The sequence below is a fragment of the Lycium barbarum genome, chromosome 4, assembly GCF_019175385.1.
Source record: "Lycium barbarum isolate Lr01 chromosome 4, ASM1917538v2, whole genome shotgun sequence".
In the NCBI taxonomy this organism is placed as follows: domain Eukaryota; kingdom Viridiplantae; phylum Streptophyta; class Magnoliopsida; order Solanales; family Solanaceae; genus Lycium; species Lycium barbarum.
Window position 1 is genome coordinate 64682351 of NC_083340.1, and position 72089 is coordinate 64754439.

Sequence of the window (72089 nt, forward strand, 5' to 3'; positions counted from 1 at the left end):
AATAACACCAAATCCATGAAATAAAGTGTATGAAACCTAGCTAAAGTTCATCTCTTTCAAGAAAACCCAAAGGAAGTGAACTAGGGTTTTGGTGCAAGAAGAGTAATATCACTCAAGGCTTGTTTCTACAACATCTAAGGTAAGTTTTATGGAATTTACATGTTATTTAGGGTATGGAAGAGTTGAAACACTTAGATTATAGAAGGATATAGGAAATGGGTCATTAATGAGTGAATAATGTCATTTTGGATAGTAGTTGGATTGAATCATAAATGTTGGGGTGTTGTGATTATGAATACATTATAAATGATATTTAGGCCATGGAAATAAGTGTGATACATAAGGAAACGCGATAGCAAGCTATAACCATAAAGGTGGCGAAAATAAAGAGAAATGGTGGATTATGGTCATTGTATATAAATGATGATTGCTGATTGTTATATTGTGAATGTTGTTGCGAGTGTTGGGAGTTGATATAGAATATGGGGAAAGTAGTATAAACAAAGGAAGTACTACCCAATTTTCCCTAGCTTTAGAAAGCCCGTTCTTATAATTGCTTAGCTAATGACGATATAAATTCTCTTGAAGGTAGAACGTGTGCATTAAAGGAGAACACGCAAGCTATAGCTTAGTTAAACGTCAAAGGTATGTAAGGCTTATCCCTTCCTTCAGAGGCATGAATCTTTCAAACATTCCATGATCCTCCTATGTGATGGGACTTATGAGTCCTTAAATATACTAAATTACATACGAGCATGATAATGATGATAATGAGTTGAAGTAGAGAGATTCGATAGTTCATGATATGATGATCCCATAACGCTGATGATGTCATTATTCTTAACACTCACCTTATGCACAATTTCCTTCAAGGTGAGGCAAGGTACTCATAAATGTTCATAATATAATCGGGGGCTTACGACCTTACGTCACCCCGACATAGCCATGGTTGTCTTCAAAGTCTAATGTATACTCCTAATGCTAAATGTGAAATGATGTAAAGTCATGGTATGTTTATAAGATGATCAATAATTCTAGCTTATAATATGCCTATGTTATGTATGAACTTGCCAAGCTATGATAAGATTGTGATACGTTCATGAAATGTGCAATAGTGATGGGTAATGATTGATTATGTGATGATGAAATTCCACCCCGCCAGAATGGCCGGGCATGTCACCGCTAAGGCGGGCTGCATATGATTCCACCGTTCCTAGAGGGCCGGGCATATCACCGCTAAGGCGGGCTGCGATATTACACCGAGCCTAGAGGGCAGGGCATGATCACCACTAGTGGGCGGCATATGATGGTTACCCGGACACGGGATAACGATGAGGATTGTGATGTGACGAGATATGTGATGTGACAAGATATGTGATGTGACGAAATATGTGATGTGAGGACATGTGTACCATGATTATGTGAAATATGATATATGTACGAAATGTATTAGCTTATGACACTCTTGCAGGTTATATCTTTCTCTTATGGCTCATGATCCTCCTATTATATTTATTTCACTCTTGCCTTACATACTCAGTACAATATTCGTACTGATGTCCGTTTTCTTTGGACGTTGTGTTCATGCCCATAGGTAGACAGGGAGGAGAGCTTGACCCAGATCCGTAGTAGCTGTCAGCTGATTGAAAGCACTCCTTTGTTCCGGATGTGCTTGATTATTCTTTTGTGTATATTTGTATATGTTGGGCTCGACGGGGTCCTGTACCGTCTATGCGTTTTGTACTTCAGTAGAGGCTCGTAGATACACAGTGTGGGTTATGTGGTCCGATAAGGTCACTATTGTAAAATTGTATATATATTATTTTGATAGCCTAAAGGGCTTATGTATATGAAACTATTTATGTTTACAAATGAAACATGACTTCCTTATGATTTGAGTATAAAATTGATAAAAGAGTAGTTAATGAGTAAAATGAGTAGTAGAACGAGCGGTGCTCGGTGGTTAGCCCCGGGTACCCGTAGCGGCCCCTAGTTGGGTCGTGACAGGGTTGCACACCAAAACATGTATATGGACCTGGCGAGTCCCTCATGTGTCATGACTATAAGGCATGGCCTATAGCTTGTGAGTACCGGGATAAATATTGAACAATGCATTTCATTCATTCGTTCGTTCTTTTTGTTAGCCTTTATATTTGATTACATGATTACCTATTGACTTCTATGAAACACAATTTCTTGGTCGTAACTAGGGGACTTAGCTGAATTAGTCCAATATTTGTTTGTATTCAGTCTTTATATGCTTTATACATGATTCCTTTATTGATAGCCTATGATACCTACGGAGTACTAGTGGTTATATTCATACTAAACTTGTTGCACTTTTTGCAGACCTGTGCTCCAGTTCCAGGCCTCGTGGATGATCCCAAGGTTATTATATCAGATGTTTCTGGGTGAGCTACCAGCCGTACCAGCAGCCCTGGATCTTTATATATATATATATATATATATATATATATATATATATATATATATTTGTCTGTTCATATTTCGAGATAGCTTTCCATTTGTAGTACTTTAAGACTTATAAATTCCTTAGAAGCTCTTATACAAGTTAGACCAGGTTTTGGGATCGTAAAGACTAAGTTATCTTTCCGCACCGTTATTCATATATATTAGGACTATTGGATAATGTTTTAAGTGTATTTAACTTTTCTGCTCTACTTTTCAAATGACTTGATTTCTTTGTAATGGTTCGCCTACCGGTGGGACAGTGTAGGTGCCATCATGATCCGTGATTGGGTGGTGACAGGAAGTACCTTGACCTATATGGTATCTTATATTGTGGCAATCTGTTGAAAGATGTTACCATATGTGCTTGCTTGTACTAGACAGTACCAAGTCCCTTTTAAGTCCAGTGTTCCTTCACCACATTCATGAGCATATGATGTTTTGTCCAGAAGTTCAGCAACTTAAAAGGCTTAGTAGTTACTTGAGAATTGTTGCTACATACGGTATGCAAAGGTGCATCATCCGATCCATGTCTAATCAAATGAGACACTTCTGTAGATGGCATAAGATCCAAAAACTATTGGTTCACTAGGAATATGTCCAATGTCTTAAAAAACAATCTTCTTCAGTTCTTCCATTCCACTGTGGGAATTTACTCCCTAAAATATCCACATCAATCAAACCACATGCTTGAATACAATTAGCAAAGTCCACTATTTCATTGACTGAGATTGGTAATCCATTTCTCCTCTTGTGATAAAATAACATTTACATCTCCTCCTATTATCCATAAATATTAAAATTGGGATGTTGTATTTACTAATGATTCTCATAGCTCCTCCCTTCTTTGCCACATCTTGCATATATTACTGATATCAGAACAATCTGATTCAAAGTAGTATGAACCATCTTCAAAGTAACCTGTTATACTGATATGATATTATTGAGCCTTGCTATGCATCTGTTTTACTTGGTTCTTAGTTGTGTTCCTCATTTTTAATTTAATATATTCAGTTCTTATATTTTCCTCTTCCTAAATAAATCTTTATCATAGGTTTCTTAGTGAGAAAATTGGTGTATAAAGCAATCATGGTTTTCTTACTGTTCTAAAAGGATTTTGTCATAAAATATTTTATCGTATTCTTATTTTGTTGAATTTTAAATTTAATAAATTGGCTGAACCTATTAACCCAACCAGCACGATTGATCAGTATTAATACTCAAAAATTTCATAATAAATCAAATATATAGGCAATAAAAGTGAGTTTGGTGGTTAGAACATTTTTTTATTGTATAATAAAATTTTATTTAAATTAGTGTAGCTAGAACTTTGGGATTGCAAAATTTTTTGGGAGTAGATATACGGAAAAAATCATTATTGTTATAATGGTTAGAACCTTGGTTTAGTTAATTAAATTCAAACCATTAATTCTAAGATGAGACATGTGTCAACCATCCAAATAAGAACTAGCTGCATGCACAGTTCAGAAATGCATTAGCTTGATTATTTGCTTCCAAAGCTTTCTTGAAGCATTTCAACCTTTTGAGTGCCATCGAGGTTACATCAAAAGGGATTAAAGAGGGTTGGCAGTAATACCTCTCTTTTTTAGCACTTTTGGTTCAAATGAAAATACAAGGTTATCGCCACCATAAAGTGGAATTAACCAAAAAAATAAAATGTTCTAAATTTTTATTGATCTAATTAAATAACTCTAGCTAACTTTGTAAACTTATTTTATCGTGCACAACTATTGAATTGTGTATTTAGAGGAAGTTTGTTATAGCGTCCTTTGTGGTAATTTTTAGCCACCCATTCACATCCCTATCCTTTCTATTGAAGTGCACATATTTCTCCGAGGAGAAACCTAGATAATTGAGAAAGTTAGATGAATTAGCAATTAATTTCCTTTCTATTTGCATGAATGCATGTTTGAATAAAAACATTCAACCATGTACCCAAGTAGTAGTTCTAAACAAGAAGGCTACACTAGCATAGCAACGCAAGAGCCAAGAGAAATTAATCCTCTTGAAACTGAGATTAAACCATGCCTACAGACGATCGATGAGGGTGGAAATCGAGGTTTCGATCAATTTATGTTGGCCCTTCTAGTGTTCATGTTGGGCTCATGTATGGTGTACGCCATAGCTGATTCAATCATGCACAGAAATGACCAGATCCTCGAACATGAATTCCTGGTGGACAAGGTGGCATGCTCTTTAAATAATGTATCAACGTCCATGCAAATATGGAAAGGGAATTGGAACATCACCATGAGGGTTAACAACCGTAGCTATAAGGCAAAGGTCACCAAAGATTTTTTTTATGAGAATTCTGTCATTATAATCTTATACGAAAGTAACATCATTTCAGCCACAACGTTACATGGTTTTTACCAAGGAATAAATAGCACAAAACTTGTTGATGCTACATTTGCCTCTACACCTACAGATGAATATGTTTCTGGAGCCATTACAAGAACTTGGAATTCAAAACTCCCAATGTTTGTTAATATCAAGATTCTTGGATGGGTTAAATATTTTCCAGGAGAAGGATGGTCACAAAAGTATAGAATGACTGTTTCATGTTGGGACGTGAAGTTAGAATTTCATCCGACCGCCAAGGATGCTGCAATTCTATTTGGCAGAGGCTCAGAAAAATGCGAGGTCAACATATATTAATTCAAAGTATTTGTAAAATATATAAGTGACTCATTCACAGGTTACGTTACGTAGTGATTATTTTCCCTATTAGGTATGCAAAAACCGAATGCAATTCTGTAACATAATTTTTTATAATATTTTTGCTCGAGTGCATCATTTAGGACAAATTTTTTGATGAGTATACTCTTTTGCTGAAATATGAATGTAATAGTTGTAATAAATGATTTTTCCATTTCTCCTTCAAAATTTGGGGATTCATGTACTGGGTAGATTTTCCCAAACATCTATTAAAATCATGAGTATATTTGATGTCTGGTAAATATTTCCACTCTCTGTGTCTCTTCCTTTCTCTTATTAGAGTTTTTGGAGAAAGCGATTTTCTTTCTCTTTTACTTAAAATAATTTCCTACTGTTAACTTATGTTTTCCTTTTCATACTAACGTTTCAAAATCATATGGTTCTTAAGTAAGAATACTAGATTGTTTAAGAGACATTATTCCTTTGTTTATTATTTTGGTATAACCATCTGAACTCTGAAATTTATTAGTCCGACTTATTCAGAGTGGCTCCGCGTACAGCTCACAAAGGGGAAAAATGTTCTTATCAGGAGTTTCTTTGTTAGGGTTAAAGGAGGAGTTATCTCATGATCTCACCTCAATTGCTCATATTTTTTATTCTTACAAAAAATCCCTCATTGCCCAAATCCACAAGTTTTGAATTGTGGCGATATATGGTAGTGGATCAGATTTAAGAGTAACCTAAAATTCTACTCGACGATTCTACAGCAAACCCAATTCGTAATAGCAAACTAACAAAGATTTTGGTTGAATTAACTGGAAGGAAAATTAAAACTTGAGGGAAATATGAAATCAGGAGGAAAAGGGATGAGGAGGAATTACAGAGAGAATAAAGATGAGGCAGAGAACGTGCTGCAACATTACACAATAACAATACCACTTCCCTTCTAGAAATGCATAATATAACCATACTATTACCCTACGTCCTAACAATTATTGCCACATGTGCTTCAACCATGCTGCCAGATATGATCTCCCAAAAGCCTATTGGGCTGCTTCAGTCGTTTGCTCCTGCGACGCTGCTCCTCAAGCCCAAACTCTTGAACTCCCGACCCAATTACTTCCTTCCCGGTCCAGTGTTGGGTTCATAACATTACTCCCTCCTAAAAAGAGAACCTTGTTGTTAGAGGTTGTGCGTTCACCAAACAGTATGAAGGGACCTGGTTGTGTACCAGTTCCCTTATGCAATGTAGTACAAGAATCAACACAATATTTTTATAAGGAAAACTCTTTGCTCAAGGGATTAAAAATCACAACCTACCTCAGTTGGATTTCAACTCCACTAACCGAGCAACTCAGGTTACAACTCTATTGCAAGCTAGGAACTAACTCCCATAATTCCTCACCCTTACTATAACGCTTATGAAACCCTCACACTTGACTACCCCTCGCCAAGCATACTAATACACCTAGACTCACCTCAGCCTAGTGTACAACTCAAAGGAACCCATTGAGAATTCACCACAGTGACTAACTCTAGCCACAAACTAATACAGCTAAGCTAACTCTAGCCTAGTATACCACTCAAGAGCTTATGGAAGCAACCTTGAGAATTTAGTACACCTACAAACAGTTCTTTTTATGGAAGAGTAGTTTTACAGTTTTAGCACAAAAGAACAAAGACTCAAAAATCTAAAGACCTAAAACATCTTTATTTCTGGACCTGGTCCTTCGGGTTGATGTGGCTCTGTTCTTGAGGAACACCTTGAAAGGCGGAGACTTGCACTTTGGATGGAGCAATTTTTAGATTGTGCAAGAATGAGTCTTCTCTTGGAAGATGATGTCTTTATATGCATGGAGAGAGAGAGAGTAGAAATGACCACTCATGATATATTACTGATAATTAGTAGGCCTTGCTGAGGTACTGCTGTACAGCTGCATTGTACTTTTGAGTAGCACGCTTTACAGCTATGGATTTGGACTTTCAGCTTCAGTGACTAGGACCTTTATCTGGGGGAACCTGGTTCCTCGTCTATTCTTTGAACAATTTGTAAGTACCGGATACACTGTCAGTAGCTCTACAACTGCATTGTTAGCTGAGCAGCCTGGACACCTGATCCCATATGGTTTTTTTGAATCAACATATCTGGTCTCTCAAATATGACCAAATCCTGCAGGCATCTGATCCTTTAAGGAGCATGTTATAAAGCAGCATATGAGATATCATAGGGTTAACCAAATTCAGACAGGTAAATCTAATTGTATCTGGTTCCTTAGGGTTTATCATATCATCAAAATATATCATTTCTCATTAATTTCCCCCTTTTTGATGATGATGAAGCGACATCCTTTGTATTCTCCCTAAAGATCAAATCCCTTACCCAGATACCTCATTTGTTCCCTCTGAGACTCAGACCTCAAGATACATAGTAGTATTGTGCTTCTTTGAGTAGGGTTTGTCAAATCATCAAAACATGTCATTACATATCAATTTTCCCCTTTTTAATGATGATAAACTCATAGATAAAGTTCCCCCTGAGAACCAGATTCCCACATATTCGCCCTGCGGATCATACCTTGCTTGCAGTCCTCTTTCTTTTTTTCGTCGTTCCCCTTATTTTCTCACGTGTCTCTCCCATATATATTGCTTAGTTTCTGGAGACTCTGAAATGTATGGAGAAGCCATATTGAGGATCAGATTTCTCTCTCTGGTATCACCAAGTTTGACAATCATCAAAACATATAGTCATTTTCCCCTTTTTTGATGATGACAAACTTAGACACTCTATTTAGATACTTCTCGCCCACATCATTCTTCCTCACTTTCCTACCCCTTTGTCTTTTTCCCCTTTTTGGCATCATTGAAAAGAGTAATAAAAGTAGCATAAGCCAAAAATAAGTTTTGTAGCATTAACTTATGGCCACTAGGGCAACACAACATAAGCAAGAATAGTAACAGCAAGTATTAAGATCATTGCAAAAATTAGAGTAATTGCCCAATTTAGATTCAGCATATCCAAAGCATAATAGCCTTAGTCAGTAAACAATATGATGCTTAAATTTCCATGAGTGTGATAGTCATTAAGCGATACAATACAAAGGGTCAGATATTCAGGAGGGCTAGGAGGGGCTGAAGAACTAAGGATTAGTGGGTCTAGACAAAGATTTTCAGTCTTTATCTAAGAGTCAGTTTCCTTTACAGCACCACTGAGACCTGGTCCCTTTGCCTTCTTGAGTATTTTCATTTCTCCATGATTACCACATCATTCTCAATGTAATATCATATACATTGGGAAACCAAATGTGCATAATAGGCTGGTGGATTCATATAGAACGAACATGTGCACCTTGCATATGAAGCATAGCTAATTTGTAGCTGTGCGACCAGTACATGGTAATGAGCTGGACGACAAGTACCTCGGATTTTAGCGTGTCTATACCAATAAAAATTAGGCTCCATAAGGTGGCACATCTTGGTATCTATCACAGTACCTAGTAAGGTGTTTCCATCATTGTCTGTCATGTTAGGATCATTGTGATTTGTAGGAAGCAGATGTATATGATGTCTCTTCTACACTACCCCAAAGATTACTCGTGACAGATACCTTTCTTCCAATGGATTGCATGCTTTGTAGGTTGCATCCATTTCTTCCCTAATAGATTCCTTCCCCTTCATCCGTTTGGTCATCAGATCCTTCTAAGTTCCTTCATCGCTTTCTTTTGCCTTCAAGGCCTCTTCAAACCCCTTAACAATTTCAGTTCCAATTTCCATGATATTAGATCTGTTTCTTTCCCCCTCATTTGGAGTCATCGAGGAGAAGGTCTACACAGGGCCCATAAAGTCCTTTATCTGTTCTCGAATAAACAATGAAAGTGGGGCTTACCAGAGTTAGACTAGTTTTGGGATCTGGTAGTGATATGGTGGGGTTTAGATTTGGGGAGTGAGGAAGGACGATTCAAATTCAATATATGACAAATTTTTTGGCAAGATCTGAAGAAGGAAAGGTTTTCTTTTGAAGTACGAAGAGGTTTAGGATGGACAGACATTTAAAGGTCTTAATTTTGAGTAGGGAGTGGAAGAGTCGCAATGATGGGGTATTCTAGATAGTTAGAGACATATTAAGCACTGAAAAGACTACTAACCTGAGTCATAGGCACCAGATCCCTTGAAAATTTTGAAAACGAGGCAAGAGCTCTGAGATGTGCAATGTCACTAATGCTTGTGCTGTTCTGAGCCTGCCACACGTGTGCACTAGTGACGGTAGAAGAGTCAGTTAGATGCTATCGAAAACACCTTTTAAGATTGTACCTTTTCTCTCAACATAGCCAAGCATGAGGAAATTTGAGGAAAGGTGACACGTTGAGTTTGATCAAACCCATCTCCTATCTTCCAAAGTGTTTCCTATTCAGCTTCATTTCAAAATAACACACTCCCACTTGAAAGTGTTTGAATGAGGGGAATCATCCATTCTTTCAGTTATAAGCTTCGAGCAGTCTCCTTTCATGTGACTTTTTGCTGCCTCTTCTCACTCAAACCTGCAACTAGATTCACTCATTTGATCATGGAACCCAAGGTATCTTGGGTCTCATACGATGATTGAACAGGTGAGTTTAAGCTTCTTTTAGTCCATGCAAGCAGTGCCTTCTTTCTTTTCTAGAAACTGGGTCAGTCAGCTTTTAGCTTCGTCTCAATCTTTTGACCAGTCCTAGATCCAGCCCAACAACTTTTCATAGGAACATAAGGTCCATCACATATGATGTCCCACAGCTTAGATCCTCAGCCATGAAAAGTTATGCCTTCTCCTCTTCCACCACGCATGATACTCTCTGTTGGATCTTGGTGGTCTTGTGATAGATTCTCTTTTATCTAGATTCGGTGAAATAGCGGTGATGGAGATCCTTTCTAGTTGTTAACCTTTTAGAAAGAATTAACTCTAATACCAATTGTTAAAGGATATGCGTTCACCAAACAGTATGGAGGGACCTGGTTGTGTGCCAGTTTCATTATGCAATGTAGTACAAGAATCAACACCATATTATTATGTGGAAAACTCCTTACTCAAGGGATTATAAACCAAGACCTACCCCAGTAGGATTTCAACTCCACTAACCGAGAAACTCAGGTTACAACTCTATTGAATGCTAGGAACTAACTCCCATAACCCCTCACCCTTACAATAACGCTTATGCAACCTTCATACTTGACTACCCCTAGCCAAGTACACTAATACACCTACACTCACCCCAGCCTAGTGTACCACTCAAAGGCACCCTTTGAGAATTCACCACAGTGACTAACTCCAGCCATACACTAATACAACTAAGCTAACTATAGCCTAGTGTACCACTCAAGAGCTTGTGGAAGCAACCTTAAGAATTTAGAACACCTACAAACAACTTCTTTTTATGGAAGGGTAGGTTTGCAGTTTCAGTGCAAAAGAACAAAGACTCAACAACCTAAGGACCTAAAACATCTTCAGTTCTGGACCTGGTCCTCCGGGTTGCTATGGCTCTATTCTTGAGGAACACCTTGAAAGGCGGAGACTTGCACTTTGGATGGAGAAATTTTTGGATTGTGCAAGAATGAGTCTTCTCTTGGAAGATGATGTCTTTATATGCACGGAGAGAGAGAGAGAGAGAGTAGCGATGACCACTCATAAAATCTGGATCGTTAATCAATCAGCCTTGCTGAGGTACTGCTATACAGCTGCATTGTACTTTCAGCAGCACACGCTTTACAGCTGTGGATTTGGACTTTCGGCTTTAGTGATCAGGACCTTTATCTCGAGGAACATGGTTCCTCATCTGTTATTCAAACAAGTTGTAAGTAGTCGATACACTGTCAGTAGCTCTATAGCTTCATTGTTGGCTGAGTAGGCTGGAGATTTGATCCCATATGGTCCTTTTGAATCAACATATCTGGTCTCTCATAGATGAGCAAATCCTGCAGGCATCTAATCCTTCAAGGAGCATGTTAGAAAAAGAACATATAAGATATCACAGGGTAAACCAAATTCAGGCAGGTGAACCTAATTGTATCTGGTTTCTTAGGGTTTGTCATGTCATCAAAACATATCGTTTCTCATCACTTGTCCTCGAGGTTCTGTCACGACCCAACTTGAGGGCCATGACGGGCACCCGGAGCTTAGCCTACTCAGTACCTCCTAAGATACATCTCATAATCATACCTAAGTGGGCCACAAGGCGAACTCGTAACTATCATAAACTGTAAGAGACACGAGTCCAAGAGATATATGCACATTTATATACTTATCATAAACTATGCCCATATATAGAAGTCGCCAAGGCTGCCAAAAATGATATACAGAATATGAACCGAAGAGGTCATAAAATATCTAACTATACACATCTTTCTACGAGCCTCAACATGGAGTGCATAACATAATAAGAACGGGACAAGACCCTGCCATACTCATATATATACCCAAAATAATAGTACCAACTGAACTGTAGCTCTGGAATAAGCGGAGCGCTCCTGCACAATCGCTGATGAAGCAGTCTAGGAGTTTGGTCCATCTCTCTATTTGCCTACGGGAATGAACGCAGTGTCCACAACAAATGGACGTCAGTACGAGCAATGTACTGAATACGTAATGCATAAGTAGCAACATAATAACGTTATGAGAAAAACATGAGATAAGAGAAATAACCTGTACCTCTGAATGCCTCTTAAGGCGAATGTCATGTATGCTTAGCCTTTTTTAGAAAAATATTTCCATACATACATATATAGTACCGTACCAGGCCATATAGGCTCGGTGTTATCATCATATCATCATCATCCCGCATCTGGGGCAACTCGCATCCTGGGTAACATCATAACCTGCCCACTACAGTGGCGTGCACATCTATGTGCCCGCCAATTCGACTATAGCACGGCGCGGTGTGAGAAAATACATACACATATGTTGACACCCAATTTTGACCCTCCTCTTTTATTTAATTAATTTCACTATGCTTCTCAGCCATGAAAATTCCCCAATAAATGAGTTTGGAATATTTTCACTAATTAGTACACTATTTGTTAGATATTATTTCTCTAAAATTAAGAAAGGTTTCTATCGTTACTTAAAAAATCACCCAACATCATATTTTTTTTATATAATTAAAAAAAAATACTAAACATAATTCTTTACAATTAAATCACTCAAAAATAGTGTTGGTATTCCTATATCAATATTGGCGTTGGCATTTTTCCTTTAATCCTATTTATTACTATGTTTATCATCTTCTTACTATATTATTTAAACTAAATACGTATATTAAATTACTCTATTGTAATTTATATAGGTATACATGTTGTGGGAATTAATTAAGACAAAGAAGCATATTTTAATTAACTGATAGAAGTAAAAAGGGATTTGGAAATAATCATCTACCTAAAACTTGCGCCAAATCCTATTCTTTCTACACCAATTAGTAGCCCAGCACCCTAGCCCAATCCGATTGACCCGACCCGCCCCAACATCTACAACTAAACCAGCCTAATCCTAATTTTCCCAATTAGAACAAAACAGCCCCCTTCACTCATCTCCTCTCTCTTCAAGAAAACCCTAACCAAAATCACCATCATCGCCGATTCCACCGAAGGACCAGCGAACAAAAGCCGATTTTGGCGTCGCTGACACCATCTCCAATCAACCCCAGTCCCTTTTCAAGCAACAGAGCTTTGAACAGCTCGTCCAAGTCGAATCAGAGCCCCCGCCCCCCCACCCCCCACCCCCAAAAAAATGAGAAGCACGCAAGGATCTTTGGGTTTCTAGGCCAATCTTCCAACAATCCCCTGGGTAAAGGCTCGTTTCAGTTCGTTGGAGCCTAAAACCATGAAGAAACCACTAGATTCAGACCTCTAGCATTCAAATCGCTCTGAAAAGGTGAGAATCCGTCACTTTTTTCTTCATCATTCATTTTTCGAAATTTCACAGTTTTCCCCCCTCTTTAATTCAAAATTCAAAGGCAAAAGCTTCTTGAAGAAGCCGTTGAAACACCCCAACCTTCAGCTATAAATACCGGCCTTTGAGGGCTGTTTTACAACAAGAAAAACAATTGAAAAAGAAAGATCCCTTGTTTTTAAGCTAAACAACTGAAAATTCCCCATTATTTTTTAAGCTTCTTAATTCTCAGAAAATTCTTTTGTTTTAACTTGTTAAGTCTTTTGGTTATCAAAATATTCTTTCAAGATCTTGGCTAAGCAAAAACTACTTCGAGCGGATTCGAAGACTCGACGATGACAATGGCCTCAGTTCGCTGTAACGGATAAGGTAATCACACTCGTCTTCACTTCGTCTTTAATTTTGTAAGAGTAGAAATGTAGACGTTAAATAGCTCTTGTCGATTATGATGTTTTTGCCTATCCGAAATTTGTTTGTTGTTCTGTCCTGTCCTTAATCTGTGTATAAAAGGTAGTTAATAAGGACTAAGAATACTTTAAGGAACTATTGATTAACTTGCAGAATAGGTGGACAGCTAGGTTGCTAGTTTGGATTTTTATCTTTAATACTGGTAGAAAGGTTGATTTTACATAACCCATAGAACATGGAATACGTTCATGTCATGTGTTTAAGGCTGTTCTCTAACCTGTTTCTTGTTGAGTTTGAGGCCTAAGGGAATATGGAAATCCTCCTTAAATCAATAACTGTTGGAATCCAAATGTATTGGCTGCATTTTTTCGCTTGTTGTGAGATTTTGTTTCTTCAGTAAGCCACCCTCGCCTTTCTTTCATCTCAGTTTCGTACAATTAAATGTAGTCATTCGACTGTTTTTTTATTTTTTTATTTTTTTTTATTCTTTGTTCAGTGTTACTTGTTCGAAATCATTCGTCATTGAGTTTTGCTATAAATGGGTACATAAGAATGGTTAGAGAGGATTAAAAATGCTTATAGGGATATTTTCATCGATTTGTAGAATATGGGAATAAGTATGCCATTCATTTAGATTTCTGTTTGACTGTATATTGGAATCCACGGGCGTCGTTCCTTTATTTAGAAATCAATATTTCAATAGCTAGTATGAACTGTGGTTTTTTTTTTTTTTTTGAGAAAAGTTATTGATTTGTTTGGATAAAAACGGGGATTATTAGTGACTGTTTGGTTTACATTTTTTTAGTATACTTCTTTCTGATAATTAATGTATTTTTTTGATACATGATAATATATATGAATCTGTTCCTCCCTTTTTGAGCTTAAATGACTTGATTTTTTAGAGATTGAAACACTTAAAACTGCCATGAAATTAAGGGACAGTAGGCAGTTGTGCTCAGATCCCTTGTACTTTGAGCAAGGATATTACATGTCTCTAGAGTTTCTGCTATTTGGGGGTGCCTGATAGTAAAGATTTTAGAACTTGAATAAATATTAATTCAGCCAAAAGTTCTTACTGCATACTGTCTTAGAGCATGACAGAAGCATATAGATGTTTAAGTAGTAATGGGATCATACATTCTTGGTGTGTGTAGAAGTCATGATTGCCAAAATTCCTTTCCCCGCTGACACATAATCTTGTGTTTTTTTTATTATCTTACTCCCAGGAGCTTAGAATCTTCCGAAAATGTGTTCGAATGAGTTTTAAGCCTGCACTATATTTTGGTATAACCATAAGATCCATGATGTTAGAATTAGCCTACTGTTTTTCATTTTTCAACGAAATTGATAAAAATAAAAAATAAAAAAAATGGAAATGTACTTTGTTGAAACTTTTGCATGTATGTCACTTCTCCTATGATCTGTTAATGAGAATCTACTAATGAGAATATGGTTCTTAGTCTTTCTTTAAAGCTTAGTGATATACATGTCCACGAATCTTTGTAAAAAACTTGATTGAACATGGTGCCAGTAACTCTGGCAAGCTCTGTAAATTAGAGTATCATTCTTGTTTAAGTTATTCTGAACCTTATTCTTTATCTTCTTTTTTTAAAAAAAAAAAACAAAGGGAAATCAGTCAAATAAGTATAAAAGTCTAAATGTGATGTGTTAAAAGAGGCATGTTGTTTACAGTATTTACTTTAAATACTCTAAAAGGGTGTTTTCTTTCGTACATTCTGAGACGAGTACTTTCTTTGCAGATTGTAAAAATGTGTTTTTTTTGTGGTATAAAAAGGTACTTTTTTTTTCTTTTAACATTGTAGAAAGAGTACTCTCTTTTTCACGTTATTGAGATCAGTATGGTCAAGAGTACATGTAAAGTTTGTATCATAACTATTTCCTACATCTTTTGGTTCAATAATGTGAACTTGTTTCCAGTTATTTTTGAGTCAAAAACTTCTCTTTGTGTCTAGCTTTGCTGCACTTTATTTAGGAGTCATATCTGCTGAATAATAGTTGCTGAGAATTTGAGAATCTAAAAGTTGCCAAAATTTGCCTTTCCCAAGTTTACTTGTGTTTCTTAAAAGGGTGCATTGAGCTAAATTTTTACCCGTAAAGTCTCTAAAAGACTTCATTCAGACCTGCAGCACTTCTTTAAACCCAGATGAACCAAACTTAATCGCTTTACGACATCAGAAACTGAATGAGATTAATGAAGTATTATGCTGATTGAATTTATTTGTGGATCCTTTGTGGTTAAGCAGATACTATAAAGTGTCAATGGATTAAAAAAAAAAAAAAAGTCTTGAGTATTCTTTTGTTGTTTTGGTTGCTGCAAGTTTGTAAGGCGTTCAAATGAGTTCAACTTACGTAGAAAAACATAGTGATAAGTTGTGAACTAGTTTTAATCCGTTAAAAATAGGGCATAACAGAATGACGACTCTGCTGGGGGAAATGCCTTAGGTTTTGACTTTAGTAGACTTAGTTTAAGAAATAGATACTTGAGGGATGCTTTTTTATTTATTTATATTTTATCACCTGTTATTTATGAGTTGCTACATTGCTATATTTGAAAGGACGCAAGCCAAAGCCAAACTTGTGCTCCTTATTTGTTTGAGAAAACACAATTTGTTACTGCTTTCCTTCCAATGTCATTGCACTTTCTATCGAGTCTCTGGCCGTACACTTACACACACTATAGTTCACGCGAGGTGTTGTCTTACACGCCTCCACCCTTTCTTTGGATTCTCTAGTTTCAGAGTCGGTACGGTAATTTACTACGTACCTTCTCGCAGACATTTAGTCTCACTCCGAAATTCTTAGGAAAAAATCTTATTCTAGAAAAAATAAGTCATGCTGCATACACCTTAGGCAGGACAATCCAAGGTATTATCGCTGCAAATTAGGAATCCACCCTTTGTCAAAGGTTTGAAACCCGAATGACATAACCCTTTATGTGAATTGTTGAAATGATCCTTAAGAGACACAAGATGATTTTTTTTTTAACAAAACAATACTTATCATAACCTTTACCCTTCTTTTTCAGATTGAAATTAACCAAAACCTACCAAATATCCAAATGATAGTCTCATCTCCTCACGACCTGCAAACTTGGCGGAGGAACATAAAAGTGGCACACAGAGAGGAAATCCGACAACATCTGGGGTCGTTAATGTCACTAATGGGTATCCAAGCTGAAAAAACTCTCACCAAGCTACTGATAGAATTTTGGGATCCCGCCAGCGTAACCTTTAATTTTTGGATTTTGTGATAACCCCTACTTTGGAGGAAGTTTGTGGATTCACCGACTTACCATTTGAGGGAAGAATGCCGGTGTTACCATCCTTCATATCGAGAGAGAGATTCTTGCTCATTTTGGGATTTAATGTCTACCCGGTCTTGAGGAACGTGAAAAATGATTGAGTGAAGTTTGACTTTCTTTTTTAGAGATTTGGGCGCCGAGAAATTTTTGATCCATATCGGGATAAGTTTGCGTGTGACCGCGGAAGGTGGGAGCAAATGTGGCCAAGAGCCTTCGCCATAGCCTTGTTGGGAGTCTTGGTCTTCCCAAAGAGAGCCTACCGAATCAATATTAACCTTTTGCCACTTGTTATGAATATCTTCTCGGGACAGGATGAATTGACATTGGTCCCTATGATCCTCGCGGAGACACTCCAAGCTCTATCGGCTTGTTCAAGAGGGCATAACTTTTTCGAGGGGTGTAATCTCTTACTGCAGTCCTAGGCCACGGAACACTTCTATACTCGCCTCCCCATCATGGATTACTACATAGATACTCGTAGCAGAATTCAGAGCCACAAGGAAAGAATGAGGTACTGGCCTGAACCTATAGGAGAGGAGGAGTGGCGCGCATTCTTAGTTCAGCTCACGGGAGATGCTATTCAGTGGAAATACCCTTGGCTGTCAGGGAGACCTTTGGTAAGAACTGCAAATCTGTACTTCTTTGAGTTGATCGGGTTGGACGGGATTCATCCATATGCGCCTCTCACAGTCTTGACGCAGTTTGGAGTTACACAAAATGTCCCAGTCTGGTCCTATATGGCACTACATGAAAATAACTATGATAGGGTGGTTCCAATAGCACGAGTGAGAATTCTGCAAAGAGAATGGATGAACATGATCACAATTGGTATGGTTGACGAGAGTTGGTGCACACCCGAGTATTATGCCTTGTATAATGTGGGAGGCATGACACTTTTGCCAACCGAAGACGGATTCGATGGGCTCACGGACTATGATTTAGCCGCTTGGCTTACAGTTGAGATATTGTCTTTCATGAACGTCAACAATGACATGTACAGACAAGTAGTTCCGGGTTCAGTAAACCATATGATACAACTGGTAGAAGAGGAAGATCCAGTAGAGCCGGAAGAAGAGATGGAAGAGGACCCTGAAGAAGATCCGACAGAGCCAGATGAACCAATGGAAGAGGATCCGGAAGAAGATCGAGAATGGGAATTAGAGCATAATCTTGTAATAGAAGTAGAGCCCGAGAAATCACCTGAGTATACTCCGGCAGGATATTCAGAGGAGGAACCGGAGGTACAGTCTGAGTACAAGCCTACAGTACATGGTATAGAGGAGGGACCTGAGTATGATCCAGAGGCAGGTTGGGTGATAGAGACAGACCCAGAGGAAGAACTTGAGTACGACCCAGGGCCCGATTATGACCCAGCATATGATGGGGATGACAATGACGGCCCAACATGGCCCTAGACTATTTTCTTTCCCCCTTTTTGTTTTCTTTACATTCCAAAAGAGTGTCGTATGGCCTAATATCTTTGTACGCCCTCGTGGCCACCCTTTGCATTTTCATTTCAAACTTCCATCGACCCATCCCCTTTGTGTTTTATCATTTCAGGCTGCCATAGGCCTACCCTTGTAAGCTCTCGAGCAACCTTTTGTTGGAATGGAAGTTATGTTTGTTCTAAAAAATCACAGAATGTGTCAAAAAAGGATAATCATCATCAACTTGTGTGTAACGTAGGCTTACCTCTGGCAAAAAGAGGCCCCACAATTAGAACGCGCTTGTTTGCACGTCGACTTGACGTAATTACGTGATTAAACATGTTACTCTACTCTTTCTAAAGCTTCCCGGACTAACCTTTTTGTTTTCCAATTGTCTTTATTTTGGTTTTATCCCCCCAACAGAGGTTGATTTGTGTTGATCTTCAAACTGGCCGAATCACACTACAATTTGAGATCTAAGGGAAAAATGACAATCACCAACGAAGTCAACCCAACTTCTAACCTTGCCATAACTAATGAAAATCCAGGAAACTCAAGAGAGAGGATTAATCTGAACGATGAAGAAGAGATCGCTTTGCTAAAGCTACAACTTGACGAACTGAGAGGAGAGCTGCGCCAACTTCGGGACCTGACCCATCTCACTGTGACTGCTTTCCCAAACCCACCTCACTTTCCATCATTAGATTCGACTATTCCAGAACACTTCCCTCCATCCACACGCCCACCTCCAGTACCCCTTTCTTGCTCCAACCTACCTCCAGTCACTCCCGCGAATGTACCAAATCTGCCTAAACAAACCCCTTACATCCCCGACAACGCCCATACTTCACAAAACCCACTACCAACCCAAACTGCTACCGCACCTACTTACCCCACCGTGCAGCACATACCAGGGGCATACGTTGACACTTCCCACGAGCAACATGTGCCACCGGTATATGCAACTAGGCTCCAACCTTCACCGCTCCCGTCACAGTCAGGGTCCCGTTCGAGGTGGATTAGTATGCAAAAATGGAGAGAGATGCCAAGATAGGAGAAGAAGAATCAATCATTAGCCAGCTTCACAGTCTAAGGAAAGAAATAAGGAGCATGCGAGTCACTCGGGGAAGTGAGAGTTTGGATTATGATGATCTATGCATACACCATGATATTGGCATGCCAGTAGGGTACAAACCTCCTAAGTTTGATGTTTTTGATGGGACAGGTGATCCTCATGCTCATTTGAGAGCCTACTGCCACAAGTTAGTAGGAGTGGGAAGGAACGAGAAATTGAGGATGAAGTTGTTTATCAGAAGTTTGTCAGGAGAGGCGCTCACTTGGTATACTCGCCAAGATCCTCGCAAATGGAGTGACTGGCAGGATATGGCTGGGGATTTCATGACTCGCTTCGGATTCAACACTAAGATCACACCAGGCAGGTTTTCTCTGAGCAATGTACGTAAAAAGGCGACTGAGTCATTCCAGGATTACGCAAGACGTTGGAGAATTGAGGCTGCCCAAGTTATGCCCCATTGGATGAAAGCGAGCTCAGCAAGTATTTCATTCGAGCTCAGGAAGGCATCTACTTTGAAAAGATGATAGGATCAACGGGCCAAAAGTTCGCCGATTTGGTCAAAATGGGAGACTTTTTGGAAGAAAGAATCAAGTCTGAAAATATTTAATCAATGGCTGCGCTGCAAGATGCAAGAAAAGTCATATAGTCAGGTTCCATTAGCGGAGTTAAGAAGAAGAAGGAGGACGTATCTAATATCACACCTTACCACCGGCGAGGAGAGTTATCTCGCCCATACTGCACAAACCCCCAAATCTTTACTCATACCTCTTATGTTCCATACCCAGTTTATAACGCACAACCATATTACAACCCACCACGAGCCCCCACTTACCAAAACCTTCTAAGACCTTATACCTCAATCTAAGCACTCGTCCACCAAAATAGACCACCATATGCCCCAAGACCTCGCCCAACTCCCGAAGTCAGAAATACCCGAATCTACACCCTCATAGCCGAGCCTTTAGCCTAGTTATTTGAAAGGTTGAGGACAACAGGATTAGTGCAACCAATTAAAGGGAGAATCCCTGACCCAATTCCTCGAAACTTTGATGGGAACAAACGTTGCGCATATCATTCAGGAATTCAGGTATATGACACTGAGGAATGCTTTGGTTTGAAAAACCAGGTTGAAGCTTTAATCAAGAGTGGAGCAATTCAATGCACTACAGCGCCCCCGAATGTGAACAACAACCCGCTACCAAATCATGGAAATCGGGCAGTTAATATGATATCATTTGATGAGGAATATGACTTTGAGGGAACCATTGTGCCCATTGGAAACACAGAGGTATTTGTCGCAACATCCCCAACTGCTCCCATCATCACTATACAGTTGAGGGCGCCGGTAACTATCCGGACATACCAACCAAAATCCGTGGTGACCACTGTTGTCGCAAGAAAACACGATTATGATTTTAGGGCAATCACATGGGACTATCAATTGAAAGGGAAGGCTAAGATGATAGAGACCACAACCGCCCATGGAATGACAAGGTCAGGAAGATGTTATGTCCCGAAGAATCTAAATAGAGGAAGTTGAGGAGAAAAGCACAATCAAAAGAGAAACATTACTGATGCCGAGGCAGCATAATTCTGGAAGAAGATGCAAATCAAATATTATTCAGTCGAGGAACAGTTGAAGAAGACACCTGCCCAAATATCGATCATGTCCTTGTTGATGAGTTCTGCAGCCCACAGGGACGCTTTAGTTAAGGTGTTGAGTGGAGTAAGCATATCGAATGAGATGACGAGTGGACCGCTGGCCACAACAATTGGGTAGAAGGTTAAAGCGAACAAGATTTCTATCCGTGATGATGAACTTCCACCAGAAGGAACAGAACACAACAAAGCACTTCACATCACCGTGAGGTGCGGAGATAAGTTTGTATCCATGGTACTTGTTGATGGAGGTTCCGGGTGTAACATTTTCTCTCTCAACACCTTGAGAAAGTTGAAGATGGACACAGGAGAAATGAAAGAAAGTCGTATGAAGGTCCGAGCTTTTGATGGGACACAAAAGGGTATCATTGGAGAAATATGTCTACATTTGCAGATCGGGCCCATGCAGTTACCAGTCCTTTTCCAAGTGATGGACATATCATCAACTTAAAACTTATTGTTAGGAAGGCCATGGGTCCACATGGATGGAGCCGTTCCTTCCACTTTGCATCAGTGTTTGAAATTCGAATGGGGTTGGGAGCAAATCGTAGTTCAGGGGGAACTTGGTCACCCTGTCTATTATGAACGCTCTATCCCGATCATTGAAGAAATGGGAGAATTAGATGGAGCTACCTTTCATGTTGTGGAAATCATGCAAGCTATAAAAATAAGTGAGACGGTAGGATTTGATGAAATAAAGATGTCGAGTGCGGCAAAGATGGTAGCGTCAGAGATGTTGAAGTATGGCTACCAGCCAAAGTCTGGGTTAGACCCAAAATCTTATGGCATAACTGAACCAATCCAACTGAAGCAGCAGAAGGGTACTTTTGGGATCGGGTATGAGCCTATGTTTGGAGAAACTAGCGGTGTCAAGAGAATATTTGTACCAGAGCAGGTTCCTGTCCAGGATCAGATGATTGTGCCAGAGGTCGACGAAGATATCATAGAAGGAATGGAGAACTTGTTCGTGACATTGATCGAGGAGTGTTGTAGGGAGACTGAAGCAGTTTCCGAGACACCGACTATTCGTGATGCCGAACCAGGAGAGATCTTGCAGAATTGGACTGTCAGTCCATCCTTGGTTCGCCGGGAGTCTTGGTAGTGTGGAATTGTAGTTTGTTTTCAAAATAGCATGATCAATTGAGGCTTGAATCATGACCGTGCTCTTTTGTCATCCACCTCTTTCTTTAAAAGCATTGAATGCTTCTTTAATGAAAATACATTTTTATTTTTCTATTAAAATATCATATCTTACTTATACTCGCTTTTCTTTTTCAGCACTCAAACTAATAAAAATATTCATTCTATGATTATGACATGTAACGAACCCGTTGAGCCAAGTACGAACGACGAACAAGATTACAAGGAATACGATGAAAGCATGATGCCTGAGAATCTTTCACAAGAGATCGAGCAACTCGAGAATCAAAAGAAACTGAACTTGGATGAAACTGAGATAGTTAACTTAGGAGACGACGAAACAGTGAAGGAAACTCGGATCAGCATGCACTTAGAAGCTGAACGGAAGCAAGAATTGTTGGAATTGCTTAAGCAGTATGTCAACGTATTTGCTTGGTCCTACAACGACATGCCCGGGCTGAGCACCGACATCGTCTCTCATAGGCTACCAACTGATCCCACCCGCCCACCGATCAAGCAAAAGCCAAGGAAGTTCAAGCCCGATTTGTGTTTAATGATCAAAGAGGAAGTCACTAAGCAGATTGAAGCAAATGTCGTGAGGGTTACAAACTACCCTTCCTGTTTGGCCAACATTGTGCCCGTTCCAAAAAAGGACAAAAAAATCAGGATATGTGTGGATTATCGGGATCTCAACAAAGCTAGTCCTAAGGATGACTTCCCCCTTCCGAACATCCATATACTTATCGATAACTGTGCAAAACATGAGTTGCAATCATTTGTCGATGGCTTTGCAGGATATCATCAGATTTTGATGCATGAGGATGATGCAGAAAAGACGGCGTTTACCAGTCCATGAGGAGTGTACTGCTACCGAGTAATGCCATTTGGCCACAAGAACGCTGGTGCGACCTACATGAGGGTCATGACTACTTTGTTCCATGATATGATTCATAAGGAGATCGAAGTCTACATGGACGATGTTATTATCAAATCTCGAAGGAGTTCAGATCATTTTACTGACCTAAGGAAGTTCTTTGAACGATTGCGGAGGTAAAACTTGAAGTTGAATCCAGTAAAATGTGCATTTGGAGTTCCTGCTGGAAAATTATTAAGATTCATTGTTAGCAGAAAAGGTATAGAGTTAGATCCTTCAAAAATCAAGGCAATCCAAGACTTGCCTCCCCCGAAGTGCAAGAAAGACGTAATGAGTTTCCTCGAAAGGCTCAATTACATTAGTCGATTCATCGCTCAGTCGACGGTGATTTGTGAACCCATATTTAAGCTGCTGAAGAAAGATGCTGCCACAGAATGGACAGAAGAGTGTCAGAAGGTCTTCGACAGAATCAAGGAGTACTTGTCCAATCCACCTGTATTGGTCCTGCCAGAACTGGGAAAACCTCTATTGCTGTACTTATCCGTATTGGATGGTGCGTTCAGATGTGTTGGAACAACACGATGAGACGGGGAAAAAGGAGCAAGACATTTACTACCTAAGCAAGAAATTCACACCGTACGAGGCAAGGTACACTTTGTTGGAACGCACATGCTGTGCTTTGACTTGGATCGCACAAAAGTTGAGGCACTACCTATCCGCGCACACCACACACTTGATCTCAAGGATGGATCCACTCAAATACATCTTCCAGAAGCCGATGCCTACCGAGAAATTAGCAAAATAGCAGATCTTGTTAAGTGAGTTTGATATCGTGTACATAACTCAGAAGGCTATCAAGTGACAAGCATTGGCGGATCACCTTGTAGAGAAACCTGTAGACAATGAATACGAGCCGCTTACAACCTATTTTCCCGATGAGGAAGTACTGTTAACAGGGGAAGATATTTTAGAGCCTTATTCAGGATGGAGGATGTTTTTTGACGGAGCATCAAATTTCAAAAGAGTTGGAATAGGAGCAATTTTGGTTTCCGAAACAGGTCAACACTACCCTATCTCAGCAAAGATCATATTTCCCTGCACAAACAATATGGCAGAATACGAAGCTTGTATTCTCGGGCTCAGGATGGCGGTTGATATGAACATCAAAGAACTTTTGGTAATAGGCGATTCTGACTTATTAGTTGATCAGGTACTAGGAGAATAGACCACCAAGAATGTCAAAATCCTTCCATACTTACACTGTGTAAAGGAGTTGTGCAAGCAGTTCACAGAGATTGACTTCAAGCATGTCCCTCGAATCCAAAATGAATTTGCTGATGCCCTCGCGACATTTTCATCAATGATCCAACATCCAGATAAGAATTACATCGGCACTATCAAGGTAGAAATACACAACCAGCAAGCATATTGTTTTCATGTCGACGAGGAATTAGATGGCCAGCCATGGTACCACGACATTAAGAAGTTGCTTGAGATAAGAGAATATCCGGAAGATGCTACTAACAAACAGAAGCGGACCTTGAGGAGAATGGCAAATCACTTTTTCCTTAGTGGAGAAATCCTATATAGGAGGACTTCAGATCTAGGATTGCTAAGATGTGTGGATGCCGCAGAGGCGACAAGGTTGTTAGAAGAAGTACACGCATGGACATGTAGACCCCACATGAATGGATTCACTTTGGCAAAGAAGATTCTGAGAGCAGGATACTTTTAGATGACTATGGAAAGAGACAGCATTCGCTATGTACAAAAGTGTCATCAATGTCAGGTTCACGGAGATTTTATTCGAGTTCCCCCAAATGAGCTCAATGTGATGGGTTCCCCTTGGCCGTTCGCCGCTTGGGGTATGGATGTGATTGGACCTATCGAACCCCCTGCATAAATGGACATCGCTTCATCTTAGTGGCCATCAATTATTTCACTAAATGGGTCGAAGCTTCAACGTACAAGGAAGTAACAAAGAAGGTGGTAGCAGATTTTGTTCGCAACAATATAGTCTGCCAATTTGGGATTCCAGAATCAATTATCACAGATAATGCAGCCAATCTCAACAGCGACCTTATGAGAAAGACTTGTGAAAATTTTAGGTTTGCCCACCAAAATTCCACAGCTTATCGACCACAGATGAATGGAGCAGTCGAGGCAACAAATAAGAACATCAAGAAGATCTTGAGGAAGATAACAGACAGTCACAGGAAGTGGCATCAAAAGTTGCCATATGCTTTGCTTGGTTACCGTACCACGACTAGAACATCCACAGGAGCAACTCCCTACATGTTGGTCTATGGTTCAGAAGCTGTGATACCCGCAAAAGTAGAGATACCTTTTTTGAGGATTATCCAAGATGTTGGTTTGGAAGATGCAGAATGGATACGTAGTAGACACGAACAGTTGATGCTCATTGATGAGAAAACGATGGACGTTGTCTGTCATGGTTAGCTTTATCAGAACAGGATGTCCAAGGCATTTAACAAGAGAGTGAGGCCTAGGAAATTCAAACCAGGGCAGTTGGTTTTAAAGCGAATATTTCCTCATCAGGACGAAGCTAAAGGGAAATTCGCACCGAATTGGCAAGGTCCATACGTGGTTCATCAAGTGCTTTCAGGAGAGGCATTGATTTTGGGAGAAATGGATGGTAAAGTGAGCACGAAGCCCATCAACTCATACTTGATCAAGAAGTACTACATCTGAAGACATCCAAGCTAGCTTTTTCTTTCCGCTGTAATTTGCATTTCTATTGTAACAGAACTACGCTGACCTGACTTCCCATGGTGGGATACGTAGGCAACCCACATCGGGTCCAGTCTCTTGTAATAGAAACCCCAAAAACATTATCTTCATGTAACTGGAACTACGATTCGACCTGATTTCCTTTGGTGGGATACGTAGGCAATCCCCACCGGATTCGGTCCCTTTATTAATCTTGTTTTTATTATAATTGAACTACGTTATGACCTGATTCCATTTGGATACATAGGCAGCCTGAGTCAGGCTCGGTCACATCACATTACATATCATTTTATTTTCATTTCTACCCCTGAACTACGTACAAACCTGATTCCTATTTGGGATACATATGCAACCTAAAAAGGTTCGGTCATACCCTTAGGAAACCTTTTATTTGTAATATAACTATCGATTAGGATCGGTCTCGTCATCAAATACATCGCTGCACTTGGCTTGAATACGAAGAAATGTCATCAGAGGAACAAACTATGCAAAGACATCATTTGGATACAGGCGTTACAATGGAGAAGCTTAATGCGTTTCGAAACATGTCATTTGTTACACCCCGTATCTTTGAAGAAGCACTTATCAAATTTAAAATATAAGTACATTAAGTTATGGTTAAGTAAAACCACTTTGGAATGTAAGGAGCAAGCATTATTAAGCATATTTAATGAGTGAAGGATGTATATAAGGTATACCAGAAGGTTTTATAAGGAAATGAGTGGAAGTAATGGAGTAGTACGACTTTGGAGAAAGGATGGGTGAAGTTTGTGTGTGAAAATTTTGGTCCAACTTGGGGGACGAATATCTCTTCGCATATGAAATGTTTTGAAGAGACACAAAAGCCTAAAATGAAGTTCGTCGAGTGTAGTTTCCAACGCAACAAACCGCTCATCGATAGGACATCAGAGTAGATATTTATGGACGTTACAAGTTCGACTGACAAAGCAGAAACGCGTGCTACAGTACTGCTACAGTACCGACTTGCTACAATACTGCTACAGTAAATTGCTACAGTGACCTGACCCTTATATAAGGGGTAAAAAAACCCCCTTTTTTCACCAGATTTTAGCCCAGAAATTTCCAAAAATCAGTAGGGAGAGTGAGGGTACCAAAAAGTGAGCAATTTTCAAGTGACAGAATATTAGTTTTGGTCCGGATAACGCATGGTTGTGATTCTAGTATTATTTTGCGGTGGATTTTAGCGTGGATATTGAGGATATTGCTTTCTTAACAAGAAAAAAAGGTATGAATCTTTCTCTTTTGGTATTATTTAAGGCTTATTCTCAGAGACAAAGTTGTTAAATAATTGTGTAGTAAGTTGGTTAGTTATGGAAGTTGGAAAACAGCGTGTGGGCTGTTTTATGGTACATATTGTTGTTGGAAATGATATTATTGATGTTGGTATGGTTGTTGTTGTTGTTGGTTGCTGAATTGAGATTTCGTGCTAGGCATATAAACAGAGGGTGTGCTGTGGCCTTTGTTGTGATGTGTATATGTATGGTACAGTTGACAGGGGGTGTGCTGTGGCCTTTGTTGTGATGTGTATATATATGGCACAGTTGACAGGGGGTGCGCTGTGACCTTTGTTGTGATGTGTATATGTATGGCATAGTTGACAGGGGGTGAAGCTGTGGCCTTTGTTATGATGTGTATATATGGCACAGTTGATAGGGGCGTGCTGTGGCCTTTGTTGTGATGTGTATATATATGGCACAGTTGACAGGGGGTGCGCTGTGGCCTTTGCTGTGATGTGTATATGTATGGCACAGTTGACAGGGGGTGACGCTGTGACCTTTGTTATGATGTGTATATATGGCACAGTTGACAGGGGGTGACGCTGTGGCCTTTGTTGTGATATTTCTATGAATATATGTGTTTCTTTGATATAGCCATACTGATGCATTCATTTTGCCCACTCATTGACATGTTTCAAATGTTTTCCAGGATTTTATGTATATGTCGATTGCATGCCTTACACACTCAGTACACTCTTCGTACTGACCCCCTTTCTTCGGGGGCTACGTTTCATGCCCGCAGGTACAGACACTCAGTTTTGTGATCCTCCGGCTTAGGACTTCTGCCCAGCCGCTTGGAGAGCTTCATTGGTCCGGAGCTTGAGTTATTTTGGTATAGATCCTTTTGACATAGACTTCGTTATACTCTTAGAAGTCTGTAGACATATGTGGGTTGTGTATATACTATTTGGTTAGCTATATCGATGTAGTTCGTCTTGGGTGTCCCCGTGTATAGTGGCAGCCTTGTCGGCTTGCATATTTGTTATGTTTTGTTTAGCTATGGCTTCTTAGGAGATAGGTTCTCTTTGATGTATGACATGATGAGTTCATAGCATGCTTTTACAGAGTGCCATATTGTTTTCAGTTTCAGTCTGATTATATCTAGCGGGTCGTATACGAGTGCTCAGCTCAGGCACTAGTCATGGCCCATCGGTTTGGGTCGTGACATCATTATCTAAAAAAATGATAGAGTTTTATTGCATTTATACGTAGTATATATACATGCATATCCGATTTCTAAAAACCATTTTTTTTCTTTTTTTCAAAATGCATTTTTGTACATTTCCACCTACCAAGTCTCTGGACAGAGATCTCCACAACCGAAGAAGCTCAAATGATTCAAGTGACAAGGCTAGGGCCACGATCGACACAAATCAACACCCCCTCCCAAACTAATAATTTTTCTTTGAGTACAGGATTGACAGGAATTAGGACGAGATGACATCGAAGCGAGCTTCCAGTGGAGGCGTCATAAGATCCATCACTTCATCATAAGCCAAAATAACCTTCTCCTATTTTATTTTGTTATCTTAGCTTATGCACCTCTGAACGTTTTATTTAAATTTGCAGGTATCTCCAGAAACAGGGTCAAGGTCGATTATTCGAAGATGGGGACCCCGGTAACAGCCTCGTTCCTCAATAATAACTCCGCCAATCGGAGATCTACCTTCAATTGCATTAAATAATTCCACCAATCGAAGCTCTACCTTCTAATTGCATTAAATAATTCCACCAATCGGAGATACAATCTAACTGCGACTAACTCCGCCAATCGGAGATACGATCTAACTACGACTAACTCCGCCAATCGGAGATATGATCTAACTATGACTAACTCTGCCAATCGAAGTTACAATGTAACTGCGACTAACTTCGCCGATCAGAGATACCATCTAATTGCGTCAACTAACTTCACTAATCGAGGATACCGTCTAACAACGTCAATTACCCCGCCAATCGGGGACCTCCATCTAACTTTGCCAATCGGAGGTTGTACTTTACATTATAGTTGCTCCGCCAACCGGAAGCCTTTACATTACAGTTGCTCCGCCAGCCGGAAGCTTTACATTACAGTTGCTTCGCCAGCCAAAAGCTTTACATTACAGTTGCTCCGCCAGCCGGAAAATTTACATTTCAGTCGCTTCGCCAATCAGAGCTTTTACCTTACAGTTGCTCCGCCAGTCGGAAGCCTCTACATTAGAGTTGCTCTGCTAGCCGGAAGCTTTACATTTCAGTCTCTCCGCAAATCGGAGCTTTCAATTCTAGTTTGTCTACAATCCTTTCCTTTATTTCCTTATGTTATTATTACATTACAACTCTGAACTGCACAAGTCTCTTTACATCTTTTGCAGGTCAACAAAATACACAGTGGAACTATCTCTGACACAGCGAACTGAGGCGCCCCGCTTGATGAGGACATCATACTCACAAGCTAGAGTCAATGAATCTGCTCTCCGCTTTAGCTCACCAATCAGTTTTCCTTTTAATTTTTAAGAAGACAGTTACTTCTTCTGAGAATCTACATTCTAGAGACTTAGTAAATTCTTTTGCGTCCTAAGGTCGTCATAACGCGATACTGGGACAGTTTTGAGCGTCAATCCTCTACGACAGGCTGATATGATCCTATGACAGCACGAAGATCTATTCGTGTAGAGTCTCACTTATGGGTGTGTTGCGGCCGCCACATTTATAATCAGGAGGCTGCAAAGGTACATCCTGTCTTCAGAAAGATCATTTTCATTAGCAATCTTCTCCCCCCAAATTTGACCACATTTTTCTAACAACATCTAGTGTCACCTTAATTCGACACTAGGACAAAATTTTAAGGATCTCTCAAAATTTTCTATCTTCTCGTTTTCTTTAAACTGAATTAATTCCCGTCCTCTTCAATACATAGGCGACTCGAAGTCAAGCCAATCGTATCCCATTCTAGCTATTTTCGCTCATGTTGAAACCACTACCCGTTCTATCTCCGAAACCTCGTGTTACCATAACTACAACACTAGGACAAATTTTTGAGAATCGCTCAAAAATTTTCAACAACTCAACCTTCCAAATCTCCAATAAAACTATTATCCCCTGTCCATAACAAGAGAGCCAGTGTCCTCATAATTCAGACATTGTGGCAAAATTTTGAGGACCTCTCCAAAATTTTATCGTCTCCTTGTTCGAACTACATCGACCTGATTCTCTTATGACCCGAGATATGTAGGCTACTTAGGAACCAGAGTTCGGTCAAATTCATAAACTCACCCATCCATCCCCAAAAGAATTACTCGTTTTCAGTTGTACTCTTTCCAAATTCAATCTAATTTACTCGTCGGGACAAAATCGGGTTTACGTCAACGTCTTCGCCCAAAGACGCTTTCATCATCCCTGGTCGAAGAGGGACAAGCTATTGACACCCAATTTTCACCCTTCTTTTTTGTTTAATTAATTTCACTATGCTTCTCAGTCATGAAAATTCCCCAATAAATGAGTTTGGAATATTTTCACTAATTACTACACTATTTTTTAGATATTATTTCTCTAAAATTAAGAAAGGTTTCTATCGTTTCTTAAAAAATCACCAAACATCATATTATAATATATATATATATATATATATATATAATTAAAAAAAATTACTAAACATAATTCTTTACTATTAAATCACTCAAAAGTAGTGTTGGTATTCTTATATCAATATTGGCGTTGACATTTTTCCTTTAATCCTATTTATCAGTATGTTTATCATCTTCTTACTATATTTTTTAAAACTAAATACGTATATTAAATTACTCTATTGTAATTTATATTGATTAACTTGCAAAATAGGTGGACGACTAGGATGCTTGTTTGGATTTTTATCTTTAATACTGGTAGAAAGGTTGATTTTACATAACCCTTAGAACATGGAATATGTTCATGCCATGCGTTTAAGGCTGTTCTCTGACCTGTTTCTTGTTGAGTTTGAGGCCTAAGTGAATATGGAAATCCCTCCTTAAATCAATAACTGTTGGAGTCCAAATGTATTGGCTGCATTTTTTCGCTTGTTGTGAGATATCGTTTCTTCAGTAAGCCACCCTCGCCTTTCTTTTCATCTTAATTTTGTACAAGTAAATGTAGTCATTTGACTGTTTTTTTTATCCTTCGGTCAGTGTTACTTGTTCGAAATCATTCGTCGCTGAGTTTTGCTATAAATGGGTACTTAAGAATGGTTAGAGAGGATTAAAAATGGTTATAGGGATATTTTCATCGATTTGTAGAATATGGGAATAAGTATGCCATTGATTTAGATTTTTGTTTTGACTGTATATTGGAATCCACGGGTGTCGTTCCTTTATTTAGAAATCAATATTTCAATAGTATGAACTGTGTTTTTTTTTTTTTTTTGCTTGAGAAAAGTTATTGATTTGTTTGGATAAAAACGGGGATTATTAGTTACTGTTTGGTTTACATTTGTTTTAGTATACTTCTTTCTGATAATTAATGTATTTTTTTGATGCATCATAATATATATGAATCTGTTCCTCCCTTTTTGAGCTTAAATGACTTGATTTTTTAGAGATTGAAACACTTAAAACTGCCATGAAATTGAGGGACAGTAGGCAGTTGTGCTCAGATCCCTTGTACTTTGAGCAAGGATATTACATGTCTCTAGAGTTTCTGCTATTTGGGGGTGCCTGATAGTAAAGATTTTAGAACTTGAATAAATCTTAATTCAGCCAAAAGTTCTTACTGCATACTTAGTCTTAGAGCATGACAGAAGCATATAGATGTCTAAGTAGTAATGGGATCATACATTTTTGGTGTGTGTAGAAGTCATGATTGCGAAAATTCCTTTCCCCGCTAACACATAATCTTGTGTTTTTTTAATTATCTTACTCCCGGGAGCTTAGAATCTTCCGAAAATGTGTTCGAATGAGTTTTAAGCGTGCACTTTATTTTGGCATAACCATAAGAACCATGATGTTAGAATTAGCCTACTGTTTTTCATTTTTCAACTATATTGATAAAAATAAAAAATAAAAAAATGGAAATGTACTTTGTTGAAACTTTTGCATGTATGTCTCTTCTCCTATGATCTGTTAATGAGAATCTAATAATGAGAATATGGTTCTTAGTCTTTCTTTGAAGCTTAGTGATATACATGTCCACGAATCTTTGTAAAAAACTTGATTGAACATGGTGCCAGTAACTCTGGCAAGCTCTGTAAATTAGAGTATCATTCTTGTTTGTGTGATTCTGAACCTTATTCGTTATCTTCTTTTTTTTAAAACAAAGGGAAACCAGTCAAATAAGTATAAAAATCTAAATGTGATGTGTTAAAAGAGTCATGTTGTTTACAGTATTTATTTTAAATACTCTAAAAGGGTATTTTTCTTTCGTACATTCTAAAACGAGTACTTTCTTTGCAAATTGTAAAAATGTGCTTTTTTTTTGTGGTATAAAAAGGTACTTTTTTTTTTTTGCTTTTAATATGGTAGAAAGAGTACTCTCTTTTTTACGTTATTGAGATCAGTATAGTCAAGAGTACATGTAGAGTTTGTATCATAACTATTTCCTACATCTTTTGGTTCAATAATGTGAACTTATTTCCAGTTATTTCTGAGTCAAAAACTCCTCTTTGTGTCTAGCTTTGCTACACTTTATTTAGGAGTCCTATCTGCTGAATAATAGTTGCTGAGAATTTGAGAATCTAAAAGTTGCCAAAATTTGTCATTCCCAAGTTTACTTGTGTTTCTTAAAAGGGTGCATTGAGCTAAATTTTACCTGTAGAGTCTCTAAAAGACTTCATTCTGACCTGTAGCACTTCTTTAAACCTAGATAAACCAAACTTAATCGCTTTACGACATAAGAAACTGAATGAGATTAATGAAGTATTGTGCTGATTGAATTTATTTGTAGATCCTTTGTGGTTAAGCAGATACTATAAAGTGTCAATGGATTAAAAAAATAAAATAAGTCTTGAGTATTCTTTTGCTGTTTTAGTTGCTGCAAGATTGTAAGGCGTTCAAATGAGTTCAACTTACGTAGAAAAAATGTGAAACTATCAAGCATGTTGAAGTTTGTTAAAAGTTGTGTAGAACCTCTATGATGTTTAGAGTCTGTAACTATTCTAAGAGTTATAAAATGCTCCGCTAAACCGCTGGAAACTTGGCTAAGGATTATGTTTTTTTACTGAAAACTGTATGTTTATTTTTGCCAGCATGTTGTTGTGAAAATCTTCGTAGCTTTCCAGCCATATCTTGAGAATATAAAGCTGTATCTTCCCATGAAGTTTTTGGTTAATGGTTTCACTTAACCGAAGTTATTGTATTTTGAATACAATCTCGTCTAGAGCTTTTTTTTTTTTTTTTGGAAAGTTGTAGCCCGATGTTATGAAGTCAAGATACTAATCACCATAGTTTTCCTACTGCATAGCGTGTTTTTATTATGACCAACTCTAACTCTTCCCATATTTAATGAATTAGCTGAAGATGTGCTTGTTTAATATTATTGTACCTTATTTGGTGTTGTTTATCATTTTTTTTTAATCAAGATATTCTAATCCTTTCCTTCCCTTTTTTTTCCATGAACACATGGGAGTAGGGGTGGGCATGGTACGGTATTTGAAACTTCGGTTCGGTAACTTCGGTATTCGGTTTTTAAAAATACGATACCATTACCATACCAAACTAATTCGGTATGGTTCGGTATTTTTAAGTTCGGTTTCGGTATTTCACGGTACGGTATTTCGGTAACCATAATTTATTTAACTTCCACTTACGTATATATCATCACCAACCGGACACTCACAAACCCAAAATCCAACAAGATCTAACCGATCCTGAGGTAGAGTTCAAAAAGCAGTATGCTATTTTCAACGTCAAGGTTCTAAGCAAAATTCCAAGAGGTCCACTGAAAGACAAAAGGATCCTATAGACGCGAATAGGTGGCACCCCTTAGGTTCACAGAGGCTTTCCTCCAGATGTTGTGATTCAGTTATGTTAGAAGGCCCTTTGTTTACTTGTTTTGCTTTATTATTACTAAACAAGCTTGGAGTTTTCTTGTGGTAGTTTTGAGTTCCAGATATGGTTTTCTTTTTTGTTAAATTTTGAACGACTGCTGTAAGATTATTGGCAGTCATCATGGTCACAGTAAACATAAATATGCAAGTGAGTATTACTTCAATTCTAAATCAAAAAAAAAAAAAACACATAAAAAAAAACGTAACTTAACACATAAGTCAACAAAATTATACCTGCAGGAACATGATTAAGGCCAATTCCAGTACTATTTAATGCTTGTTGAACAGAAGAAGAGATCTTAGTAATATCACCATAAGCAGAAATGGAAACAGGTCCACAGTATAAATTGACATTAAATGAGATGTGATGTAATTTTTTCTAAGAAATCTAGTCTATATATTTAGCAGTAGTAAATATAATATATATGGATTGTATAGATGTAGTATAAACTTCGGTACGGTATACGGTATCTCGGTATCCATTTTATAAATACCAAATACCGTACCGAATACCAAAAAAAATTTAAATTCATACCAAATACCATACCAAATACCGCAATACCAAAACCGCGGTATTAAAAATTTCGGTATCGGTATGGTATTCGGTATATACCGTACCATGCCCACCCCTACATGGGAGTGCATTTGGAGTTGTGATACGACTCCATCTCTGCCCAGAATCAAAGAAAAATAGTAGCTGCATTGACGTCCTCGTGTCTGACAGCCTTCGTTCGTGTCAAGCGTCCCCGTCTTTCTTCCTCTTTTTTTTTTAATAAATAAATTTACCCTCAACTGGGCCTTTTATTAATTTATGCCAAAAAAGAAAAAAGCAATAGGACCAAACTTTGGTCCCTAAGTGTTCAGAATGGAAAAAACATATTAAATTTGTAAATACTAAAAAGATAAAAAGGACCAGGTCCTTTGTTGTTGTCTGAAACCCTATGGTTGAGCTTTTCTCTCTTCGCTTGAGCTTCTCTCTCTACGATTCTGCCGTCTTTGGTGTCAAAGTGATGATCGGAAAACTCATCGCAGGAGATTTCCTTGTCAACTGTTCGATGTCCATCTGATCATTGATGGTTCAAACTTGCTGCATCTCCCGCCTTCAGATAAGTTTTTATTTGATTTCTTTTCATTTCTAATGTCACTGTAGCTCTGACCTTCTATTTTCTTGTTTTTTGCAGGTATCCTCGATATGTATGCTTCTTCCCAGCTGAGCCGACGTGTGTCTTCAAGGAGTTGTTGACAAAGGTACCATTTATGTGTTCTTAGCTTGAAGCTCCACTCATTTCGTGTCTGTACCTGTATAAAGTCCTTGAGTATACCCCTTACTGACTTGTAATGCTTGCCCTTGATGCTTTTCCTATATCTGTACTTGTTTTTATCCAAGACCTGCACTTGATTGAAACTTGCTCTATTTTACTGATGAGTTTGTGATGACATTTCTGTATTATTGCTGTTGTGAACATCAAATGGCATCATAATGTTGAAAGTCCCTTCTCCACATACTGTACCCCCAAATGCCTCAACCCTCCATGTTTTTAGTCCATGTAAATTGAATGCATATCCACTTGAATGAGCATTAAAAGATGCTAATACCACAAGTAAAACAAACATCCAAAATACTTGTCCTAAAAAAGATATCTTGCTGTCCTTGTTGAGTGTGATTTCTAGGAATTAACCAAAAATGATGCCTATATTCTGCCTGTATGTACGTCTCCTTGTAGGGTCTATTAAACCTTCACAGATTAAGCAAACAGTTAGTAAAAAAAATCCTCCACATTCTCCTCCACAAGGATTTGAATTGAAGGGACTCTAGTTCCACTGCTTCTCCTTGTTAACTCCATTATCAACTCCTGATTCTTAAATATGGCACTTGACTTTTGTCACTATTTATAATTCTCCTCATGTTAATCTCCAGTTCCTCAAAATTCTGCCAGAAAATAGCTCCAGAATCCAAAGCATAGTTTGCTAAGGCATCTGCCAATTTATTTGCTTCCCTTAGAGTATGAGTGACAAGCACCTCCATGTCTTTCCTCAACTCTTCAACTCTCTCCACCCACTCTGCAATATTCCAAGGTGGTTTCCATCCTTCAGTAAGGATTTTCTGAACCAATTGAGAATCTGTCTGGATAATTATGTTGGTAAACCCATTATCTTGACAGTATCTCAAAGACTTATATATAACTATAACCTCTGCTTCAGTGTTTGTAGCATGGCCTATCTCCTCAGCTTATGCCCAGATCAAATCCCCTTCAGCATCTCTTAGAAAAAACCCATAAGAACTTCTTCCAGGGTTTCCCCTTGAATCCCCATCTGTGTTGCAATCACACCAACCTAAAGGAGGCATTCTCCAAGTCACTTTAGTCACCTTTAGGGATGCCTCTCCCCTTTCCAATTTCTGAATCAAATCATCCTATTTGTTAGGAATATTCCCCAGGTTAGGATTCCTCACCTGGACCAGTCTCTGAATCATTAAGAGAACCTGATAAATCACTTTGCTCCGTGTTTTCCTATTGCCATGTTTTATACCATTCCTTCTCTTCCAAAGCTCCCATAGAATGATTGCTGGTACTGCATTGTACACTTGCTTCAATCTGCCAGTAATAGGTGCTTGCCACCATGCCACAATGATTTGTTGTAATTGTAGTCCCTCTATTTGGATTCCTGCAACATTACTGAAATACAACCAGGTCCTTCTAGCAGTGTAAGATGTGAGAAAAACATATTGAATTGTTTCTTCTTTAGGACTTGTACAACACCAACACCTAGATACCATATTAAAATTCATTTTCTTAAGAACATCATCCATAGGTACTTTATACTTCCAGCACCTCCATAAGAAAAAAGAAATCTTAAAAGGCAATCCTTTAATCCACATGAACTTATATCTATCAAGTTCCTGGCCCCTTAATCTTATGAAATCCCAAGTTGATTTCACCGTGAAATCTCCTCTAGTATCCAGCAGCACCATGGTTTATCTATTCCTTTTTGCAATCTAGGAGGTGTTATATTAGCAGTGATATGTTCAACTACTTCAGCACTTAGTAGTTCCTCCGGTCTTCCTTGATTCCAATTCCCATCTTCTACTAATTCAGCCACATTTTGAATTATGTCATCATATCTATCTTCAGATATAACATAATAAAGAGCTCCTAGTCCAGTCCAATTATAATACCAAAATTGAGAATCCCCTTCCTTTACTTGCCACCATGTCTGATGTTCAATTAAGTCCCTTGCTTCCAACATTTTTCTCCAGGTTTGAGATCCATATTTCTATTGTACCACCACTGAATTCTCCTTTCTACAGTATTTGTTGCTCATGAAAGCACTCCATAGTGTAGGTTTTGTTTTGAAATTCCACCATAATTTACAAAATAAAGCCAATGAAACATCATGAAGTGACCTAAAGCCCAGACCCCCTTCTGTAGTTGGTACACACATCTGATTCCATGATATCCAATGTCTGCTCTTCCCTCTAAGAGTATTACTCCAAAAGAACTGTGCAAACATCTTATGCATTTGTCTAATCACCCCCAAAGGTTGATTTACTGCAGAAAGCATGTGTATTGGTATACTCTAAAGTACATGTTTAGTCAGTATTGCTCTACCTCCAAAAGACAACATCTTTCCTTTCCAACCTTGCAGCCTGTTCATGATTTTTAGGATTAAATAGTTGAAGAAATCCTTTTTCCTCCTACTATGATATATAGGGCAACCCAAATACATAAAAAGAAACTCCTTCCTATTTATACCAGTGTCTATCTCCACAGTGATGCCAATGTCCCCAGGAACATTTGAGTGCATGTATACAGAACTCTTCTCCATGTTAATCTTTTGGCCAAATGTTTGTTCATATTTCTTTATCATTAGCATAGGCCAAATGATTCACTTTTGGACTCCACTTAGGCACTCCAAATCCTTTAAATTGAGCTTTCTGATGCAAATGATTCAGATTTCTTGATAAAACTTCAGCTGCTAGTATGAATAAAGTAGGGGACAGTGGGTCCCCCTGCTTTAACTATCTTGAGGACTGAAAAAAGCCACGTTGTTGCCCATTTACCAAAATTGAATACCAATTATTACTTATCATTCTGAAAATCATATCTGTCACTCTTTTTGAGAATCCCATCTGTCTAAGCACCTTAGTCAAAAATAACCAAGAAACTCTGTCATAGGCTTGGCCATATCAAGCTTCATAATCACATTTGCATCTTTTTTCCTTAGTCTTATATCAACCACAATCTCTTGAGTCAACAAGACATTCTCCACAATGCTCCTATCTTTAACAAAACCTAATTGATTCAGAGAAACAATATTAACAAGTTTATCCACCAATCTGTCATGTAACAATCTGGAAAAAATCTTATTAATGAAATTGCTCAAACTAATAGGTATCATATCAGAGAAGGTGTTGACCACCTCCTTCTTTGGTAGGAGGACCAAATTAGTATGAGTAATAAACTTGGGTAGTTCAGCCCCACAGAAAAATGCCACTATCATATTAGTGATATCATCCCCAATTATTTCCCAGCAAGTTTGATAAAAAAGACCAGTGAACCCATCAGGTCCACCAGCACTTTCCCCATTCAGTTGAAACACCACTTCTTTAACTTCCTCTTTTGTTGGTACTGCTTCCAAAAATCTATTCTCCTCCTCAGATATCATTTGTGTTACCTGAGTAAGGATTTCAAAATCAGTTGGATCAGCCTGCTTTGTGAATTGTTCTTCAAAGAACCGAATAGCTTCAACTGCTACTTCTTCTATATCCTCTATCCATTCTCCATTAGACCCCTGAATTCTTTTTAGTTGCAATCTTCTCCTTCTACCCTGGACATATGCATGAAAGAACTTAGTATTTCTATCCCCATCTTGAAACCATTGCATTCCAGCCTTTTGTTGCCAGAATTCCTTCTCCAAGTGCAAAAATCTATTCAAATTTGCTTGCACTCTATGTAAGCTTTCCCTGTTTGAAGGAGATGTTTGAACTTCAAATTGTGCTTCCTGTACCTTGATCACCTCTTCTAGAGCTTCAATCTCCTAGAAAATATTTCCAAAAGTATTTTTACTCCACTGAACCAATGCAGCCTTCACCTTTTTCAATTTATGATGAAAAAGAATGAAGGGGTTAGCCATAAAATCTGCAGTCCACTATGTTTTAACTGTATCCAAAAAACTTTCATGCTTAACCCAAAAATTCAAGAACTTAAAAGGTTTTTTAATAGGAATAGAGTCTCCAGCATAACATATCAGCAGTGGGGCATGATCAGACCCATTTCTGATCAGATGTGAAACCTTTATATTAGAATACTTGTTCTGCAAGACCTGATTGCCCAACACTCTATCAAGCCTCTTAAAAATACAATCTTCTCCACTTTGCCCATTCCACCAAGTAAATTTACTCCCAGAAAATCCCAAATCTGTCATACCACAGTTTTGAATGCAACACCTAAAATCCTATATCTCATTGATGGTCACAGGGAGACCACCATATTTCTCCTCCTCTGTGGTAATCACATTAAAGTCTCCTCCTACTAGCCATGGAAGTACCATTGATGAAGCCAAGTCCTCTAATGACTCCCATAAATCCATTCTTTCTACCTGAGAACACTTAGCATAGATTAAAGATACTATCATTTCCTCTTGATTTCCCCTAACACTCAACTTGAAAGCTAAATGTTGGGGATGATCAATTATAATCTGATAATCAAACAAATCTTCCACAAAAGCCCATATTTTTCCAGACACATTGACCATAGCATGCTCCATTCCAATTCTTCTTCTATAATCTTCAATTCTAATAGCATCTTGAAAAGGTTCCATTAAACCTATAAATCCAAAATGATATTGTTGATGCATCTTAATCACTTTTGTAAAAGATTCCATTGTATTGACTGACCTAATATTCCATATGAGAGGATTCATCATGATTTATTAAGTTTATTATGTTGCCTTCTAGTATGAACACCACCGCCTGGTGGAACACTTGTATCCCTTGTTGTCTTTTTCTTTGTCCTTACCTCACCTTTTTCAAGAAACTTAGGTGAGGTATCACCAGCCCTTGCAGCTGATTTAAGAGTATGCTCTATTGAATGCACATCAAGATCCTTGTTTCCAACTTGTAGTAGCCCAGTAGATCCATGTTACACCTCGGAAATTTTTCCGTGAACGTACAACGAGTAGACCAACGAAGTGTATGAGTGTGCGATGTTTTACTAAGTAGGGAATGACTATTTATGAATTTTGGAAATGAGAAAGTTACAGATCTGCACTTCGACCCAGTTGGTCGTAAAATGGAATACGACCCGTAAAGTAGTTTACGGACCGTAAACTGCCATCGTCCTTCAACATTCCAAAAATTTCAACTTTCTGCCAAATGTCTAAATGGTTAAATACGACTCAGAATACGGACAGTAAATTGAAATACGACCCGTAAACTACAACCGTAAACCACCATGACTCCAATATACCTTTCTGTTTCTGATATGCTTAAATACGGTCGTGATGGATGGACCGTAAATCAGAATACGACCCGTAAACTGGGTTTACGACCACTGTGCATCCCGCCTACTGTTCATAAAAATCAGATTTTGTGATTAATATAAGGGACCCTTTTCATTCATTTTCATTTCATTTCTCATCTACACAACTCAAGAGAACTCTAGAACATTCAAAACATTTCATCCACAAGAATTTAAGGGAAATTAGTGGTCAACTACATGAAATCCATGGAACCAAGGGTGTGAAGCTCATCAAAGTTCATTTACACCAAGAAATTGCAAAGGAAGTGAAATAGGGTTTTTGGCATAAAAGAGTTTTGTTGCTCAAGGCTTGTTCCAACACTACCCAAGGTAAGTTTGATGACCTTCTCATGATGATTGAATCATTAACACATTGAAACACTTGGATTATAGAAGAGTGTAGTAAATGGATCATAAAATGTGAATAGTGCCATAGTTGAATGATAGTTGGATTGCATTATGAAGGTTGATGAGTTGGGAGTATAAATATGTTATAAATGACGTGTAGACCATGAAATAGGTGTGATGTATGAGAAAATGTGATGATGAGCTAAAACCCATAAATGTGGAGAAATTAGAGAAAAATGGTGGAATGTGGTTGTTATATCCCGTGTTTTGCGCGTTTGAAAGATTTGGAATAATCTTGACTTGTAGGAAATAAGGTTATGTTTTATTTTATTTAACATATGTGTGATATTCATGAGAAATATGGATGCGGAAATACGGAAGAAGGCCAAGGGCAAAATTGGAATTCCGGAAATTAGTTCCGTGAATTATAAAATAAGATCTACAATGAATTGGGCTCAAAGAAAAAAAGAGAAATTGAGGCCCAAGTACAAGGGGTGGCCGGCCAAAAGGCCTTTGGCCCAGGCCCACAATTAAATGGTCCATGTGATTAATTAATATAAGGGGATAATTACACATGTTCATCCATAGAACTTTCAAGAAGCAAAAAATTGAAGAACACCCCAAAAAGGGGCCTCTCGGCCGAAACCCTCATCAACAAAAAAAAAAAAAAACTTCCAAGCCTTTAGACTTTGATCCAAAAATCACTCCCATCTTGAATTCTTGATAAGTTTAAGACGCTCTTCGACGGGGTATAATTAGTTTAGCGAAAGGACGACGTTTGTGGCAAGAGAAAATTTGGAGAAAAAGGTAAGAATTTTATCTCTTTTATTATGGAAGAAACATATGTGTTATAATGGTTAGTAATGCATGAAAAATCATAGAATTGTGATGGGTGTGTGTATAGCCGTGTGGGTGTGTGAGGGTGTGTGTGGCCGTGTGGCATGGAGTGAAGGGGAATGGTGAATTAAAATTTTTATTTAGTTTGCTAGTTGTGTCGTTGTGACATAGAGGACGTAAATAAAGGTTTAACGAGTTGAGTTGGCATTAAAATTGGTTGTAGGTGGTTATGGGAAATTATATGATTTTAGTATAAATTTTATATGATTATGAAAGTGAGATTCTAAATGTGAATTATGTTGTTGATAGTGAACTTGGAAGAAAACAATGCGATTTGGTAGTTTCGTTGCATTTATAGGAGTTTCGAATGGAATATGGAATTGGCAGAATGGCTTGAATCCTTGAATATTGTTTGAAATACTATTGAAATATGTTTGAGTAATCTTGAGTTAGTTAATGAATATGGAAAATGTTGATATTAGTTGGATAGTGTGAAGTGGGAATGGAAATGTTACATTTTGTAGAAAGGAGGAAAAATTATGTTAGAACGCGTTTTGTTGTGGTTTTGATGATTGTTGTTATTGTTGTTGTTGTTGTTGTTGATATTATGGCCGAGCAAATTCTCGGGGATGTTGAAATTATAGGGGAGATGCTGCCGAAATTTCGGTAGACAAGTATAGATTTAAACTTGAATTCTTAAAAGCTTGAAATTCATATTTGGTAAATGTGACCAAATGTAGATTCTGGAGCAAACGGGACTTGAGTTTGGGCAACCGTAAGGAGAGCTAAAGGTATGTAAAGCTATCCCTTTCTTTCTTTTGGCATGTCCTAGATATACTAGGTTGAGATTTGAGCCTCGGAGGTTATTCTGCTCATAGAAATTCGAGTATGAATTTGGGTACTATTCATTCAATATAATTGAACTATAAACCTTATGTCTTGTTGGAAAACTGTTCAAACGTCCATAACTTGTGCAGACGTGATGGAATCGCTTTGAAACCTTCGTGGATGACTCGATAGAGTCTAATGTTTGTAACTTATGTCCGCCACCTCGACTTGACCCGAGGTGGGCCCACTAGTCCCGTGACTTCCTTCTTTTGTCTTACTTGAGCTATTTTTGGTATGATATAAAGAGAGGACTTTTATCTGTGAATCTAAGGTTCCGTTGAATTACTCCATAAGTTATGTGAAAGCTCCTTAATGTGAATGATGCTAAATTTTCAGAAAATGGCTTATAAGGTATTTTTCGAAAGTTTTATAAATTAAAGGCTCATATCTTTTGTATACCAATTCCGACGGACTCGATGCTTACTTTAAGCTTTCTGATCTCAGTATATATATATATATATATGTATATGTATTTATTAGTCGAGACTTGGAAGTTAATTGTGTATATGCATATGATTTTTCGCACTACTCTGCTCGTGCCTATTACTATGATATCGTTCGCCGGTTCCCGGGCCAGTTTTGTGATCGTGCGCATTATGACATATTCGGCAGTATGATGTGTTGCGGTTCCCGAGACCTCGCCATAGGGTCGGGTACCGTTTATGGAGTTATGCTGTGATATGGCTTATGATATTCTTTGATGTTGTGATATGTGTGATGATATGTTATGTTCGGGGTTGTACGGAGATTTGAAACTTTCCGGAGTATGCTGTGTTGTGGCGCCAGCGTCGGAGTGGCGACCACGTTCCTGAACCTTATGCATGATTTCTTTTATTTGCATTATGTACAGATGATTTCCGTACCGGTTTTGATATACTGATTCGGTATTCTCTTTCTGTACCTTTACAACAGTTATGGTTTGGATTTCTGTACTCTATGCTTTAAATACTCAGTACATCTTTCGTACTGACCCCCTTTCTTCGGGGGCTGCGTTTCATGCCCGCAGGTGCTGAGGTTCGTGACCCGCCAGTGTAGGCCATACTTTCTGCTATTACAGAGCGCTCCTCTTGATCCGGAGCCTACATCTTGGTGCATATATTTTGTCATGTATCTGTTTCTGTATATATTTGGACTATTTGGGGTACGGCGGGGCCCTGTCCCGCCATATGTTTCCGTTTTGGTTTGTAGAGGCCTATAGTCATATATGTGGGTCGAGGGTCCTACGTGTGTTTGTTCTGTTTATGATTTGTGTCTTAATGCGGTCCTACCTGTTATGGCGTCCATGGTGGCCCATATGTTTGTATATATGCATATGTTTGGCGATATGTATTCCGCCGCCTCTTTGGCTTTGATATGATATCTTTGCACGCGCGACCGCTTAAGATAATATTTGACTTCAAATCTGTTTAAAATAATTGACATGAAATCTGAGTTAAATTAGAATATGACGAGTTAGCATGTGAGTTTGTTTGGGGTGCCCAAATAGGGCACCAGTCGCGGCCCCCGGAGCTGGGTCGTGACAGTGGTAAATGTAGATAAATGATGATTGTTGAATATAATATTGTGAACGTTGTTGTGAGCGTTTGGGAGTTAATATAGAATATGGGAAAAGTAGTATAAACAAAGGAAATGCCGCCCAATTTTCCCTAGAAATAGTAGCGCGTTCTTATAGTCGATTAACTAACGTAAATGCGAATTCTCTTTTGAAGGTAGAAACGCGATATCAAAGGAGAACGAGCGAACGATAGCTTAGTTAAACGTCAAAGGTATGTGAGGCTAGTCCCTTCTTTCTAATGGCATGAATCTCATAGCATAATTTTCCTCCTCTTCATGAGTCCCTATATTCCGGAAAGCTAAAAGCCTATATCCATGAATGGTAAAATAAGAAAAGAGATATGATATGATGATCTTAAAATGGCATGATGTTATTTATTGCTCACACTCACCTTATAGGTTAGTTCCTTCAAGGTGAGGCAGGATGTCGATAATTGCTCCATAATGAAATCGGGGGATCACAACCTTACGTCACCCCGATAGAGTAAAGTTGGTTATAAACCCCATGCATGTGTTATGATAAGTATGTTACGATATATGTTGCTCGGACTCGGGTGCGGGTGTCGGATACGGGTATGGATCTAGAGGTCGGACTCAGCATGATCTAAATTTTAAGATTCGTGGGTACGGATCCGGGTACGGATACGAGTGCGGGGATTCGGCAAAAATAATTCAAAATTCTAATAATATAGCTACAAGAATATGCCTAGATTAATATTTAGTTTTTATAATTCTTTTACGTTGCTCATTTATTTCATTATGAAAATGTCATTAGCTTATATACACTTAGTATTTCTCACTTTTCTCTTCTCATGTCGAAATTATTATTTAGTTTTTAAATATTTTTTTGAAATATTAAAAATTAAAAACATCATGATTTTGAAGAAGTAAAAGATTACAAATGTTGATAATGTTAAGAGTAAGATAAGCAATTTAAAAAGTCAATTAGGATAAAGGGGGAGAATATCTATTATTCAAAATTGAAAAGAGAGTTTAATTTTTGAAGCAAAGTTGGATAAATAATTTTCACCCTATAAAATAAATAAATAAATTCTTATAACAGTGATTTGACAAATTTGAATGTACTAAGCATTCCAATTCTTGGCAACTCTTATGATAATTTTTTAATTTAAAAGTTCAATTGGGTATATGCAGGTCATTAGTGGGGTTTTTTTTTTTTTTTTTTTTTTTTTAAATAAGGGACAAAATTTGGATGAAATAATATTGTAAATAATGTGCACATGGACTCTATCCACCTCTTCATTATACCCAATGTTTCAAAATGCACACCCAAAAGCCAAAAACAACAAACTCTCGAAAGAATAAAAAGAAACTGAGTCATCTTCCCCAGCTGGTTGACCAAGTCATCTTCCCCAATTTCTTTAAACTCTTTTCTTCCCAGCAACCATGAAAATCGAAACTGAGTCATCTTCCCCAGCTGGTTGACCAAGGCAAGTCGACCACTCTGCTAAGCAAACAATGTTGAAGACATCTGAAACAGAGATAGAGAAACTAGTTAAATTTTCTACATAATATTGAAGGTATGCCATCTCATGTCTTCAAATCTCTACTTTTTGTTATCTTGAGAAATCATAATCTCAAAATTTTTCTTTAATTTGGTCATGAATTTCGGTCAAAGTATCCGATCTCTATTGACCGGATCTGACACGAATTCCGTACCCAAACCCCTGCTCGTGTCGTGTCGACACGGGTAAGGCGGCAAAAGTGCCGGGTCCGAGCAACATAGGTTACGATAAGCCTATTATGATGAGTATGTATGATGATGATATAACACCGCGCCTAGTTGGCCGGGCAGTCACCGCTAAGGCGGGCAGCTATACGATACACCATGGCCAAATGGCATGGGCAGACACCACTAGTGGGCGGCATGAGATGATACCCCGGACGCGGGAGGCCTGGACGCAGGCTAATGCTATGGTTATCACACCGATCCGATATGGACGGGCAACTTATACATTACTACACCGCACCTATATGAGCGGGGGCAGCTTATACATTATGCATACATGATATGATGACGAGTATGAGTAAGACAACATGGATTAATTCTTTTATACATGACAGTTAGATATAGATGTCCATATTGATATTTCCTTTATGTCATTGTTCTATTTCATTGTTTATGCCTCTCATACTCAGTACAATATTCGTACTGACGTCCGTTTTCTTTGGACGCTGTGATCATGCCCACAGGTAGACAGGGAGGAGAGCTCGACCCAGACCAGCAGTAGCTGTCAGCTGATTGAAAGCACTCCTTTGTTCGGAGGTGCTTATGACGATTCTTTTGTGTATATTCATGTATATGTATTTTTGGGCATGACGGGGTCTTGTCCCGTCCTTATGCTTAGTACTCCAGTAGAGGCTCGTAGATGCGCAGTGTGGGTTAGATGGTTTCACGAGATGCTATTATATGTATATATTATTTTGATGGCCGAGAGGAAAATGTATTTAAAAAAGTATTTATGTTTCCATATAAAATATGATTTTCCTACAATTTGAGTATAAAGCCGATAAAAGACCATTAAATGAGCAAGATGAGTATTACCACAAGTGGTGCTCGGTGGCTAGCCCCGGGTACCCGTTACGGCCCCTAGCTGGGTTGTGACAATCCAGTAAGACTGCCTCCCCTGAGTACCACCTGCCCAGTATCCACATCCCCGTCTACATTTTCTGTTCCTGTAATGGCATCAGTATCCTTTAGCTGCACCTCATTATGCTCAACATTTTCTTTATCTATTTCCATCTCCCCATTATCTGAACTTGTTACTTCTTGCTCTTTACTGTCCATATTATCCTGCTTTGCTTTACCGCTACTTGTTTTATTTAATTGAATTTGATCTCCTGATTTCTTTGTTGTATTCCTATTTGTATTCTTTGCTGAGTCATAATACTTTGCATCATCTCCCCCTGTATAAATATTTGGACTAGAGTCATCTCCCTTTGCTGAAACATGATTCATACTTTTTGATACTGATGCTATAGATTTGACTTTCTCATTGGTGTTTCTTTGCTTTGTTGAACTGCTTGTAGAATCAAGGATGCATTTTATTGGACTCGTGTGGCTGCTTGACCCCTCCTTGTTTTTGATTGTTTGAGCACTGATGTCATGACCAGCATCCTTACCTGGTTCATTCTCTCCCAACACATCAAAAGCATTTTGAGTTCGGACTATTCTTTCCCCTTCCTTATTTTCATTATCATTTACTTCTCCCATTATGACACCACTCTTATCTCTTCTATATTTATACTTCCTACTTTGCATCCACTCCTATTTTGCTTGATACCTTCCATTAAAACCTCTTCCTTGTTTGGCACCCTTATTCTGACCTTCAGCATTGAATCTGCATTTTCTTTCTTTATGTCCTCCCTATATTTCTTGGCTAGTTCTGGATTGAGTAGTCTACATTCCTTTTGCTCATGCCCTTGCAACTTACAGTGTTTACAGTACTTAGGCAAGTAATCATAATTAATCCTTACCCATTTGGACTTTACTATGCCTATTTCATCCTCTTTTGCTATATTAATTCTCTTTGGTAAAGCTGCTAACAAATCCACTTCTATTTTGACTTTTGCACAGCTAGGTCTTGTCATATTTGCAGTGGCCAAGTCAACAGTTAGAGGTTTTACAACAGAAGTAGCCATGGAACACAGCTTCTCTAGCAAAGAAATTTGGAGGGAGCTCTGGGAAGCTAATCCAAGCCACTGCTTTTGAAGTTTCTTCTTTTGGATTAAACCATGGATCCCAAATGAGAGGCCTCATTTGGCAATAACGATCATGCACCTTCAAATAATATGCAGGGGTGGACATTATTTTAACATAATCCTCCAAAACATTCAGCCTGATCAAAATGTGCCTTTCATCCAGTAATCCAATTATGGGCACTCCTTTTATTCCACATTGAGTTGGAATAACTTTTCGCAATTCCTTGATATCAATATTATCATAAGTAAACTTCCCAACCACAGCAAATTGTAATTTCTCCTTCACTATCATTTGTTGTATTTCATTAGATTTCCAAGCAATAAAAGGTTCTCCATCGACATAAGTAACAGTTTTAGCAGGGATTTGTATATGGTTTGTATTTGTATTGGCAGGTTTGAAAAAATTGGCATACGTTTGGGCTTGTGCAATGGGTTTTTGGGTTTCAATAGGCATAACTGTAGGTATAGTTTCTTGGTTTTTGCTAGGAAAATCTATAGGAGCGATGATTGTAGTATTGTTAGGTGTATTATTTAGATCAGGGGCCACCGGTGGTGGTTGTCCACCGGTAGGATTGACCACGATGGCCGGAATTGATGACGGCTAGACTAGGGTTTTGGTACGTTCTTAGATGATTGATATCGAGATCATAACATAAGAATCATCTCCCCATCTTTCTTCCTCTCTTTAAATTTCGCTTCTTTGTGTTAACATGTTGTTTATATTGTTGACTAACATTTTTTTTGGATTGTATTTGTAGCGTATTTGTTTCTTGTTTGTGTACGAACCCGCGGAGAAATAGCTAAGTATAGAAATTTAATTGCTTAGTTTCCTCACCCCCAGTCAGGTATTCACTTTAGTAATATTCCGATTTTAGCCGTATTTAAAATAATAATTGTCAAATGATTTTCAGCTTTTTGTTTATGCATCTTTAGGCTATAAAATGTTTTCTAAATGAGGGACATGAACTGAAATTTCCATTTTCGAGTTGATTCTTCCTCAAACTAACATCTCTGTCTTAATCAGTTTTTTAATGAAAACGAGAGCAAAAAATATAGTTCTTGCAAAGCTAAGGTGTGAGGTGAATTCTGGAAGTAGAAAACACAAGCTAAGAAAAGTGATAAAACGCCAGTTTTTTTTTTTTTGAAGAGTAAAAATATGAATTTTAGTGGCCCAAAACATCTTGCTATTTTCAGAATTTGTTCTTTTTGCACTAACGTCAAGCAAGCTTTATCTTCCAAGTTGAAAACAAGAAAAATCATATTAGGCTTATATATAGTGGCCAAGCTATTTTACAAGAACTGCAAGATACGTACTTTATTTTAATACACATATACTATCGTATTTTTCAATCAATCTTTTCATTATGTGTGTACTTATCCATATCACGGTACTTATACATATTATTATATTTTCCATGGCTATTTCTAAAAGTATACCTCTTTATACCATATTTTTACATATCATAAACATACTCCATGTATATATTAATTTCTCATAAAAATATGTATTTTCATACTCTACATTATATATACTGTCCTTATATACATAATCATATTTATACCTAATCTTCAAAAAATACACATGTACTTTTTTTGTAAACAAAATACATCCCTAGTACATATAATTTTACAACTCGTATTAATTACTTTCCTTCACAATGAGTATGCCCACATATTATTATTTTTTTAAACACGTACCATACATGTATTACCTTATTTCCATTAATTCCCTTGGTCGTCTTTACATTATATGTATCTATATAGTACTATCATGTCTTCAATAACTATTTTTAGTTGCCCATGATATACATATCACATATATACGTTATTTTCTTATAAAAAAAATATCATCTTATTCTATATTTTACATACTATTTCTATATAAAATAATTGTCATACATATTTTTCTCATGCACACATTAGCATTAACTACTTCCTTTATAAATATACATTTGCTCACATAGTTATAATTACTTCAAAACCACCCTTTTATACAAATAGTTGTTATATCCCGCATTTTTGTACAGTCGGATAATTCAAGGAAATCGAGGGAAGTTAAGGACAAGGGTATATTTTGATTTGGTTTAGTATGCAAGTTGTTATGAAAGTTATGGACGTGGAAATATCGAGGATGAGTAAGGGCAAAATTGGAATTTGGAAAATAGTTTTATGAATTACAACTTGTCATGAAAAAAATATATAATTGGGCTTGGAATTTTTAAAAAATAAAGGGAGCCCAACCGGCCATGGACATGGGCCAAGCCCATGTGGGATTTAATCCATGAAATATAAAAGATGACTAATTCATGTTTATTCCATAATTCTCTAGAAATTTCAAGAGAGCAAAGGATAAGAAGAGAAGGAGGAAACTACTAGGGCCATTCGGCCAAGCTCAAGATCAACAAAAAAAACCTTGGAAAAAATTTCTTCAAAAATCATTCTCTACTAATTAAAGGGCCCTTAGCAAGGTGGAGTACTCATGGAGCAAGAAAAACACATATTCACATAAGTTGTGAATCCTAGTCAAGTGAGGAATCAAGGAAAGAGGTAAGGTTTAATCCTTTTCCATAAGTTATGTATGTTGTGTATGTTGTAGTATGTGAAAGTGAGTGGAATTCATGAAAAACATAGATATAGGGTGTGGTTGTGTGGAAGCCGTGGGTGTGTGGTGTGTAGGGCCGTGCATGTGTGTGTGTTGTATTGTGAAAGGATAGTGAGCAAATTCTATCTTGTATTTTGGTTGTTGTTGTAATGAAATCTATGGTGAGAAGTGGAAGTTTAATAATTTTAGTTTACGTTGTAATTGTTGGAAACTTGTTTTGGAAGATTATGTAAATGGAATATGATATTCTTGCATGTATGGAATGTAATGTTGTTAGTATGATGTTGTTGGTGCGTAAATTATTAGGTTGTTATTGTTTTATTGGAGGTGGAAAGTCTTGAAGGAGGTAGTATGTTAATTGAAGTGTTAGAATGTATCTTGAGTTGGTTATTGAAATTGTTAGTACGATTGTTGGCATGGTTGTTGATAGTTTGGCCGAGTTGAATTCCCGGATTGTTGTTGATTAAGAATTTGCTAAGTTGAATGTTGGGGATGGTGTATTTACAGGGGAAATGCTGCCGGAATTTCGGTAGCCAAGCATTATCTTAAGATTCCAATTCTAAATGCTCTAATCAAAGTTTGGTAAATGTGACCAATTTGTAGATTTCGGCGGATTTGCAACTTGAATTTGGATTAGCATAAGGAGCGGAAAGAGGTATGTAAGGCTTCACCCTTCCTTCTATGGCATGTCTTTGACGTAATATGTTGGATATGAACCTCGGGGACAACTCTATTTTCCGGAATCCGCACCTAAAGTTACCCCTTTTTCATTCAGAAGAATTGAATTAAAAATTGTGTGAAATGTTGGTAAAACTTCCTAAACCTCTAGAACTTGCATAAATAGGACCCGACTACCTTAAAACCCTCACAGATAACGCCATGACATGTAACATATGCAAATTGTGTACGCTACCTCATTCGGCCCGAGGTGGGCTCATTGTTCCCGGATTTTCCTTATTGTTCCGCTTGACTCATTTTGAAGCAGAATCCAAAGGAAACTTTTGATCCTTATCCCGATTATCAAACGATAAGTACTGTACCATTCTAATGGAAATATGTCTATGATGACCATGATAACGATGATGCTAAGGAAAAGAATACGTCTATGATAAGTATGACAAGAATGATTCCATGACTAAGAGTCTTAAGCTAAGAATTCAATATGAGTATGAAAGTGTCCAACTAGTTCTTGATCTTTAATTCTATTCCTTGGTCATGACACTATTTTCTAAAGAGTTCAAAACATGAATTGATGTCTATGATGCCCCTGGTTTCATACTATGTTATCTGCTAGTGCTACTCTCCATTGATAGTCTCGCCTTAAAGTACTCGTTCCTTCAAGGTGAGACAAAGCGATCCCGGTTATTCCATAATGTAATCGGAGGTCACCGACCTTATGTCCCTCCGATGGATACATGATTTTCTTTGGGCTCTCCTGCGTGCTTATATGACATATGTATATGAGATATGAATATGTACATGGGGTGGGGGGAAGGGATACATGGGGATGGGAAGGGAAACATGTTTCATTGCCACCTGGTCAGCTGGCTTATCATCCCGGCCGCGGGATATATGGGCGAGCCGATGTATTTCGGTGCTATGTGGGCGAGCCGACATTGATCGGTGCTATGCTATGACCTGATATGACATGACATGATATGATATGACATGATCTCATATGATATGATACGATATTATATGATATGATCTGATAAGACATGATATGATATAAGTTCTATTTTCTATGCCTATGAAAAATAAATATTTTTTTTAAGGGAAAGACAAGCATGCATGGTATCCGGGCTTAAAGGGTATTCCTACGTACAAGTTACTTTCTTGTATCACTATATGTCCCATGATCCCATGGTATTGTTAATCATACCTTATGTTTCTGTTTGTATTATCTTCCATGCCTTACATACTCGGTACACTATTCGTACTGACGTCCCTTCTTGTGGACGCTGCGTTTCATGCCGCGCAGGTCAGCAGGTAGACGGACCTGATTCCTAGGAGTGTTATCAGCAGTATTGGCATCGCTCCAGTTGTCCCGGAGCCTCAGTTCCTTGGTACTATTTTTGTGTATATATTCGGGCACGGCAGTACTCGGCCCTTTCCTATGTATATGTGTACTATGTTTAGAGGCTCGTAGACAGATATGTACAGTTAGATGTTTTGTACTTTTGATGATCCTCATCGTTGTATAATGTGCTAGCAAAGTTTATTAGCCTATGTTTATAATTATGCTACCAATGTTAATGTTAAGTAACAAAAAAAAGAGATATGGTATAGTCCATACGGCCCACTCAGTAATAGAGGTAAAACGATAGCTAAGGGGTGCTCGGTACAAATATCGGGTACTCGTCGCGGCCCCTAGTTGGGTCGTGACAGAAGTGGTATCAGAGCAGGCGGTCCTAGGGGTTTGTCTACGAGCCGTGTCCAGTAGAGTCCTATTTATGGGTGTGTAGCGCGCCACACTTATAAACAGGAGGCTGCAGGGCATTTAGGAAATATGACCTTCTTTGTCTTCTAGATCGTGCGATAGAGCTATGTTACCAGGCTTCCTTGTTCTTTTCTTAATTCTATGTTACGATTTCAGTAATGCCGAAGAAGAGGAAGACTACGGCGGCCCAGAAGGGAAAGTTGGCGGCTGGAAGCAGAGTTGAACGGGAGCCAGAAGAAGACGAGTCCTATAATGAAGCTCTCCCTCAGACTCCTCCTGCTTCCCCTGTATCAGCAGAGCAGGAAAGAGTTCCAGCTCCAGCCCCAACACCTCCAGTTCCACCGCCAGCAGCTCCGGGCCAGCAGATGACAGAGGCTATCCAGTTATTGACTCAGCTAGTTGCCGCACAGGTTCAGCGGCAAGATGTAGACCCGGGAGAAAGGGCGGTGAGTGCAAGGGCTCGTGACTTTATTACCCTGAAACCTCCGGAGTTTTATGGATCGAAACCGGAGGAGGACCCGCAGAGCTTTATAGACGAGATGCTGAGGACACTGAGAATCATACATGCCTCGGATACAGAGTCAGTGGAATTGGCTTCATACAGATTGCGGGATGTAGCAGTTCTGTGGTATAGTAGTTGGATATCTTCGAGGGGAGCGAATGCCCCTTCCCCGGTTTGGCAGGAATTTACTGAGGCATTTCTGCGACATTTTCTACCACCGGAGGTTCGACGGGCTCGAGCCGATATGTTCTTGAACCTTAGACAGGGAAATATGAGCGTTCGAGAATACAATCTTCGTTTTAACTCGTTAGCCAGGTATACCCCATATATGATAGCTAATATGGGAGATCACGTGCACCGGTTTGTGAATGGGCTAGGGCCACATTTAGTTAAGGAGTGCTTGACGGCTTCACTGCAGGACGGGATGACTATTACCCGTATCCAGGCCCACGCCCAAAACCTGGAGGAACAGTATAAGTTGCAGAGAGGGGAGCGTTATCCAGATAGGGGTTCCAGAAAAAGGGGCAGATTTCAGGGACTAGAAGAGAGTACAGAGGGGGGCAGACACAGGGGCAATCTAGGTATTCAGGCCAATCAGTGGCCAGTGCGCCCCCTCGAATTGCGGATAGGGGATTTGATCGTTCTACTTATTCGGGACCAGATCAGGGTACTAGAGCTTCGGGGTCCCAGTATAGAGCTGATTCCAGCAGGATGGGGCAACCCCCACTACGGTGTGCTCGGTGTGGCAGGCCACACTCAGGACAGTGTTACCGGGATACAGGTGCATGTTATGCCTGCGGACGGACTGACCATTTGATGCGAGATTGCCCGCTAAGGAATGAGGGAAGTAGAGCTCAGCCCGCCGGGTCAGCAGTGGGTTCATCACCGCCCGTGCGCCCTCCGGGACAGGCCTTCCAGGCTCCAACAGGTCGTGGTCGAGGAAGAGGAGGGGCATCCAGTTCAGCCGGCCCTCCGCACCGTATATACGCATTGGCAGGACGACAGGATCTTGAACTTTTCGCAGATGCGGCCACAGGTTCACTTTCGGCATTTTCTACGATATGTGGGTGTTAAATTGAACTGGATTTTACTTTATCATGCACCGTTCCTTGTATTACTGAACGTATTAGGGATTCGGGAAATTTAGGACAAAGGTAGCCATATACAAAGGTAAAAAGACGAATACTAGGGATTGCAGAGGTTAGAACTGTAATTAAAAGAAAAGACGTGTTACGAGGGCGTTTTGAAAACTGCTAAGACCCCAATTTGTCCCATATTATGTGATATAGGTAGTGCGGGGGAGTGGAGGCGAAAATACTAACACTAAGAAAGTGAAATGCATTAAAGTTTCGAGGTTAAGCGTGCTAAGGCGGGAGGATGGGTGACCCCCTGAGAAATATGCAGAAAATTTCGTAAATGTGGGAACAAGAGACGAATGCGAAATTAGGTAGCCCAAAGTAAATTAGAGCGTGTGAAGTGGTTAGAAACTCTATAGAAGTCGTGTAGGCTGGGACGGACTAGACCAGCAGAAGGGGAGAAAGCATGACAGAGCTTCAGGACTAAAGAAAGTTTGATTAGCTTTTGGAAGTGTTTGTAAGAAAAAGAGTGGTGGAAACGTATATATGTATGTGGCATCTTATCTGTGACGGTAGAACCCTAACAAACATTGTCGCGATACATAGAATATGCTAGCTGGATGAAATTCAAAAGACATGATGAAGGATTGGTATAGTAGGATGTGTAAGTCATTAATCGGTTGGTTTGGTATTAGCGGAGCTAAGTCACTTGGCCGACAGGCAGCCTAAGCTTCTAAAACAAATACACCGAGTGATCGTACGTGACGACTATAGGGGAGAACCCCCCCCCCCCCCCCGAAGTATTATAATACACTATGAGGCTAGTTTAACATTCGAGGACGAATGTTCTAAAGGGGGGGAGGATGTTATATCCCGCATTTTTGTACAGTCGGATAATTCAAGGAAATCGAGGGAAGTTAAGGACAAGGGTATATTTTGATTTGGTTTAGTATGCAAGTTGTTATGAAAGTTATGGACGTGGAAATATCGAGGATGAGTAAGGGCAAAATTGGAATTTGGAAAATAGTTTTATGAATTACAACTTGTCATGAAAAAATATATATAATTGGGCTTGGAATTTTTAAAAAATAAAGGGAGCCCAACCGGCCATGGACATGGGCCAAGCCCATGTGGGATTTAATCCATGAAATATAAAAGATGACTAAGTCATGTTTATTCCATAATTCTCTAGAAATTTCAAGAGAGCAAAGGATAAGAAGAGAAGGAGGAAACTACTAGGGCCATTCGGCCAAGCTCAAGATCAACAAAAAAAACCTTGGAAAACATTTCTTCAAAAATCATTCTCTACTAATTAAAGGGCCCTTAGCAAGGTGGAGTACTCATGGAGCAAGAAAAACACATATTCACATAAGTTGTGAATCCTAGTCAAGTGAGGAATCAAGGAAAGAGGTAAGGTTTAATCCTTTTCCATAAGTTATGTATGTTGTGTATGTTGTAGTATGTGAAAGTGAGTGGAATTCATGAAAAACATAGATATAGGGTGTGGTTGTGTGGAAGCCGTGGGTGTGTGGTGTGTAGGGCCGTGCATGTGTGTGTGTTGTATTGTGAAAGGATAGTGAGCAAATTCTATCTTGTATTTTGGTTGTTGTTGTAATGAAATCTATGGTGAGAAGTGGAAGTTTAATAATTTTAGTTTAGGTTGTAATTGTTGGAAACTTGTTTTGGAAGATTATGTAAATGGAATATGATATTCTTGCATGTATGGAATGTAATGTTGTTAGTATGATGTTGTTGGTGCGTAAATTATTAGGTTGTTATTGTTTTATTGGAGGTGGAAAGTCTTGAAGGAGGTAGTATGTTAATTGAAGTGTTAGAATGTATCTTGAGTTGGTTATTGAAATTGTTAGTACGATTGTTGGCATGGTTGTTGATAGTTTGGCCGGGTTGAATTCCCGAATTGTTGTTGATTAAGAATTTGCTAAGTTGAATGTTGGGGATGGTGTATTTACAGGGGAAATGCTGCCGGAATTTCGGTAGCCAAGCATTATCTTAAGATTCCAATTCTAAATGCTCTAATCAAAGTTTGGTAAATGTGACCAATTTGTAGATTTCGGCGGATTTGCAACTTGAATTTGGATTAGCATAAGGAGCGGAAAGAGGTATGTAAGGCTTCACCCTTCCTTCTATGGCATGTCTTCGACGTAATATGTTGGATATGAACCTCGGGGACAACTCTATTTTCCGGAATCCGCACCTAAAGTTACCCCTTTTTCATTCAGAAGAATTGAATTAAAAATTGTGTGAAATGTTGGTAAAACTTCCTAAACCTCTAGAACTTGCATAAATAGGACCCGACTACCTTAAAACCCTCACAGATAAGGCCATGACATGTAACATATGCAAAGTGTGTATGCTACCTCATTCAGCCCGAGGTGGGCCCATTGTTCCCGGATTTTCCTTATTGTTCCGCTTGACTCAATTTGAAGCAGAAACCAAAGGAAACTTTTGATCCTTATCCCGATTATCAAACGATAAGTACTGTACCATTCTAATGGAAATATGTGTATGATGACCATGATAACGATGATGCTAAGGAAAAGAATACGTCTATGATAAGTATGACAAGAATGATTCCATGACTAAGAGTCTTAAGCTAAGAATTCAATATGAGTATGAAAGTGTCCAACTAGTTCTTGATCTTTAATTCTATTCCTTGGTCATGACACTATTTTCTAAAGAGTTCAAAACATGAATTGATGTCTATGATGCCCCTGGTTTCATACTATGTTATCTGCTAGTGCTACTCTCCGTTGATAGTCTCGCCTTAAAGTACTCGTTCCTTCAAGGTGAGACAAAGCGATCCCGGTTATTCCATAATGTAATCGGAGGTCACCGACCTTACGTCCCTCCGATGGATACATGATTTTCTTTGGGCTCTCCTGCGTGCTTATATGACATATGTATATGAGATATGAATATGTACATGGGGTGGGGGGAAGGGATACATGGGGATGGGAAGGGAAACATGTTTCATTGCCACCTGGTCAGCTGGCTTATCATCCAGGACGCGGGATGCCCCGACGCGGGATATATGGGCGAGCCGATGTATTTCGGTGCTATGTGGGCGAGCCGACATTGATCGGTCCTATGCTATGACCTAATACGCTATGACCTGATATGACATGACATGATATGATATGATATGACATGATATGATATGACATGATCTCATATGATATGATACGATATGATATGATATGATATGATATGATATGATATGATATGATAAGACATGATATGATATAAGTTCTATTTTCTATGCAAATGAAAAAGAAATATTTTTTTTAAGGGAAAGACAAGCATGCATGGTATCCGGCCTGAAAGGGTATTCCTATGTATAGGTTACTTTCTTGTAGCACTATATGTCCCATGATCCCATGGTATTGTTAATCATACCTTATGTTTCTGTTTGTATTATCTTCCATGCCTTACATACTCGGTACACTATTTGTACTGACGTCCCTTCTTGTGGACGCTGCGTTTCATGCCGCGCAGGTCAGCAGGTAGACGGACCTGATTCCTAGGAGTTTTATCAGTAGTATTGGCATCGCTCCAGTTGTCCCGGAGCCTCAGTTCCTTGGTACTATTTTTGTGTATATATTCGGGCACGGCAGTACTCGGCCATTTCCTATGTATATGTGTACTATGTTTAGAGGCTCGTAGAGAGATATGTACAGTTAGATGTTTTGTACTTTTGATGATCCTCGTCGCTGTATAATGTGCTAGCAAAGTTTATTAGCCTATGTTTATAATTATGCTACCAATGTTAATGTTAAGTAACAAAAAAAAAGATATGGGGTAAAACGATAGCTAAGGGGTGCTCGGTACAAGTATCGGGTACTCGTCGCGGCCCCTAGTTGGGTCGTGACAATAGTTTTGAGAGAGTAGTTTCTTTCCCGCAATTCTTTAAATAGCTAATAATAAATAATTAAATAATCCCCCTCTAGTGTTAATTAAGCTAAGTTTATAGACTGTCTTCGGATAGGCTCTGAGGGATGCTTAACACCTTTCCCCCGGGGTAAATAAAACCCTTACCTAGAATCTCACAGGTTTTAAAGACTAAAAAATGGAGTTTATATTTTTACAAATGATTTCCTAAAATTAGGTGGCGACTCTGAAAATTTGCAACCCAAAGGAAACATAGTGATAAGTTGTGAACTAGTTTTAATCCGTTAAAAATAGGGCATAACAACATATATAAAGCATGCATGAGAGCTCAGATAAAAGATATGACTCTATCGAAGTGATGTAAGGTCGGTAAACCTCCGATTGTCATTATGGAACTATCATCATGGGCGTATCTCACCTTGAAGGAACAATAACCATAAGATGAGATTAACATCAATGAATAAAATCAATAATCATATGATAAGGATCAACAAATCATTAGACAATTATCAACAATATCATAAGAACCTCAGGAATCATAAGCTTCTAGCATTTTTAGGAATAGGGACATTATGGATATCGTGTGTGAGTTCACAACAATGGGATCATGTCTTAAGAAAGAAGGGACAACCTTAACATACCTTGTCGTATCCTTAACTACTTAACGCTTATCCTCCCAAGCTTGTAAATATACGTTCAAGATAATTCGTACTAGAGTTAAGCCTTGAAAACTCTCATAAGGTCAAACTAGAGTAATTTGTGACCTATCGAAAATTGGGCATCACTTCCCCTATTTCCTCTACTTCCACCAAATTCCAAAACAATAATATCAACATCAAAAATACCAAATTCAAGATATTTCATTAAAATTAAACTTAAGTCAATCCAAAATCCCTTTTTAAAATTAACCCATAGTCATCCACTTCAAGTTGATACCTTGTGACCTCTCTACTATGATTCCTTCCCTCTTTAAGACTTGCAAAACCTTTAAGTAAACTCAATAATAAGAAATAAGGTGAATTACATTCCTTATAGTAGAATAACTTCGCCACACTCAATTTCTTCCAAGACCAAATTCATCACAACATTGAGTAGAGGCAAAAATAATCCTTTTCCATGAGTTAGCTTGAGGTTTATGAGTTTAATATTCTCTTGTGATGGTTTGGAAGGTTTTGGAAAGATTGAGAATCTTCAAGAACACCCTAATAATATGGATAAAGAAGTGTGAAAAGTGGATATGAAAAAAGGGATCTTTTGGAGTATAGAAAGGGCTCAGAACCTCCCTACCGCCCCGTGTTGCGGGGGAGATGCGACCCAGCAAGTGGGGACTTGTAGCCGCATACTCCCTCCAATATATGGGGAGGTTCTGGGTAGTATGTTTCCCTAAAATTGGGAGTTTTTGGCCCATATTCTGCATAGCAAACTCAGTATGTGGCCGCAAACTGCCCACAAACTCCAATTTTCGCGAAAATGCGTTCTTTTCGATTTGTTTGACCTCCAATCCTTATGATACCTTCTTGTCACTTCTGTAAAACCTACATTAACCATATAAGAATCCCAATAACTCCCTATCAAGCTAATTCTAAACAATATATAGCACAAATGATGAAAATATTTTGAAAAACAATACACCAATTCTAGGCTTCACGAACTTGCTTCCGCCGATTCATTTAACTCCGAAACCTTAAGTTACATACTTAAAATTGTTAGATATCCTCCTTAAACTTGTAAGGGATTCATTTTCACTTTGGGATTATGTTAGTTTACTTATAATGCAAACGACGTGAAGTTTTCGAAGGTGTAACATTCTCGCCCCCCCCCCCCCCCCCCCTCCCGAACATTTGTCCTTGAAGGTTAGACTCTTATGGGTCTTACAAAAATTTTGGTAGAGTTTCCCCTGTAACTATACCACTACCATCTTGTCACAATAACCCAAAATATATAATTCCTCACAAGGATATAATAACGAAAACAATAATGGCCCCATACGCCCAAGAAATCGTAAAAAGAAAGCATTACGCACCTGAAGACAATGGTGTCGCTGTCCGAACCTCCTCTCGAAGTGGAAACAAATGTGGATACCTGGACCTCATATCTTCTTCAGCTTCCTAAGTCATTTCTTCCTTATTATTGTTTCTCCAAAGAACTTTGACTGAAGCTACATCTTTAGTCCTCAGTCTCTGAACCTGTCTATCTAGGATAACAATGGGAACCTCTTTGTATGATAATTGCTCGGTAACTTGAACGTCATCTATGGGTACAACTCTGGAAGGATCTCCAATGCACTTGCGCAACATTGACATATGGAAAATCGGGTGGACTGACTCCAAGTCCGAAGGTAGATCTAACTCATAGGCCACTTAACCCACTCTGCGTACAATCATGTAAGATCCAATTTATCGAGGGCTAAGTTTACCGTCTTACCAAATATCATAACGCCTTTCATAGGCGACACCTTCAAGAATATCCAGTCATCAACTTGGAACTCTAAGTCTCATCAGCAGTTATCTGCATAAGACTTCTGACGACTCCGAGTTGTCAATAATCGATCCTAAATAAGCTTGACCTTCTTTGCTGCTTGCTGGATCAAATCTGGCCCCACTAACTTAGTCTCCCCCACTTCGAACCATCGAATTGGTGATCTACACTTCTACCCATATAAAGCCCTATATAGGGCCATCTGAATACTAGAATGATAACTATTGTTATACGCGAACTCAATGAGCGGAAAATGATCATCCAAACTACCTCTAAAGTCTAGTACATATGCCCGTAACATATCTTCGAAAGTCTGAATATTACGCTCAGTCTGTCCATCAGTCTGGGGGTGAAATGTTGTACTAAGACTCACCCGAGTTCCCAAACCCTTATGGGAGGACTTCCATAAGTTAGCTGTAAACTGCGCACCTTTGTTGGAGATAATGGATAACGAAACACCATGGAGTCATACTATCTCATTGATATAAAGCTTTGCATAATCTTCAGCTAAGTACGTAGTCCTGACAGGCAAAAAATGAGCTAATTTTGTAAGTCTATCCACAATTACCCATATGGAATTATACTTATGCTGAGAACGAGGCCAGCCTGTAATGAAATTCATATTAATTACTTCTCATTTCCAAGTCGGAATCTCAATAGCTTGAAATAATCCAACAGGATTTTGATGCTCGATCTTTACCTGTTGGCAATTAGGACATTGAGCTACAAACTCTCCTATGTATTTCTTCATTCCGTCCCACCAATAAACTTCCTTAATATCATGGTACATCTTTATCATTCCCGGATGAATAGAATAATGGGAACAATGAGCCTCCCCCAAGATTTGGCGACGTAATCCTGCAACATCATGAAGACATAATCTGCCCTGATATTTAAGAACTCCATCTACAGAAATCTTGAATGGTGACTTTTTCTTCTAAGGACATGTATCTCTATAATGAACTTACGTGGGATCCTTATACTAGCGCTCTTTCATCTCAACTACTAGAGACTAGACTACTGAATCCTAAATGAAACTCCCATATCGCCCGAGTCCAATAATCGAACTCCTAGGTTAGCCAACTGCTGAAGTTCACAAGCTAACTCCCTTTTTTCTAGCTGAAAATCACATAAGCTACCCATGGATATACGGATAAGGGCATCGGCTACTACGTTTACCTTCCCAGGATGATACAAGATGCTAACTTCATAATCTTTCAATAGCTCCAACCATCACCTTTGACACAGATTTAACTCTCTCTGCTTGAAAATATACTAGAGACTCATATGGTCTACATAGATGTCAACATGAATGCCATACAAATAATGCCTCCACAATTTCAATGCGTGAATCACCGCAGCTAATTCTAGATCATGGGTCGGGTAGTTTTTCTCGTGTTTTCATAACTGCCTTGAAGCATAAGTAATAACTTTACCGTACTGCATCAATACACAACCTAGTCCAACGCCTGAAGCATCACAATAGATGACATAGCTTTTTGATCCCTCTGGAAGTGTCAGAACCGCGGCCGAAGTCAATCTGTTCTTCAACTCCTGAAAATTGCGCTCATAAGCATCCGTCCATTGAAACTTAGCCAATTTCTGAGTCAGCTTCGTCAGTGGTGCAGAAATAGAAGAAAAACCTTTCATAAATCTTCTGTCATAACCTGCCAAGCCCAAAAAACTATAAAATTCAGTAGGTGTTGTAGGTCTCGGCCAAGTCTTCACAGCTTCAATCTCTTGGGTATCCACCTGAATACCATCAGCTAAAATAATGTGCCCCAAAAGTAACAGAAATCAACCAGAACTCATATTTTGAGAAGTTTGCATATAATTCTCACATCTTAAGTGTATCTTTGAGAACCATTTGGCACCCTCGAACTGATCAAACAAATCATCAATTCTAGAAAGTGGATACTTGTTTTTATTGTCATCTTATTCAGCTCCCTATAGTCGATACACATCCATAACAAACCATATTTCTTTCTTACAAGCAACACCGGTGCTCCCCACGGTGACGAACTAGGCCTGATAAAGCCTTTCTTAAGCAAATCCTTCAGTTGCTCCTTTAACTCCCTCAATTCAGCAGGTGCCATTCTATAAGGAGGAATGGATATTGGCTTAGTATCTAGTAACACATCAACGGCAAAATCAATCTCCCATTCTGGTGGAAAGCCTAGGTTTGGGAATACATCTGGAAACTCATTAACTACTGGAACAGACTGAAGAGTCGATGGCTTTGCTTTTGTATCCTGAACCAGGAATAAATGATAGATACAACCTTTGGCAATCATATTTCTTGCTTTGAGATAGGATATAAACCTATCTCTCAGAGGTGTTGTATTACCCTTCCACTCTAGAACTGGTTCTCCTGGAAACTGGAAACGAACTGTTTTTAGTTCTACAATCAACATTGGCATAACAAGAAGCCAACCAATCCATACCCATAATAACATCAAAATCTACCATACTTAGCTCAATCAAATCTGCAATGGTATGACGGTCACAGACTATAACTACACAATTTATATATACCCATCTAGCTATCATTGGGTCACCAACTAGTGTAGACACTTCGAAAGGTTTAATCGACTCAGGTATCACCCTAAACAGACCAACGATAAGAGGAGTAACATACGACAATGTAGAACCTGGGTCAATCAATGCATATACGTCATGAGAAGATACTGATAGTATACTTGTAGCCACATCAGGAGAAGACACAAGATCTTATTGTCCAGCCAGCGCATAAATACGGTTCTGAGGGCCGTTCGAACTGGACGCTCCCCTTCTACCTCTACCACGGCCTGCTGATGTCTGTGAGCTTTGCCCTAGAAGGCGTACAAATGATGTAGAATATGCTGCTAATCCTGTAGGCTAAACTATACCTCTACTACCTCTCGATGGACAGTCACGCATCATATGGCCTGCCTGACTGCATGCATAACAAGCATCTGAACCCAAGTGACACCATCCCTAATACCACACTGAGTACATCGTGGTAAAGGTGGCCTTATCTGGCCTGAATTACCTCTATACTGAGAACCCGAGGCTCTGGAACTCTGACCTGGTCCAGAATGAATAGGTCGATCAAATCTCTAGCTTTCAAATAGTGGAGGTGCACTAGCCGCTGAATGGCCTGGGTGTCTAGAATAATGCTGTCTCTGACCCCCTCTGAACTCACTAACAGCACCTGAGGATCTGGCCCTCTTACTATAACCCCTATCATGCTTACGCTCAACCCTTCGCTACTGCTGACGCTCCTCAAGATTCTGAGCGTGCGCTTGAATGCGGGAGATATCCATACCTTGCAGAAGTGAGGCCGTCAAACAATCATCAATTAAATGGGTTCGCAATCTACTCACAAACTGGTGAACACGATCTCGCATATTAGCTACCATAGCATGAGCATACCTAGACAGTGAATTAAAATGAAGACTATACTCCCGAGCACTCATGTTCCCCTATCTAAGGTTTAGGAACCTATTAGCTCTGGCCCGTCGAATCTGTGGAAGTGAATAATGTCAAAGGAAAGTATCTACAAACTCTTTCCACACTAGTAGAGGTGCGTTAACCCCTCTATAAAACAACCAGGTATTATACAAATGAACAGCCACAGCGCGAAATCTGTAAGAGGCCAACTCTAACGACTCAATATCTGAAGCATGCATCACCCGTAATGTCCTCAACATCCCATCTATAAAGTTCTACGGGTCATCATCTAGTTTCGATCCAAAGAATTCGGAAGGGTCTAAATTAATGAAATGACGAACTCTGGCGCTAACAGTCCTTTCACCATGACCCGTATCCAGTCGCTGGGCCTGAGCGGCTAACTTGGTCAACAACTGTATAGCTATTGGTATCTCCTGGCCTGAGGAATCCGGTGGAGGAACTGGGGCTACGGGAGCTAGAGCCCCTCAATGCTCCTCTAGAGAGGGCAGAGTGTGCTAGGACCGATATGGAATCTCATTCTGGGACTCGCCCTCCTCTACATCTGTAAGAGGTACCCGTCCAGTTCTCTTACCTGCCACTGATTTGCCCTTCCGTGCCACTGTAGCTTTTCTCTTAACAAGCATCGCTGAAATCCTAACACACTGTCAGAAAATGAGAGTTCTAATAACATGGCTCTATTACTCGATCAAAGATGAGAAAGAAAAATCAATCAATCCTAAATGTCCTGCAGGCTACTGTATATAAGTGTGGCGCGCTTCACACCCATAAACAAGACTCTACTGTACATGGCTTATAGACAAACCCTAGGACAAATTGATCTGATACCACTTTTGTCACGACCCAACTAGAGGGCCATGACGGGCACCCGGAGCTAGCCTACCGAGCACCTCTTAACATACATCTCATAATTATACCTAAGTGGGCCACAAGTTTAACTCGTAACTATCATAATCTATAAGAGACACGAGTCCAAGAGGTATATGCACATCTATATACTTACCATCAACTATGCCCATATATATAAGCCAACAAGGCTACCAAAAACGATATACAGAATATGAACCGAAGAGGTCATAGAATATCTAACTATACACATCTGTCTACGAGCCTCCACATGGAGTGCATAACATCATAAGGATGAGACAGAACCCCGCCATGCCCATATATATATACAAAAGAATAGTACCGGCTGAACTGTAGCTCCGAAACAAGCGGAGCGCTCCTGCACAGCCACTGATGAAGCAGCCTAGGGGTCTGGTCTGTCTCCTTGTCTACGTGCGGGCATGAATGCAGCGTCCACAAAAAAAGGACGTTAGTATAGGCAATGTACTGAGTATGTAAGGTATGATTAACAACATAATAATGATATGAGAGAAACATGAGATAAGAGAAATAACTTGTACCTCTGAATGCCTCTTAAGGCAGATGTCATGCATGCTTAGCCTTTTTTTTTTCAGAAAAACGTTTTCATACATATTTATATAGTACCGTACCCAGCCATATAGGCTCGATGTTATAATCATATCATGACCATCCCGCGATCGAGGCATCCCGCGTCCGGGGTAACATCATAACCTGCCCACTACAGTGGTGTGCACATCTGCGTGCCTGCCCAGCCGATTATAGCGCGGCGCGGTGTGAGAAAATACATACATATATATAAAGCATGCATAAATCTCAAATAAAATCTATGAGTCTATCGAAGTGACGTACAGTCAGTAAACCTCCGATTGTCATTATGTAACTATCATCATGGGCATATCTCACCTTGAAGGAACAATAACCATAATATGAGATTAATATCAATGAATAAAATTAATAATCATATGATAAGGATCAAAAATTCATGAGAAAATTATCAACAATATCATAAGAACCTCAGGAATCATAAGCTTCTAGCATTTTTATCAATAGGGATATTATGGACATCGTGTGTAAGTTCACAACAATGGGATCATGCCTTAAGAAAAAAGGGACAGCCTTAACATACGTTGTCGTCTCCTTAACTACTTAATGCTTATCCTTCCAAGCTTGTAAATATACATTCAAGATAATTCGTACTAGAGTTAAGCCTTAAAAACACTCATAAGGTCAAACTAGAATAATTTGTGAGCTAACAAAAATTGGGCAGCACTTCTCCTGTTTCCTCTACTTCCACCAAATTCCAAAAATATTCCCAAACAACAATATCAGTATCAAAAATACTATGATCAAAATATTTCATTCAAATTAAGCTTAAGTCAATCCAAAATCACCTTTTAAAATCAACCCATAGTAATCCACTACAAGTTGTTACCTTGTGACCTCTCTATAATGATTCCTTCCCTCTTCAATAATTGCTAAACCTTTAAGTCAACTCAATAATAATAAATAATATTAAGAACATACATTATAGTATAAGAACTTCACCTCACTCAACTTCATCCAAGACCAAATTCATCACAACATTGAGTAGAGGCAAGAATAATCCTTTTCCATGAGTTAGCTTGAGGTTTCTGAGTTTGATCTTCTGTTTTGATGGTTTGCAAGGTTTTTGAAATATGGATAACCTTCAATAAAACTCTAATAATAAGGAGAGAGAAGTGTCAAAAGTGTATATGAAAAATGGGATCTTTTGGAGTTTAAAAAGGGCTTAGAACTGCCCCACTACCCCGTGTTGCGGGGGAGATAAGGCCGAACAAGTGGGGACTTCTGGCCGCATAATACCTCCACTATATGGGGAGGTTTGGGGCTGTAAGGTCCCCAAAAATTGGGAGTTTTCGGCCCATATGCTGCATAACAAACTCAGTATGCGGCCGCAAACTGCCCACCAATTCCTATTTTCGCGAAAATGCATTCTTTTCGATTCGTTTGACCTTCAATCCTCATGATACCTTATTGATACTTATGTAAACCTTCATTAACCATCAAATAATCCCTATAACTCCATCTCACGCTAATTCTAAAAATGTATCGCACAACTGATGCAAATCTTCCAAAAACATTACACCAATTCTAGCCTTCACGAACTTGCTTCCGCCGATTCATTTAACTCTAAAACCTTAAGGTAAGGTACATACTTAAAAGTGTTAGATATAATCATTAACCTTTTAAGGGATTAATGTACACTTTGTGCTTATGTTAGTTTACTTATAATGCAAATGACGTAAAGTTTTTCGTGGTGTAACAGGTTCTGAGTACTTGAGTCTTGAAGTTGTAGAGGAGTAATATCAGGTTGTCCTTTGCATCGCCTAAGCAAGGAAATGTGGAGGACAGGGTGAATTAGAGCCTCTCCGGTAGCTAGAGCTTATAGGAAACCCCCCTGACTCACTTGAGCACCTTGTAAAGCCCAAAATACTCTCTACTGAATTTGTGTTGGTGTGTACTCCTCATGGTCTGCTATATATATGGATGCAATTTAACAAATACCCAGCCACCTATATTAAATTGATCTTTATAGTGTCCTTTATCTAAGCTGATTTTCATTTGAGTCTGAGCTTTGGACAAATTAAACTTTAAGGGAGTCAGGACATCATCACGACGCAACATGTATTGCTCAATTAGATCATCATAGGCACTCCCCAGAACATACCGAGCAATATTGGGGTGATAGTTCCAAGTGATTTCGTGTTTTGATGATTGTCAAACTGTTTCAGAACCAGATAGAGACCTAGCCTGTCGTATGCTCTCTGTGCATCTTGCACCGTCAGTAGAGAATAATTGCAAAGTCAAGCCACTTGCTGCACACAAGTACGGTTGTGAGTTGGCCTATGCTTTAGTTCAAATTGTATGAGTGGTCTCTATCCATCCCATATGCTCCCACTATATATACAACATGATGACAACATATTGAGTAGACTTGAAAAACTAATCTAAATCGTGCAAAGCTACTGACACAAGTTCTCAAGATCTCTCAAGAACAAAGTCCCTTCTAAGTTGAAGAACCTGATCCAGACACAAGTTTTAAGTCTGAGTTCTTTACACTGCTGTAGGTCTTTGTTCGTTTGTGCTTAAACTATAAACCTACTCTTCTTGTTAAGAAGTTGTTTGTAGGTGATTTAATTTCTCAAAGTGTGCTTGTTGGAAGTTTGTTTCCACAAGATTTTAAGCGGTACACTAGGCTAGATTTAGTCTAGGTGTATTAGTTTCCTTGGCTAGAGTTAGTCAAGTGGAGGTGCTTACAATCGGTGCATTGTAAGGGTGGAGGGACTAAGAATGTTAGTTCCTAGGTTGCAACTATTGTAAAGGTGAGGGATTATGAAAGTTAATTCCTAGTTTGCAATAGGTTGTAATCGGAAGTTTCTCGTGTAGTGGAGTTGAAATCCTACTGGGGTAGGTCGTGGTTTTTAATTCCTTGAGCAAGGAGTTTTCCTCAGTAACATCCTGTGTCCTTTACATACTGCATTGCATAAGGGAACTAGTACACCACCAAGTCCCTCATATACTATTTGATGGATGCACGACCTACAACAATTGGTATCAGATGTCACGACCCAGCTAGGGGCCGCGACGGGTACCCGATGCTAGTTACCGAGCACCGCTCACTCTACTATTTATCTCGCTCATTTAATACTCTTTTATCAATTTCACATACCAATCGTAGAAAATTTAAATTTAGTCAACCATAAATACTTTATATACATTTGCCTCTCGGCCATCAAAATAATATACATACATATGAAAACCTCTTGTGAGACACTCTAACCCACACTGCGTATCTACGAGCCTCTACTACATAATGAATACATAGACGGAACAAGACTCCGCCATGCCCAAAATATGCATATATAAATGTACACCAAAAGAATAGTCATAAGCACCTCCGAACAATGGAGTGCTATCTATCAGCGGACAGCTACTGGGGATCTGGACCAAGCGCTCCTCCCTGTCTACCTGTGGGCATGAACACAGCGTCCGAAGAAAGGACGTCAGTACGAATATTGTACCGAGTATGAGAGACATATATAATGAAAGGAGACATAAATAACATAGTGATAACATCAACAGGAAGCATCTGAATCTGACCGATAATCATAAAAGAAGTAATGCATGTTGTCTTACTCATACTCATCATCATAACATGTATGCATCATATGCAAGCTGTCCGTCCATGTCGGAACGGTGTGAAAATCAATAATATTAGCCCGCGTCCAGGCCTCCTGCATCCGGGGCACCATCTCATGCCGCCCACTAGTGGTGTCTGCCTATGCCCGAAGGTCATGGTGTATCCGTATAGCTTCCCGCCTTGGCGGTGACTGCCCGGCCAACTAGGCACGGTGTGAAATGCTCATGTCATGCTTATCATAAAATGCTCATAATAATAATATACTCATCATAAAATACTTATCTCATTGTAATACATGCATAAGGCTCAAGATCAACTTTATTCTATCGGGGTGACGTAAGGTCGTGATCCCCCGATTCCATTATGGAACAACTATTGATACTCTGCCTCACCTTGAAGGAACTAGTACATAAGGTGAGTGTAAGCGATAATTAACATCGTCATTATACTAGCATCATCATATCGTATTCCTCATCTTATATAGACATTAAGGAGTTAGACTCTTAGCCTTTCGGACAATAAGAACTCATGAAGAGAATAGGAATTTCATACTACAAGATTCATGCCATCAGAAGGAAAGGACTAGCCTCACATACCTGGTCATTTAGCTATACTATCGCTCACTTGCTCTTCTTCAATATCACGTCGTTACCTTCATAAGAGAATTTGGATCAGCATTAGTAACTAACTACAAGAACGTATCGCTAATTGTAGGAAAGTCGGAAAACACTTCCTTCATTCATACTACTTTTCCGATGCTTTATCTCAACTCTTAACATTCCTAACATTACTCATAATATCACAATCGACCATCGTCATTTACGTACATTTAGCAAATCCACCATTTTCCTCCAATTTCCCCATTTTTAGCCTTATGACTCGTCTTTGCGTTTTCATGCGTTTAACGCTTGTTTCATGATGTAAACATCATTCATAATGTATTTGTACTCACAACACTCCAATATTCGCAGTTCAATTCCACTAGCATTCATTTACAACACTATTCACTCAATAATGACCCATTTCTATGTCCTTTTACATTTCAAGTGTCTAAGCTTTCCAATACTTCAAACAATATGGAATAATCATAAAACTTACCTTGGATGAAGGTTGAACAATCCTTAAGTTGAGATTCTTCACTTAGCCAAAACCCTAGTTCCACCCTTTGTGGGATTTCTTGACCTGGATGATCTTTTATGGTGTTCTTACACTTGATTTCATAAGTTTGGTGGTGTTGATCTTGATGTTCCTTGTGATTCTCTTGAATTCTTGTGGAGAAAATATTTGGAAAGTTCTAGAGGTTTCTTGAGTTGTGTTGATGAATAATGGAAGAACATGATGTCTAAGTCTCTTTTAATAATCCCAAAATCTGATCTTTAATGAATTCTCGTCGGGTGAACAGTGGTCGTAAACTGCAGTTTACGGATCGTATTTTGATTTACGGGTCGTCCACTGTGGTCGTATTTAAGCGTTTCAAAAACAGAGAGTTTGGCTTCTGGACATGGCAGTTTACGACCTGGTTTACGGTCCGTAAACCAGTTTACGGGCCGTAAACTGGATCGTATTTAACCATATCAACATTTACAGAAAGTCTTGGCTGAGGGACCTGGTGGTTTACGACCTAGTTTACGGTCCGTAAACCAGTTTACTGGCCGTATCCTGGGTCGTTTTTAACCATCTCAACACTTAACAGAAACTTGAGATTTTTGACGCAATGAAAGACGATTGCACTATACGGTCCGTAAATCACTTTACGGGCCGTATAGTGCCACACACGACCACTGGGTGGAAATTTTCCGTGACTTTCTTATTTCCAAAATTTTCTTAATTAGCCATTCCCGACTTAATAAAACATCATTTACTCAAATTTTCATCGTTCCACTCTTCATACAAGTACGGAGAAATTTCCGAGGTGTAACATCAGAGTAGGTGCTTTCTAAAAGGTTAACACCTTGAAAGAATCTGAAAAGTGGCAGCCCCACCAAATATAGAAGAAGGACAGTCTTCCACTAGGCCACCTAAATTTAACGAAAAATATGGGTGGTGGAGGACAAGAATGCACGCCTTCATCATGGCCGAAGTTTCAGACCTTTGGGATATCATCTGTGATGGTCCCTATATCCCAGTTCACACAAGTGAAGACGTTAAAAAGACCACTGTTAAAACACAAAAGAATACAATGATGCTGAAAGGAAGAAAGTGGAGAAGAACTATAAAGCCAAGAAGATTCTTGTATGTAGAATAGGCCGGATGAGTATAATCGAGTCTCAGCTTGTTCATCAGCAAAAGAGATTTGGGAAGCTCTCCAAACTGCTCATGAAGGAACAACTCAGGTAAAAAACTCCAAGATCGACATGTTCACCACTGAGTATGAGATGTTCAAAATGAAAGTGAGTGAATCTATTTGCGAGATGCACACCAGAGTAACCTCCAAAATCAATGAGCTCCACTCTCTCGAAGAAGTCATCACAACTACAAAGCTGGTAAGGAAGATGCTTTGTGTATTACCTAACTCCTGGGATAGCAAGGTAAATGCTATCTCAGAAGCCAAAGATCTAGTTACGTTGACTGTCGATGAGCTTATTGGATACCTCAAGGTGTATGAGATGAAGATGACCATGAACAAGGCAGAGAAGAATGAGGTGAAGAGGGAGAAGAGCCTGGTTCTCAAAGCTGTAAAAGGAGAGTCCAGTGATGATGACTCCGAAATGG

At 38.9% G+C, this 72089-nt stretch overlaps 1 protein-coding gene across 8 annotated transcripts; it reads left to right on the top strand.

Annotated features, from left to right (window-relative positions):
• Positions 1–12683: 12683 nt before the first annotated feature.
• On the top strand, positions 12684–43983 carry LOC132636061 (uncharacterized). Of its 8 annotated transcripts, none has more exons than XR_009580959.1 (6): positions 12684–13042; positions 13349–13429; positions 27757–27846; positions 28430–35253; positions 42449–42499; positions 43603–43983. XR_009580959.1 is itself a non-coding variant. In XM_060352729.1 (6 exons), exon 3 carries the CDS (start codon positions 17246–17248, stop codon positions 18203–18205), a length of 960 nt encoding a protein of 319 aa, XP_060208712.1. In that variant the 5' UTR covers positions 12684–13042; positions 13349–13429; positions 16515–17245; the 3' UTR covers positions 18206–35253; positions 42449–42499; positions 42686–42774; positions 43603–43983. The 8 variants fall into 8 exon arrangements, 5 of the variants coding, with proteins under 5 accessions (XP_060208712.1, XP_060208710.1, XP_060208709.1 ...); XM_060352729.1 differs by adding an exon at positions 42686–42774 and having other exon boundaries at positions 16515–35253; XM_060352727.1 differs by having other exon boundaries at positions 16515–28633; positions 35038–35253.
• Positions 43984–72089: the final 28106 nt, after the last annotated feature.

Bases quoted from the DNA above. Each gene is read 5' to 3' on its own strand.
- LOC132636061 (XM_060352729.1), top strand. From the start codon at position 17,246: ATGGATTACTACATAGATACTCGTAGCAGAATTCAGAGCCACAAGGAA.